The sequence below is a fragment of the Pseudophryne corroboree genome, chromosome 1 (assembly GCF_028390025.1).
Source record: "Pseudophryne corroboree isolate aPseCor3 chromosome 1, aPseCor3.hap2, whole genome shotgun sequence".
Classification (NCBI taxonomy): Eukaryota; Metazoa; Chordata; class Amphibia; order Anura; family Myobatrachidae; genus Pseudophryne; species Pseudophryne corroboree.
The window spans coordinates 525232165-525304253 of NC_086444.1; the positions used below are offsets into that span (position 1 = coordinate 525232165).

A 72089-nucleotide genomic window follows, 5' to 3' on the forward strand; every position below is an offset into this window, starting at 1 on the left:
AACACCTGAATTGATAGAATTCACTTCCTTCTGAAGAAACGGCCAGTGCTAGAGGCCGAGAAACGTGTTAAGGCACTTATTAAGGATTTCATCTTGCTGCTTATTCACCTAGCATCTTTCCAGTCTGGTGCATTACTCATTACCGGAATTTACGGACAGAATCATCAAGCGGTCAAAGGATCTGTACACAAAGTGCATTGAGCCGCTGCATACCCGGCTCAGTACAGCCTTCAATACCGAAGGCCTTCTCTTCACCGGATAACATCTAACAAGAGAAGTCGGCTCCCGTCTGATCAGTACGTATGAGCAGTCCAGTGTTAACGGTCATGACCTAATCATTGAGACGTTGGTTACTCGGACAAACCTTGCCGTCTCCAATTCATACAACGGGACTTGTATATGTTAAAAGAAATTAGAGACTTATACTCAATATAACAGCAATGCTTCTATAAGAAGTATCTATCATCAGTCTCCCATTTATAACAATTTACAGTCCGTGGACGCACGGCCGCAATATTGGTTCTCAAAAGTGATAAATTATAACAATTCTATCAATTCAGGTGTTATATTGCAGCTGCAATGTCTTGTTTATTTTATTAAATAAATGTATTGACCTTTTTATATCCATTATGAGCTATGTGGATTTTGAAATATTGTTTTAATAAATTTAACTATTAGACTCTCATAGCGCTCCCTCCTTTGCTTCTTTTTTGATATAGGCAGAGTGAGAAGCCTGGGTCACTGAGGATTGGCCAGTGTTGGGCAGGAAGTGCTGAAGGGGTGGAGTTTTCCACAGTGAGTTTCCTGAGGTAATCTGAGGAGATGGCAGGGAAAAATGCTGCTGGTCTGCCTTGCTGAAAGATAGAAACTCCCTGAGGTGATGGGGAAAGACAGCAGCCTCTTATATCTGCTGAGTTAGAGAGAGAGTTTCTACCCAGTGTCCTATTGACAGAGAGTTTTAGGAGCAGAGTGCTGACTGAAATGCCTCGGAGATGGAGAGCAGCTACAGGTGGTGTGAATGCCAGCCACAGACAGGTATCACAGAGACACAATAATCATACAAGCAGCTAATTAGTAAAATTCAACCAGGGACCGCATCAATGAGTAACTGACCAGTCAGACAGCCACAATAAAAGGGCCAACCTCAGCATCCATCAATGCTAGTTAATCCCCTGACAGGCAGTCACTAACCATCCACAACTGATTATCACCTATCCTGACTACCACACAGCACCTCACTTGTGACAACTCAGAGAGAGACAAAGGGAGACAATATTGCATTGCAAAAAAGGGTGCAGCCCCATTACCCAGCACCCAGCGGTTAGTGACTGAGATACCTGTGTAGACAGGGTGCTTCACTGAAACTCATTCCAGCCAGCATCAGTGAAAGACTTGTAATCAAACTGGCTCATAGGGAGCTTTGCTGGTATCTGTTGTTCCACAAGCCTCATGATTTTCATTAACTCTTCTTCTGCTAGAAACTGCTAACAGTTCCTTATATCCCTCACCAGAGAACTGCAATACTTTTCATTTCCCTGCTTAATTAGTTCCTCTTGCATGTATACTAAGGAACTGCATATCTTACATTGTATCTTTAGCTGCAGAGCTGAACTATGTGCACATCACTGATTTGATACTAACTTTGCTTCACACACCCCTGCACTACATAGCTGGATTCATTAAAGTTACAGTTGACTTAATATGTGAGAAAACACATTACTGTGTGGGAACTTTCTGAGGTCCTGCTACTAGTTTTGAACCTTTGGTGGACATGGCATTGACTCTTGGGTCAGTTTACATACTGCAAGTAATTTTGAGGAACTGTTAACCTTAGCTGAAAAATGTGTATTCTTTTAATTTGTGTGTCTGAATTTTACGCAATATTGCTGTTATGTTAGTACTACATGATTGTATATGCCTTTTCAGCTGTTACTGCATTTCATTATGTAACCTGACTAAGTTAAATCCATAGTGGTGACCAGTTATCTTGCCAGTTATATACATTTCCATTCACCATCTTAACATGTGGTGATTATTTTGGAGTTGTTTTCTGGGGGTCTTGATCCTTCTGCCTGAAGCCTGTTATGTGAGGTCCGGAAGAGGTCAACATTGATGTTTGCAGCTGAACAACCAGGTACGACTACTCGCACCAATGACATTCTAATTACACCTGTTTATTACAACTCGGCGTCATGAACAGGATCTATCACTGCAGGGATTAGTTCCAAGTCTCTAGGTAGTTTGCCCTGTCAGCCGAACATGAAATAGTAGGGTGCTAACCCGGTGAAACAATGTGCGGTGTTATTATATAAGTAAGTGTGTTCAGGCAATAATGTGGACCACTTGCCCCGGTTCTCTGCAGACAGGCTCCTAAGCATTTCGATGATCCTCAGATTAGCTCATTCACAAAGTCCATTCCCTTGCAGGTGATAGGCTGTTGTTCTCACTTTCTGGCAGTCATAAAGATAACAAAGTTTACGAAACAGTTGGGATGCAAAGTCAGGTTCTTGGTTGGTCAGTATCTGGTCAGGGTACCCATAGAGTATTGCAAAATGTTATGTAGAAACGTTTAGCCTGGATAATGGGTACACCACAATAACTGGTGAGGAATTTGCCTTCATCGTGCAGCAGGCTATATCGAGGTCTAAGAAAAAAAGCAAAAGACCTTCCTGTGTTGTATAGACAGTAGCCTGTGATGTAGAGCGCACTCTATAACTACTGTGTATTGACTTGTCTGTATATATATATATATCTGTTTGAAGTGTATCACCCTGTATATGCTTACCTTGTTGCAACATCAATTGCTTATGTGAGCTACTTGGCTAAAATGAAAGGACTTTTGTGCGTGACTTTGAGCAATTAGTAAAATTGCATGAGGACATGCATAGTTTTATAGGGCTAATATGTGGCATGCCAACTATTGGCCCATATAGGAGCCAATGCTATACGCAGGACCCTGCAGCAAACTGTACCAAAACTGCGGGGTGAGGTTGCCCTCCTTTCCCTAGCTGCAGGGTGATATCAGCAGCAGTGACAGCCATCTGACAGGCACTAGGACCCAGGAGTGAATGACTGCAGCCAGGCAGAGTGAGAAAAAAATCAAACTAGAAATAGATGTTGAATCGGCGCTCCATGATTACCAAAAACCCAATTAAACTCTAACAGCTGCTCACCAATTTGGGGCGGGCTGCCCCAATAGGTCTGAATATATCAAAAAAGAAGCAAAGGAGGGAGCGCTATGACAGTCTAATAGTTAAATTTATTAAAACAATATTTCAAATGCCACATAGCTCATAATGGATATAAAAAGGTAAATACATTTATTTAATAAAATAAACAAGACATTGCAGCTGCAATATAACACCTGAATTGATAGAATTCACTTCCTTCTGAAGAAACGGCCAGTGCTAGAAGCCGAGAAACGTGTTAAGGCACTTATTAAGGATTTCATCTTGCTGATAATTCACCTAGCATCTTTCCAGTCGGGTGCATTACTCATTACCGGAATTTACGGACAGAATCATCAAGCGGTCAAAGGATCTGTACACAGAGTGCATTGAGCCGCTGCATACCCGGCTCAGTACAGCCTTCAATACCGAAGGCCTTCTCTTCACCGGATAACATCTAACAAGAGAAGTCGGCTCCCATCTGATCAGTACGTATGAGCAGTCCAGTGTTAACGGTCATGACCTAATCATTGAGACGCTGGTTACTCGGACAAACCTTGCCGTTTCCAATTCATACAACGGGACTTGTATATGTTAAAAGAAATTAGAGACTTATACTCAATATAACAGCAATGCTTCTATAAGAAGTATCTATCATCAGTCTCCCATTTATAACAATTTACAGTCTGTGGACGCACGGCCGCAATATTGGTTCTCAAAAGTGATAATTTATAACAATTCTATCAATTCAGGTGTTATATTGCAGCTGCAATGTCTTATTTTATTAAATAAATGTATTGACCTTTTTATATCCATTATGAGCTATGTGGCATTTGAAATATTGTTTTAATAAATTTAACTATTAGACTCTCATAGCGCTCCCTCCTTTGCTTCTTTTTTGATATAGGCAGAGTGAGAAGCCTGGGTCACTGAGGATTGGCCAGTGTTGGGCAGGAAGAGCTGAAGGGGTGGAGTTTTCCACAGTGAGTTTCCTGAGGTAATCTGAGGAGATGGCAGGGAGAAATGCTGCTGGTCTGCCTTGCTGAAAGATAGAAACTCCCTGAGGTGATGGGGAAAGACAGCAGCCTTTTATATCTGCTGAGTTAGAGAGAGAGTTTCTACCCAGTGTCCTATTGACAGAGAGTTTTAGGAGCAGAGTGCTGACTGAAATGCCTCGGAGATGGAGAGCAGCTACAGGTGGTGTGAATGCCAGCAACAGACAGGTATCACAGAGACACAATAATCATACAAGCAGCTAATTAGTAAAATTCAACCAGGGACCGCATCAATGAGTAACTGACCAGTCAGACAGCCACAATAAAAGGGCCAACCTCAGCATCCATCAATGCTAGTTAATCCCCTGACAGGCAGTCACTAACCATCCACAACTGATTATCACCTATCCTGACTACCACACAGCACCTCACTTGTGACAACTCAGAGAGAGACAATATTGCATTGCAAAAAAGGGTGCAGCCTCATTACCCAGCACCCAGCGGTTAGTGACTGAGATACCTGTGTAGACAGGGTGCTTCACTGAAACTCATTCCAGGCAGCATCAGTGAAAGACTTGTAATCAAACTGGCTCATAGGGAGCTTTGCTGGTATCTGTTGTTCCACAAGCCTCAGGATTTTCATTAACTCTTCTTCTGCTAGAAACTGCTAACAGTTCCTTATATCCCTCACCAGAGAACTGCAATACTTTTCCTTTCCCTGCTTAATTAGTTCCTCTTGCATGTATACTAAGGAACTGCATATCTTACATTGTATCTTTAGCTGCAGAGCTGAACTATGTGCACATCACTGATTTGATACTAACTTTGCTTCACACACCCCTGCACTACATAGCTGGATTCATTAAAGTTACAGTTGACTTAATATGTGAGAAAACACATTACTGTGTGGGAACTTTCTGAGGTCCTGCTACTAGTTTTGAACCTTTGGTGGACATGGCATTGACTCTGGGGTCAGTTTACATATTGCAAGTAATTTTGAGGAACTGTTAACCTTAGCTGAAAAATGTGTATTCTTTTAATTTATGTGTCTGAATTTTACGCAATATTGCTGTTATGTTAGTACTACATGATTGTATATGCCTCTTCAGCTGTTACTGCATTTCATTATGTAACCTGACTAAGTTAAATCCATAGTGGTGACCAGTTATCTTGCCAGTTAAATACATTTTCATTCACCATCCTAACATGTGGTGATTATTTTGGAGTTGTTTTCTGGGGGTCTTGATCCTTCTGCCTGAAGCCTGTTATGTGAGGTCCGGAAGAGGTCAACATTGATGTTTGCAGCTGAACAACCAGGTACGACTACTCGCACCAATGACATTCTAATTACACCTGTTTATTACAACTCGGCGTCATGAACAGGATCTATCACTGCAGGGATTAGTTCCAAGTCTCTAGGTAGTTTGCCCTGTCAGCCGAACATGAAATAGTAGGGTGCTAACCCGGTGAAACAATGTGCGGTGTTATTATATAAGTAAGTGTGTTCAGGCAATAATGTGGACCACTTGCCCCGGTTCTCTGCAGACAGGCTCCTAAGCATTTCGATGATCCTCAGATTAGCTCATTCACAAAGTCCATTCCCTTGCAGGTGATAGGCTGTTGTTCTCACTTTCTGGCAGTCGTAAAGATAACAAAGTTTACGAAACAGTTGGGATGCAAAGTCAGGTTCTTGGTTGGTCAGTATCTGGTCAGGGTACCCATAGAGTATTGCAAAATGTTATGTAGAAACGTTTAGCCTGGATAATGGGTACACCACAATAACTGGTGAGGAATTTGCCTTCATCGTGCAGCAGGCTATATGGAGGTCTAAGAAAAAAAGCAAAAGACCTTCCTGTGTTGTATAGACAGTAGCCTGTGATGTAGAGCGCACTCTATAACTACTGTGTATTGACTTGTCTGTATATATATATATCTGTTTGAAGTGTATAACCCTGTATATGCTTACCTTGTTGCAACATCAATTGCTTATGTGAGCTACTTGGCTAAAATGAAAGGACTTTTGTGCGTGACTTTGAGCAATTAGTAAAATTGCATGAGGACATGCATAGTTTTATAGGGCTAATATGTGGCATGCCAACTATTGGCCCATATAGGAGCCAATGCTATACGCAGGACCCTGCAGCAAACTGTACCAAAACTGCGGGGTGAGGTTGCCCTCCTTTCCATAGCTGCAGGGTGATATCAGCAGCAGTAACAGCCATCTGACAGGCACTAGGACCCAGGAGTGAATGACTGCAGCCAGGCAGAGTGAGAAAAAAATCAAACTAGAAATAGATGTTGAATCGGCGCTCCATGATTACCAAAAACCCAATTAAACTCTAACAGCTGCTCACTAATTTGGGGCGGGCTGCCCCAATAGGTCTGAATATATCAAAAAAGAAGCAAAGGAGGGAGCGCTATGACAGTCTAATAGTTAAATTTATTAAAACAATATTTCAAATGCCACATAGCTCATAATGGATATAAAAAGGTAAATACATTTATTTAATAAAATAAACAAGACATTGCAGCTGCAATATAACACCTGAATTGATAGAATTCACTTCCTTCTGAAGAAACGGCCAGTGCTAGAGGCCGAGAAACGTGTTAAGGCACTTATTAAGGATTTCATCTTGCTGCTTATTCACCTAGCATCTTTCCAGTCGGGTGCATTACTCATTACCGGAATTTACGGACAGAATCATCAAGCGGTCAAAGGATCTGTACACAGAGTGCATTGAGCCGCTGCATACCCGGCTCAGTACAGCCTTCAATACCGAAGGCCTTCTCTTCACCGGATAACATCTAACAAGAGAAGTCGGCTCCCATCTGATCAGTACGTATGAGCAGTCCAGTGTTAACGGTCATGACCTAATCATTGAGACGCTGGTTACTCGGACAAACCTTGCCGTTTCCAATTCATACAACGGGACTTGTATATGTTAAAATAAATTAGAGACTTATACTCAATATAACAGCAATGCTTCTATAAGAAGTGTCTATCATCAGTCTCCCATTTATAACAATTTACAGTCTGTGGACGCACGGCCGCAATATTGGTTCTCAAAAGTGATAATTTATAACAATTCTATCAATTCAGGTGTTATATTGCAGCTGCAATGTCTTATTTTATTAAATAAATGTATTGACCTTTTTATATCCATTATGAGCTATGTGGCATTTGAAATATTGTTTTAATAAATTTAACTATTAGACTCTCATAGCGCTCCCTCCTTTGCTTCTTTTTTGATATAGGCAGAGTGAGAAGCCTGGGTCACTAAGGATTGGCCAGTGTTGGGCAGGAAGAGCTGAAGGGGTGGAGTTTTCCACAGTGAGTTTCCTGAGGTAATCTGAGGAGATGGCAGGGAAAAATGCTGCTGGTCTGCCTTGCTGAAAGATAGAAACTCCCTGAGGTGATGGGGAAAGACAGCAGCCTTTTATATCTGCTGAGTTAGAGAGAGAGTTTCTACCCAGTGTCCTATTGACAGAGAGTTTTAGGAGCAGAGTGCTGACTGAAATGCCTCGGAGATGGAGAGCAGCTACAGGTGGTGTGAATGCCAGCAACAGACAGGTATCACAGAGACACAATAATCATACAAGCAGCTAATTAGTAAAATTCAACCAGGGACCGCATCAATGAGTAACTGACCAGTCAGACAGCCACAATAAAAGGGCCAACCTCAGCATCCATCAATGCTAGTTAATCCCCTGACAGGCAGTCACTAACCATCCACAACTGATTATCACCTATCCTGACTACCACACAGCACCTCACTTGTGACAACTCAGAGAGAGACAGAGGGAGACAATATTGCATTGCAAAAAAGGGTGCAGCCTCATTACCCAGCACCCAGCGGTTAGTGACTGAGATACCTGTGTAGACAGGGTGCTTCACTGAAACTCATTCCAGGCAGCATCAGTGAAAGACTTGTAATCAAACTGGCTCATAGGGAGCTTTGCTGGTATCTGTTGTTCCACAAGCCTCAGGATTTTCATTAACTCTTCTTCTGCTAGAAACTGCTAACAGTTCCTTATATCCCTCACCAGAGAACTGCAATACTTTTTCTTTCCCTGCTTAATTAGTTCCTCTTGCATGTATACTAAGGAACTGCATATCTTACATTGTATCTTTAGCTGCAGAGCTGAACTATGTGCACATCACTGATTTGATACTAACTTTGCTTCACACACCCCTGCACTACATAGTTGGATTCATTAAAGTTACAGTTGACTTAATATGTGAGAAAACACATTACTGTGTGGGAACTTTCTGAGGTCCTGCTACTAGTTTTGAACCTTTGGTGGACATGGCATTGACTCTGGGGTCAGTTTACATATTGCAAGTAATTTTGAGGAACTGTTAACCTTAGCTGAAAAATGTGTATTCTTTTAATTTGTGTGTCTGAATTTTACGCAATATTGCTGTTATGTTAGTACTACATGATTGTATATGCCTTTTCAGCTGTTACTGCATTTCATTATGTAACCTGACTAAGTTAAATCCATAGTGGTGACCAGTTATCTTGCCAGTTATATACATTTCCATTCACCATCTTAACATGTGGTGATTATTTTGGAGTTGTTTTCTGGGGGTCTTGATCCTTCTGCCTGAAGCCTGTTATGTGAGGTCCGGAAGAGGTCAACATTGATGTTTGCAGCTGAACAACCAGGTACGACTACTCGCACCAATGACATTCTAATTACACCTGTTTATTACAACTCGGCGTCATGAACAGGATCTATCACTGCAGGGATTAGTTCCAAGTCTCTAGGTAGTTTGCCCTGTCAGCCGAACATGAAATAGTAGGGTGCTAACCCGGTGAAACAATCATAGTAACATAGTAACATAGTATCTGAGGTTGAAAAAAGACAATTGTCCATCGAGTTCAACCTATTTGTGGTCTCCTATGCATGATGATTTGACTAAAATTTCTGACTAATGCTGCTGTCAGCCGTTGCATTTTATCCCTATTTATAGTATCTATAATGCATGACTATGCACCATACCCCTGGATATCCTTATCCATTAGGAATTTATCTAACCCATACTTAAAGGTGGTGACAGATTCCGCCATTACAACTCCCTCAGGCAGGGAATTCCAAACACGTATTGTCCTTACCGTGAAAAAGCCTTTACGTCGTATTGTGCTGAATCTCCTCTCCTCTAACCTGAGCGAGTGTCCACGAGTCCTCTGTCTTGATTTAACCAAAAACAGGTCCCGCGCAATCTCTGTGTATTGTCCCCTTATATATTTGTAGATGTTGATCATATCCCCTCTTAGTCTCCGCTTTTCCAATGTAAACATGCCTAGTCTTTCAAGCCTTTCCTTGTATTCCATCGTCTCCATGCCCTTAATTAGTTTGGTCGCCCTCCTCTGAACCTTTTCTAGCTCCAGGATATCCTTTTTGTAGTACGGTGCCCAGAATTGTACACAGTATTCAAGGTGTGGCCTCACTAGTGATTTATATAACGGGAGTATAATACTCTCGTCCCTAGCATCAATACCCCATTTTATGCATGCTAATATCTTATTAGCCTTTGCTGCAGTCATTCTTTGGGTACTACTGCTTAGTTTGCTATCTATGAGGACACCTAAGTCCTTTTTACCAGTACAGAATCCCCTAATTTTACCCCATTTAGTAGGTAGGTGTAATTTTTGTTCTTGTTACCACAGTGCATTACCTTACACTTGTCTGTGTTGAAGCGCATTCTCCATTTGGCTGCCCATGCTTCTAATTTAACTAAGTCGTTCTGAAGAGACTCGGCATCCTCCTCTGTATTTATAGCCTTACACAATTTGGTATCATCTGCAAAAATTGACACCATGCTCTCTAGACCTTCTGTTAGGTCGTTAATGAAAATATTGAACAATAGCGGTCCTAATACTGAGCCTTGCGGCACACCACTTAGCACTTCAGTCCAAGTTGAAAAAGATCCATTAACCACAACGCGCTGCTCCCTATTATCTAACCAGTTTTTGACCCAAGTGCATATTGTGCTTCCTAGCCCTGATTCTTGTAGCTTGTAGATAAGTTTCATGTGTGGTACAGTATCGAACGCTTTGGCAAAGTCTAAAAAGTTTACATCCACGTCTTTACCCTGATCTAGGTTTGCGCTTACTGTTTCATAAAAGCCAAGTAAGTTGATTTGACAGGATCTGTCCTTCATTAACCCATGTTGATTCCTTTTAATGACCTTATTGACTTCTAGGAACTTCTGAATACTATCTCTTAGAATACCTTCCAATACTTTCCCCACTATAGATGTAAGACTAACTGGTCTATAATTACCTGGTTCAGCTTTACTTCCCTTTTTGAATATAGGCACTACTTCCGCTATACGCCAGTCTTTGGGAACCATACCTGTTATAACTGAATCCTTAAAGATCAAAGATAGCGGTTTTGCCAGTTCAGAGTGAAGCTCCATTAGAACCCTTGGGTGAATACCATCGGGCCCTGGTGATTTATTAATCTTTAAATGTTTTAATCGGTCACAGACTACTTCCTCGCTTAAATAAGTACCTATCAGTGGGATATTCTCATTATTGAGATTGTGTGTCAGACACTGAATTGGGTCCTCTCTAGTGAATACTGTTGAAAAAAACTCATTTAGTGTGTCCGCTATGTCATTATCATTTTTGCTTAAGACTCCCAACTTGTCTTTTAAAGGGCCTATACTCTCCTTCTTTAATCTCTTGCTATTAATGTATTTAAATAAATTTTGGGGATTCGCTTTGCTTTCCTTTGCTACTAGTTTTTCAGTTTCTACTTTAGCCGCTCTTATTTCCTTTTTGCAAATTTTGTTACATTCCTTATAGTGCTGAAATGACTCTGCTTCCCCGTCAGATTTGTATTTTTTAAATGCTCGCCTTTTCTTGCCTTAAGTTCCTTAATCTTTTTGTTAAGCCACATCGGTTTATGATTTTTATTCCTTTTTTTGCTGCTCATAGGAATAAATTTGAGTGTATTTTTAGCTAGCAGGAATTTTAGTACCTCCCATTTCTCCGTAGTATTTTTTCCTAAAAACAAACCTTCCCATTCAATATCCCTGAAAAATACCCTCATCTTTTCAAAATTTGCTTTGCTAAAGTTTAGAGGCCTAGTTGAGCCAGTATAGGGCTGTTTATGGAAACTGATATTGAATGTGACCATATTGTGGTCATTGTTTCCTATGGGTTCCCCTACTATAATACATGATACCAAATCCCCATTGTTTGTTAATACCAGGTCTAAGAAAGCATTGTACCCAGTTGGTTCCTCAATTAGTTGGACTAAGTAGTTATCATTAAGTGTGTTTAAAAACATATTGCCCCTAGCAGTATCACATGAATCGTTTTTCCAGTTTATCTCTGGATAGTTAAAATCTCCCATCACTACTATGTCTCCTACTCCTGCTGCTCTTTCAATTTGCTTTAGTAACAATTCCTCATCAGATGCATTGATACCAGGCGGCCTATAGCATACACCCAATACTAACTTTTTTATTCATTTTTCCCCGCATGCAATTTCTACCCATAATGTCTCAACAGTGTCTACAGTCCCCTCCTGAATATCTTCCCGTATATCAGGTTTTAAAAACGGCTTTACGTAAAGACACACCGCTCCATCCTTTTTATTTAGTCTGTCTCTCCTAAACAGTGTATAGCCCTATAGATTGACTATCCAATCATGAGATTCATCCCACCAATTTGTGGTGTTATTATATAAGTAAGTGTGTTCAGGCAATAATGTGGATCACTTGCCCCGGTTCTCTGCAGACAGGCTCCTAAGCATTTCGATGATCATCTGATTAGCTCATTCACAAAGTCCATTCCCTTGCAGGTGATAGGCTGTTGTTCTCACTTTCTGGCAGTCGTAAAGATAGCAATGTTTACGAAAAAGTTGGGACTCAAAGTCAGGTTCTTGGTTGGTCGGTATCTGGTCAGGGTACCCATAGAGTATTGCAAAATGTTATGTAGAAACGTTTAGCCTGGATAATGGGTACACCACAATAACTGGTGAGGAATTTGCCTTCATGGTGCAGCAGGCTATATGGAGGTCTAAGAAAAATAGCAAAAGACCTTCCTGTGTTGTACAGACAGTATCCTGTGATGTAGAGCGCACTCTATAACTACTGTGTATTGACTTGTCTGTATATATATATATATATATATATATATATATATATAGGCAGAGAAAGAAGACTGCGGTACTCCAGGTCTTGTAAAAAGTCGAATTGTATTCAAAAGGTCACAACATAGTACACCAACGTTTTGGGGTGTCTAGCCCCTTTGTCAAGATGTGAGAGTGTGTAAGTACAAAGAAAAGCTTACCTAAAAAGTGACAGAGCCCGCCAAACCTGAAGAGAGAAGCCACCGGCGGTCCCGACATGTGCGCTGTGCGGCGCCGTGCGATGACGTGTAGGCGCATCCAGAGGGTGTCTGTGTCAGTCCGTTGCGTAGCAACGGGTGAAGCGCTGAAGTGCTGGGGACTGTGCGGCTGCGTGAGACAGAGAGAGAAGGGTGATATTAAAAGAACACCGCTGGGCTAACAGCTGACCTGTGTGTATAGAGGCATGTGTAAAGGATATGGCAGCAGCATAATACATAAAAGTTAAACACACGCACATGTCCCGTAGGGGGGAAGAGTGCTAAGTGCAGCTATGCTGGCACAGGGGGGATTAAGCCTGAAAGGGTTAGACCCATAAGTTGGAAATTGTTGGTAACAAGCAGCTGGAAACCCTGTGCATAGGATCCAAAGATGGAACAGAGTCAAGGGTGCTCGTGCTGCAAAAATACAGAATGGGGCATATTTACTGGAAAGAAGGGGAGGAAACACCCGAGAAGGAAAAAGAACAGTATAATAGAGCATTGGAAATCCTGTTGGTGTAGGTACTGTTACTAGATACATATATACATGCTTAACATCTGAAACAGCTGGATAAAGCAATATGCAAAAAAATGTCGGTAAATCAGAGAGTCCAAAGTAGTCCAAAGTGACTAGGTAAATAGCGGGCTGTGAATTAATAAATCACAGAGAGTCCGATATGATCCAAAGTGACTGCCCTGTAGCGGGCTGTTGTGGTCTTGCTTCTTCGCCCCCTGGTACACGCTGGACTGATGAACATAGATCAAACCTGATTACCCAAAAGTACTCCATACTATCTTTCGTTAAGACCAACTGGATGTATGGTATTCAAATTGAATATCCAGGAGGCTTCCTTTCGGAGAAGTTGGCCCTCCCGGTCACCACCCCGGAGGGATTTAGGTACGTGATCTATAATAATGTGCTTGAGATCTGAGAGCCGATGCCGGGCTTCCTGGAAGTGCCTTGCTACAGGTTGGTCGGTAGAATTACCAGCGATAGCTGCCTTTATCGCAGAGCGGTGCAGAGCCATGCGTTCGCGTAGAGATCTGATGGTTTTGCCTACGTAGCCCATGCCGCATAGGCAAATAATTAAATAAATAATGTATGTGGATGTACATGATACCATATGGCGGATGTAGAATTTCTTGCCCGTTGCTAGCAATTCGCATGCAGCGCCCGTCAGCATGTGGCTGCAGGTGGTGCAGCCTAGGCACCGATAACAGCCAGGTTTCTTTCTCAGAAAAGTGTTGCCCTGAAGTGCAGGGGGCCCACTGGGAAAGTTGGAGATGTCAGTGTGGACCAACATATCTTTGATGTTGCGCCCCCTCTTGTAGCACATCATCGGAGTCTTGTGCCTGAAGGGAAGACGGGTGTCAGTGGAGACGATAGGCCAAAGGGCCCTGTTGGCTCTGTTTAACACTGGACTCGAGGTGTCATATGTTGTAGTCCAGGTGATTCGGTTGTCCATAGATCTATCCTTTTTTTGCATCAAGCTGCTCCGTGGCAGCTGCAGCACCTCACGTTTGGTGGCTTCTAAGGCGGAACACTCGTATCCCCTTGCAATAAATCTAAGGATCATTCTGTCTAATTCAGCCTCTAATGTTTCTGGCTGACTGTTGATCCTGGCGACCCTGATCATCTGGGACCTCGGGAGACCCAACTTTAGTGGTTGGGGGTGGTGACTGTTGGCCCGGAGGAGGGTGTTTTTGTCCGTAGGTTTATTGTATACACTGGTCTGTAACTTACCAGAACACACAGTGACCTGGACGTCCAAGTAGTTGATGGTTGAGGAGGACCATTGGTAAGTGATCCTAATTGGGGATACTCTGGAGTTAATGGATTCCAGCAGGGTTTTCAAGGATGCTTCACCTCCTGTCCAAATGAGGAATAGGTCATCTATGTATCTGGTAAAGAGCGCAATGGATTGAGCTATGTGGCAATCTTGAAAAAACATCTGTGCCTCTTCTTTGAGCATGTAAATGTTGGCATAAGAAGGAGCCACGTTACTGCCCATCGCACAGCCGGTTCTCTGTAGATAGAACCGGCCGTCGAACAGGAAGTAGTTTCTAGTGAGTGTTAGCTCCAATAAAGTCATGAAGAGGTCCAGATCTACATCAGCCATTTTCTCAGAAAAAAAAACGCTTTCATGGCTTCCAGGCCATCAGCATGCGGAATACTTGTGTACAAGCTACAGATGTCAACTGTACATAAGAGCGCCCCTTCTGGGACTGTACCGTATCCTTCTAGTAACTGTAAGAAGGAAGTAGTGTCTTTCAAACATGTCGACTGTTTCAGAACGAGAGGCTGTAGGATGCAGTCCAGAAATTGGGACACCGGTTGGTATAGAGACTGGCGCGCTGAGATGATGGGGCGACCAGGGGTGTCAGTAGGTTTTTGTGAATTTTGGGCACAGTAAAGAGGACTGGGACCACTGGAAACTTCTGCAGAAGGGCCTTATGTAATCTGTCAGAGATGAGTTCTTGTACATGTGCCTCTGCCAAAATGGAGTCCAATTCCTGCTTGTAAGTTGCAGTGGGATCACAGTCCAATTGACTGTATGTATTGATGTCTGCCAGTTGAGCCAGGATCTCCGAGCGATAGTAAGCCAAGTCCAGAATGATGACTCCGCCCCCTTTGTCTGCAGGGCGGATAATTATGTCGGTGTATGATCCCAAATTTTTGAGGGCCGTCCATTCCTGCCTAGAAAGGTTGTGATGATGAAGTTGACCCACCCTGGTGTACTTGCTTGAGGCTTCATCAACCAAGCGGATGAATGATTTGATGGAGGAATTCGTGGACTGGGGATCGAAGGAAGACTTACTCCTCTTGTTCATAAATGGTTGAAAGATTGATGGAGGTGTGGGCTCTTGGGGCAGATGTTGAGCAAAGAACTCTTGTCTCCGGAGGTTCCTGGCGAACTGGTAAAGGTCAATTTTCCAATCTAGGTCTTTGTGCTGGTTAGTAGGGACGAAGGAAAGTCCATTATTGAGGACGTCTATTTCAACAGAAGTGAGAGTGCGATTGGACAAATTGTAAATTAAATTTTGTTTTTTGCTGCTCGTTCTTTTAAGTCTCCTGTTCTGCCTGCCCCGGCGGGTGGGCGCCCTCTTCCTTTGGAAGTAGTCGGAGCTGCCTGGTCTAAAGGGACAGCATATAACTCTTGAGAACCATCCGAGTCGGCCACAGCGAATTCGCTGTCACTATTAGATGATACTGCAGATTTAGAAGTGTTTTCTCTGTGGCAACGCCAACCCTGTCTGGATCTTGAACGGGACGCCTGGGGATTACCGAAGCCTCCTCCCTTTAGCCACCTGTATACCCTATTGTTGTCGTAGTCCTCTTGGACAATGTTAAGTTTGTTTTTCTTAAACTTAATTAAGTCCCTGCGGTAATTGTCGCATTGGGTGCGCAATTTCTGTATCCAGTTCTGCGACTCGTCCTGATGAAGAGCGGGTAAATTATCTGTTTCGAAGGAGACGATTTTTTCTTTGACTGCCCTCAACTCCCTGCCAGCCTCCTCGATCACCAGCAGCATTAGATCAAGGCTGCATTTGTTAGTAATCCCGACCCATTTATTGCAGAAGTCGCGGTTGAACCTTCCTTTGGTGGGTGAGTTCCTAACCCTGAAACCCCTGGGAATCATACATTCCCTATGGTAATCGGAGAGAGAAATGCCATGCAGCATAAAATCTATCTCCCTCCGTTTGAGTTTGAACAGCTGCTGGTACAGCTTGTCAGGGCTTTGCTGTTGGTCTGAGAAGGATAGTTGTTCCTTGAAGCGTAGCCGATCCGCATCTTCGTCCGTAAAGCTGTACAAATCTTCTTTAGCTATATTGAGGTGCTTGTAGCCCCTGACGTCTCCCGTGGCTGCTGAAGAGGTGTTAGGATTCATAGCTGTAGCCGTGCAGTGTACAGTATCGTTGACAAGTGCAAAAAAGTGCTTAAAGTGCTAGCTGCAGTTGAAAAGTGCTGCGTGCTGATGAAAAAGTGATATCAGTGATTCAACACAGCCAGTGCTGATACATACAAAGTGCTGCAGCGAGGTGAGGCGACTGCTCATACATCCAGAATCAGGTATATATAAGGACTAATTGAAGTGTTGGGGTGCCTTGGCTCAAGCAGGGGACGTCAGAACAACGGTCTCCTGAGGATACGTGAAGCAGAAATAGCCTGGCACTCCTCCTGATGTCACTGTGCCCGGTGCCCTCAGTAAGTTGAGATAGCTACTGAGAGAGCTCCCTTTAGACCAGGCAGCTCCGACTACTTCCAAAAGAAGAGGGCACCCACCCGCCGGGGCAGGCAGAACACTAGACTTAAAAGAACGAGCAGCAAAGAACAAAATTTAATTTACAATTTGTCCAATCGCACTCTCACTTCTGTTGAAATAGACGTCCTCAATAATGGACTTTCCTTCGTCCCTACTAACCAGCACAAAGACCTAGATTGGAAAATTGACCTTTACCAGTTCGCCAGGAAACTCCGGAGACAAGAGTTCTTTGCTCAACATACGCCCCAGGAGCCCACGCCTCCATCAATCTTTCAACCATTTATGAACAAGAGGAGTAAGTCTTCCTTCGATCCCCAGTCCACGAATCCCTCCATCAAATCATTCATCCGCTTGGTTGATGAAGCCTCAAGCAAGTACACCAGGGTGGATCAACATCATCATCACAACCTTTCTAGGCAGGAATGGACGGCCCTCAAGAATTTGGGATCATACACCGACATAATTATCCGCCCTGCAGACAAAGGGGGCGGAGTCATCATTCTGGACTTGGCTTACTATCGCTCGGAGATCCTGGCTCAACTGGCAGACATCAATACATACAGGCCCTCATTCCGAGTTGTTCGCTAAGAGTCATCGCATCGCAAATTTACGAAATGTAAGTATCTGCGCATGCGCAAATGCGTGATTACGCATGCGCGAGTACATACGTACGACAACTGTGCAAAATTACTTAGAAAAAAAAAAGCCGTAACTGGCAACCGAAAACGAGGAGTGGCGTGGGCGTTGCGGAGGCGCGACTTCGCAATGCTCCGACATGGGCGTGAAAGTGGGCGTACAGTGTGGGAGTATGCAACTCGCAATGGGCGTGTTTTTAGCAAATAAACATTGTCGCTGTTAAAACTAACATAGGAAACCGTAGCAACATTCACGCAGCAGCAGAGTAGGTCTGCAGTTACTCTACATTTGCGAAGTACTGGTACAAGTGTGTATGCAGTAATTAGCAGTTAATTGGATATCACATTCATCTGATGTCCAATTACTTGTTAATTAATGAGCAGATGAAAGTTACCAACCAGCAATTGTCTGAACACACATTACATGTTTAGTCTACTCACATAGAAATCTCACACACTGCCAAATAAGGGTTTTTTTTTTTTTGGAAATTGTTGTGTAAGCCTTTTTAAAACTTGTTTTAATGTGTGTAAGACTCCCAAATACAAGCAAATGAAAATTTTTGTGAAAGTGTTTGAAATCTGCATAATTGTTTAAAAATAAACCAACACCAACATAATGCAGCATACACTTTAATTTAGGCTTAAAAGTCACAATAATATTTGATTATAATATCTGACAATGTTTGAAATGATGTCCTGTTGACCCTAGATATTTATAAAAAGCGTCGTGTCTGTTTACTTAATATGGACATTAAAGTGTGGTGCAAAGCATACCTTTTTTTTTTTTTTTTCAATTTTTAAGGAGAATTAGCAGATTGGTCTACAAGTGTCTATATGCTGACCTAATCTTTCTGGAACTGCATTACCTGGAAGAAACTGCTCAAATTTTTGAAATATATTTTTTATTACTATATAATTTTTTGACAACATTTAAACATGGCTCCACATGAGTCGCACAGGCAGAGATGGACCAAGCAGCAAGCAGATGGCACTGACAATCATTAGATAGCAGAACTCAGTACTCTGCAAAAGTCTGCTTCTGACAAAAGTATATATTTAAAGCATAAATAAAACATGACACACCCTGCCACACACACATTTTAAACCAAATGAGAAAGAATTAGGATCCACCACACAAACACAACAATACATAGCACACTAGTAAGAGGAAGATGGCTCTGGTGTTTATACACATAAACTCACAGGCTACAATACATCCAAACAGAAAAAATACATTTCACTAAGAGGGAGTTATCCATTCTGGTCACACAAGCCAACTCCAAAAATACAGAGAGGCAACATCAAAAACATGGGTGCTGCCCATCTGGAGAGACATCATTTTCTTCTTTTTCTCCCCGCCTGAGGCTGTTCTTCTTTGGAAGGTCTGCGGAGCGACCTTCGTTGGGCCTGCCCAGTGGGCTGTTCTTCCTGGGCAGGGGCAGGGGAGGGAGCCGATGTGGGTGGCTCTCTGCCACTGTGGGCAAGGGAGACAGCGATGGCCTGGAGCCCTTGCAAGATGTTATTTGCAAGGGTTTGGAATGAGGAGGCAAGTTGTTCTTGGCCCTGCCTGATCTCTGCCAGACCTTGGCAGAGTTGAGCAACACCTTGCTCAACACAGGTTCGGTGCTCAGTGAGCCGGACAGCTATCTGGCTTACCTCCCGGATGACCCCGTCTTGAAACCGATTTAGGCTCTCACCATACCTAGCGATTTCAAGCAGGATCTCCGGGATAGCAGAGGGTTGGGTGGGGGGGCCAGTAGGAACCTGCAGAGGTGGGATTTGTTGGCCCACACTGCCAGACTCACTAGGTCCCTCCACCTCAGCCTCAACCACATAACCGGCCTGTGACTCAAACTGTTCACCCCCCTGTGCTGTGTTTTGTGGCAAGCAAATAGAAGAATGTGTGGGAAAAAAGTAGGATACAAAATTAGTTTATTATTATAAATACTGTCAAAATTACAGACAAATAAATGTGTAAACTTACCTTCCAAGTCATGTCCCGTCAGGATCTCAGGCAGGTCCGTGTCCATATGAGACACCCCTTGGCCCTCCTCATAACTGACACAGGGCATCACCATCTCCTCCAAGTCAGTATACTCCACAGCGACAGGTGCTCCTCCACCTGTAGCCCTTGAGGCATTCCACTCCGCTGCCCTCTTTGCCTTCAGGCGGGATTTGAAGTCGGCCCACCTACATATGTATTGTGAAAGAGGGACAAAGTAGAGTCTTATTATTTGTCTAAGCTAATATATAGGACACGTGTTCTGCTTGTGTTTGCTAGACATAACATCACATGCAGGGGCGGATTGGGAACAAAAAACGGCCCTGGAAAAATTTGTACTAGTGGCCCCACATGGGCAGCATCAGGGGTTTAAGATCTAGCCATGGGCCATGGCAGCAGCACCCTACCCCCATGACTTTCCAGATAGTGGGCATGTCCAGCATCAAGGGGGAAGTTAAAAAGAAATAAAATTAAATATTATTAGCACATTATATGATACACATTCAGAATTTAGGAAACTATATAATTCTTTAGAAAGATATATTTTCTTGCTTATTACACCAACCGTATCCCAATCACTATTCACTCAGTCTTATATGTCAGCCAAGCAGGCAGACAGAGCATACACTAGATCATCTGCAATCACAGGCTAAGTGGCAAAGTCATTTTCACATATGCAAATTATTTAGCATCTTATTCATTATGTCTATAAAAAGGACCACATGTCCTCAAACAGAACAGGCCCTGTGGATGCACCGGCCCACCGGGAATCTTCCCTGTAAACACTATGGCCAACCCGCCTCTGATCACATGTAACTACATTTTTTAGTCAACTTAGCACAGAAAAAGGACTGTCAATATGCACTTACCGTCGTCTCACTTCCTGTGATGTTCTGACGACAGAGCCAACTTCATTCACAGATTTGGTGATGTCTCTCCAGATTCATTCTTTTGAAGCAGCCCCCATGTTTTTTGGCCCTCTATGGATTTTGGACATGGCCTGCGTGACCAAGACACGCAACTCCCTCTTAGTGAATGCAGGCTGTCTTTTCTTCCGTCTGGAGGTAGCCTGTGAGGTTTCTTGTTGTTCATCACCATCTTCCTCCTCACTAGCAGCTTCTGTCTGTTGTGTTTGTGTGGCTAAAGCCAATTCTCCCTCAGTTTGGTCACTTTGTGTGTGTGGCAGAGTATCCCCAGTCAATTGTTGTGGTTCAGAAGCAGACATTTGCAGAGTACTAGGTCCTGCCTCTTCAACATCCGCAGAGGCGTATTCCAGCATGCGCCGTTGGCAATCTATGCGTCTTTTCCGCAATGCCATCTCCTGCTCTGCAATGCGGTCCATCTCTGCAGCGATTTGCTCACGAGAAGCCATGTTTGTGATGACGTGTGTACGCCGAGGTGTGTGCTTATATACCTACGTGCGAATCGTTAATTCACACAGCTGTACACTGTTATTCTGGTTAATGATTGCACTGCTTATTTAAGGGCCTACTTTGCACGCTGTGAGTGTAGGTAGTTTGGAGTTTCAGTTGTTTGTTGGCTTGTGCGTGAAGGTGCTTGTGGAATTTGCAGAGTGAGTAATTGTCAAGCATACCTTTGTCATTTTGTTTGCGTTTTGAATCTAGACAGTGTTGCATTTGTTATGCGTTTTTTCGTTTGTGAGTATTCTTGTTTTTTTTTTTTTTTTTTTGTTAAAATTTTTTTATAAAAATGTATTGTTTTAAATATTTTAAAAACATAACTATTTTGCAAGTCCATTTGTGAAAATAAACCTGTGCTTCTTTGTTTTGACTGTCATTTGTGTTCTCTTGTAGGTGTTTGCTTTTGGGAGAAATATCCCTGGTTTCATTTATTTTCTGGGTGTGCTACTGAACACCAAGTCTTTCTTTTTTTTGGAGCAGGTAAGTGCCCTTGGCCTGTGTTGGTGCCTGTTTGTTTTAATGGTCTGTATGCTGTTTTTTGACTGTCATTTGTGTTCTCTTGTAGGTGTTTGCTTTTGGGAGAAATATCCCTGGTTTCATTTATTTTCTGGGTGTGCTACTGAACACCAAGTCTTTCTTTTTTTTGGAGCAGGTAAGTGCCCTTGGCCTGTGTTTTGGTTTGCTGTTTGTGTTTCTTAAAAGTGTGGTGATTCTGTTTGTTTTCCATTTTGTCTAAAATAGAATTTTTGTTTCCCAGGATTGATCTGCAAAGTAGTGTTTGTCTTTCCTGGACTAGCTACTAAATGCTTTTGTTTTTGTTTTTTGTTTTTTTAATTGGTGTTTGTGATGTATTTGATGCTCAGAAATGTTTAATTTTGTTTTTTTTTTATTTGTAAAAATAACATATTTTTTTTAAAATCTTTTTATTAATTTCACATTTTGGCCATGAATTCAACACAGAAAAAATGTACGCTCCTGCAGTAAGTTTCCCCAACATTTTTTACAACATTTATTGTTTGAATATTTTTTATAAGTTGTTTTTGTATTTTTCACCTCGTTTTTTTTCTTTTTCAAAAAAGTGTGTTATGTCAATATTTATTGCTGCAGAAGCCCTACCTCCCCAACCCACGCCAGCACTCCCACCCCAACCGCCAGCCCCACAACCACAGCCGGCTCCTCATCAACCAAGGCAACGGAGGCGTGCTAGGCCACCAATTTTCCGAACCCGTGTCCTACTTTTTGGTATGCCAGATGATGTGGTGGTGCGTAGATACAGGCTGCCACCACATCTAATCCTAGACACTCTCTCCATAATAGAGAGTGATCTGGAGTCTGAAATTCGGTATCCTACAGCAATACCACCATTGACACAATTCCTTGCAGTGTTACATTTTTTGGCTACAGCCTCATATCAGCATGTTGTGGGAGACCTGGTTGGCATGTCGCAGGGCCAGTTCAGTAAGGTCCTGCGGCGTGTCTGCCAGGCTTTCCTAAAGCGGGTGAAGCAATTCATTGATATGCCTTTGGATGTTGGTGCCCTAGATGTGGTGAAGCGGCAATTTGAGGAAGGTGGTAGTCGCTTCCCACATGTTATTGGGGTTGTGGATGGCACACATGTTGCTATTCAGCCACCAAGACATAATGAAGAAATTTATAGAAACAGGAAACTGTTTCATTCTCTGAATGTAATGGTTGTTTGTGGGCCATCCCTCCAGATCCTTTCCCTGAATGCAAAATTTACTGGAAGTTCACATGATGCATATGTCATTAGACAATCAGGGATATGGCAGAGATTAAGATCAAGTCAACGAGCAGACATGTGGTTATTGGGTGAGTTGTTGCTCAAATATTTTTTTCAAAAAAAAGTAACTTGACAAATTTAATATTTCAAAATTTTGGCTTTTCTTCCAACAGGAGACCGTGGATATCCTTGCACCCCCTGGCTCATGACTCCTTACCGTAATCCCAGGCCAGGACCACAGATGGCATTTAACTCCGCGCTTACTGCCACTAGGCAGCTGGTGGAGCGCACAATTGGTGTCCTTAAAGGGCGGTTTCGTGTGCTCCACCGCACTGGTGGCGACATCATGTATTCGCCGGAGATGGCAAGTAAAATAGTGGTCCTGTGCGCAATACTACATAATATCGCGGTAAGGAGTAGTGTAGAGCTTCCTCAGGCAGAGGAATTGCCTGATGAGGAGCCAGGGGTTGGTCGACGCTTCGGTGGGGGGAGTGTGACACGGAGGGGGAGCCAAGTGAGGGCAAGAATTGTTGCCGAATATTTCAGGTATAGTGTTTTTATATTTTCTATTTGAACAAATAATACAACACAGTATGCTTATGTTTTTTAAACAATGATGTCATTTTGTATGATATTGTAAAGTGATTGGGTAAGGCTTTTGTTGTGTTGGAATGGGTAATTGTTTTTTTCTTCTAAATCCAAAATCACGTTAAGCTTACAATGTTTAGTTAGAAATTAAAATACTGTAATGTTGCTAAATAGTGTCCTTATTTGTTTTATATCCTCAAATCCTGATTATGTAACCAAACACACAAACAAATGATACTCAATGTTTCACACTTTGTGACTGTCCAGCTGAATGATCACACGAACTGTGGTGAGTACACAGATATGTATAGTAATTTTAAATAAACTCTGTGTCTCTGTGTGTGTTTTTTTTTTAAAATGTGGTTTTATAAAAATTTTCGCTTCTGCTAATGCGAATTTCCGCTCGTGCGAAATAACACTCTGCTCTTCACAGCATTGCAAAGATCAATAAAGTTATTAGAAATGACAACATAGATTTTGGACCAATCACATGCTAACAGACACTATAAATATATGCCCAAATAAGGAAAACGCCATTGCCATGATGCGTGCAGCACCGTTCACCAGGCGGGAGCTCCGCGTGCTGGTTGCGGTGATGGACCGCCGCGTAGGCCGCGTTGGGCGCTTCATCCCCAATCGGGTGAAGCGCGAGGCCTACGCGGAGGTCCGCCGCCTGCTGCGGACTCGCGTCCGCAGCAGGCGGACAATCATCCAGCTTGAGAGGAGGTGGAGTGATCTCCGCAGGAGGACTCCCGATTTGTTGGCGGAGATCCGCCAGCAAATCCGTGCTCTGCATACACGAAGTAAGTTACATTACATAAGATTATTTGCATAAATTGTGCGAATGGCTGAATTTCCAAGTTTTGTGCTGCCGGAATTTATTGAACAATTGGGCAAAACCATGTGCACTGCAGGGGAAGCATATGTAACATGTGCAGAGAGAGTAAGATTTGGGTGGGGTGTGTTAAATCTGCAAAATAATTTGCAGTGTTAAAATAAAGCAGCCTGTATTTACCCTGCCCATAATTTCAAAACCCACCAAAATCTAACTCTCTCTGCACATGTTATATCTGCCACCCCTGCAGTGCACATGCTTTTGGCCAATTGCAAACTAAATTCCTGCTGTAATCCCCTTGGAATTACCCACATTTTACAGTAAGTGGTAGGCTAATTGCAACCTTCAGTGTCCTTTTTTGGAAATTAGGACAGTGTGTGTGGTTAGGGAAAACAGTACTGACTGTAGCAGACACCAAACAAGTGCATGTTTTCAAGAAATAAGAAGCAGCCAGGAAACTGGACCAAAATACTTGATCAGTGCTGGCTATATAATAAGGTGCCTTGAATAGTAATCTGGTGATGTTGCCTAGACCAATCACGATGACTCAATGGACTAGATTAAGGAATGAGCTTCAAAGTAAAAGTTTGGACTCATTTTGTTTGCTGTGGCCAACATGAAGAGGATCTTAACATGTTTGCTTTTCTTTAAAAAAAAACAATGAATTTAACATGGAACAGAACATTGAAAAAACAAATTGAATACTATGTAATTTCTCATGTAAAACAAATGTTGTCAATAATATCATTCTAGGACAACAACGGCACAACTCTCCGCCCCCTTCCCCTTCCCACTCCCACTCCCCTTCTCACTCCCCCTCCCCTTCTCACTCCCCCTCCCCTTCTCACTCCCCCTCAGCTTCCCAGTCCCCCTCAGCTTCCCAGTCCACCTCATCTTCCCAGTCCCCCTCATCTTCCCAGTCCCCATCAGCTTCCCAGTCCCCATCAGCTTCCCAGTCCCCCTCAGCTTCCCTGGCCCACTCCACTTTCCATTCCCCTTCTCACCACACCTCTCCATCTCTTTCTGGGACCCCTTCTCCTCCTTCCCATACCCCTTCTCCTTCAACTTCTACATCCCCATCTGAACCCCCCTCACCCTCTATTGCCTTAACTTTCTCTCCGCCCCCCTCGCCCTCTCAATCAGACCCCCCCTCTGAAATTTGCGCCCAAATCCTGCCTCCTTCCCCCATCCAGCCTCCTGCCCCAATCCCTCCTCCTTCCCCAATCCCTCCTCCTTCCCCAATCCCTCCTCCTTCCCCCATCCAGCCGCCTTCCCCCATCCAGCCAACATCCCCACCCAGTGAATGGGCAGAGGAAGCCCCTGAAGACCGTTCAGGGAGTCTTGATGTTGCCATGGAAAGTAAGTTTATTTTTTGATTTTTAAAAATGATTACCCACTTACACTTACAATGCCAAAACATGCAGTGTTGTACTGTTTGAATTCTTGGACCCTGGACAAATATTTGTTATTTTCATCATGGTGTACATGTTGCCTTTACATATTTGTGAGTGTCATTATATGTACAGTGTGTATGTGTGCAATGTTTTGTGTGTCCACTCTAGGTTGACACTCATTAGGTAGCCAGGGTTGCCAGGACAACAGGGTTTATATGTGTTAGTTTTTATGGTAAACAGTTAGACCTGAGTGGAGTTTAGTATGTTGTTGGCCTTTTACACTTGGGCCTGTGTAGTCTGAATATTTGCACTTACAAATCACATGCTTCACTTTGTTATGCAGCCTAATGACACACTGATTTGTTGTGTGAAAGTTACATTCACAAAATGACTAATTGTTCTAGTCAAACCTGTTTGCACTTATTTAGTAAGGGCAGCTTTCAGGGAGTGTGGGAATGCTATGATATGTTGGCCTTCGGAAGATGTTGATATGCAGTGTGAGGAGGCAGGACCAAACCCCTTTAAAATAAACAAAAAACAAAAAGATGGTAATGAATGCCAACATGGTGTAACAGTGACGAAGATGGAACATAACTTTAACATGGGATGTCGCCCATAACAACCAATACAATTAATCTTTACAATTGGGGAACCACTTCTACAAGATAATAATTTTATTTTGGCTTGTTTGCTATGGGCAACGCTACATCTTAAAATGAACTCACATAGTAGTAAATGTAGCCCATGGTCTTTAAAATTGGAATAAGTAACAAAAAAAGACTGAGCAGGCTTGCGTTTTTTTATGCTAATGATTGTACCATAAAACAGTCATGATGTATCAACTTTGCCATTAAGCAGGCCTGTCCAAACTGCGCAACTGCAACTGTGGAAAAACTACACATCCCAGCATGCCCTTACACAGGTTTGGCATTCCCTGGCCCCAAAACTGAGTCAATGCATGCTGGTATATGTAGTTTCACACAAGCAGGAGGAATGCAGTTTGGACCTGCATGCATTAAAGTGTGCTTTGTGCCTTGCTTGGATAATAAGCAATGTGAGTAAGTTAGTAATGTTTATGTTATCTCTTAATTTCAGATGTTGCCGTTGGAGATCCCACATCGTTACAGTATATTTTTACAAATATGAGGCACCATCTCCAGGCCTTGTTGGCACTTGTTGACGACATGGAAAAAATATGTTAATTGTTTGTTTTATAAAAAAAAAAAAAAAAACCATTATTCAACTTTAGAAAAAAAATAAACTATTACATTTAAATACTTTTGCGACTCCTTATTATTTATTAATGCAATAAAGGAACACCAGATTGCATAACAAACATTTCTTACCTTAAACATTTCAAACAACTAACGTAAGTTATTTTAAAAGACCAACTAAAACATGTTATTGGCTAAATAAACATGCAAACACCTTCATTCACATACAAAAACTCAACTTTAATAAATTCAGAAAACACATTAGAACAAGCACATTGCAAACATCTATATTTATATTAAACATGTTAATAAAAGGAGGCTCTTTTATGGCTACAAAGTGTTCTTCAGGTATTTAAACAAATACTTAATTGATCATGAACATTTCAATTCATTCACTAATTGGATTTGTTATTGATGAGGGCTTGTGGACTTTTAATTGGAAGGTGTTAGTCCACGAAATAGTAAAAAAACAAATTCAGCTGCGTTTCTCTGCAAAAGTGAGCACTTTAACTGAAAAATGTGTAAATCTACTACAATTTAGTTTTTTTACGAAGAAGTATGTGTTAATGCGATGGGTTCGCATTGCTGCGACGATTTCGCATTGCTGCGATGTCATTTGGCGTACGCCCACTTTGTGTAATAATGTGTGCGAATGAGCAAAAATACGTTGGGGGCGGATGTTCGCAAAATTACTACATTAACGCAACTTTACTAATAAGTTGTGCGAACGAAAAACTTAGCGAACAACTCGGAATGAGGGCCACAGTCAATTGGACTGTGATCCCACTGCAACTTACAAGCAGGAATTGGACTCCATTTTGGCAGAGGCACATGTACAAGAACTCATCTCCGACAGATTACATAAGGCCCTTCTGCAGAAGTTTCCAGTGGTCCCAGTCCTCTTTACTGTGCCCAAAATTCACAAAAACCTACTGACACCCCCTAGTCGCCCCATCATCTCAGTGCGCCAGTCTCTATACCAACCGGTGTCCCAATTTCTGGACTGCATCCTACAGCCTCTCGTTCTGAAACAGTCGACATGTTTGAAAGACACTACTTCCTTCTTACAGTTACTAGAAGGATACGGTACAGTCCCAGAAGGGGCGCTCTTATGTACAGTTGACATCTGTAGCTTGTACACAAGTATCCTGCATGCTGATGGCCTGGAAGCCTTGAGAGCGTTTTTAATTTTTGAGAAAATGGCTGTTGTAGATCTGGACCTCTTCATGACTTTATTGGAGCTAACACTCACTAGAAACTACTTCCTGTTCGACGGCCGGTTCTATCTACAGAGAACTGGCTGTGCGATGGGCAGTAACGTGGCTCCTTCTTATGCCAACATTTACATGCTCAAAGAAGAGGCACAGATGTTTTTTCAAGATTGCCACATAGCTCAATCCATTGCGCTCTTTACCAGATACATAGATGACCTATTCCTCATTTGGACAGGAGGTGAAGCATCCTTGAAAACCCTGCTGGAATCCATTAACTCCAGAGTATCCCCAATCAGGATCACTTACCAATGGTCCTCCTCAACCATCAACTACTTGGACGTCCAGGTCACTGTGTGTTCTGGTAAGTTATAGACCAGTGTATACAATAAACCTACGGACAAAAACACCCTCCTTCGGGCCAACAGTCACCACCCCCGACCACTAAAGTTGGGTCTCCCGAGGTCCCAGATGATCAGGGTCACCAGGATCAACAGTCAGCCAGAAACATTAGAGGCTGAATTAGACAGAATGATCCTTAGATTTATTGCAAGGGGATACGAGTGTTCCGCCTTAGAAGCCACCAAACGTGAGGTGCTGCAGCTGCCACAGAGCAGCTTGATGCAAAAAAAGGATAGATCTATGGACAACCGAATCACCTGGACTACAACATATGACACCTCGTGTCCAGTGTTAAACAGAGCCAACAGGGCCCTTTGGCCTATCGTCTCCACTGACACCCGTCTTCCCTTCAGGCACAAGACTCCGATTATGTGCTACAAGAGGGGGCGCAACATCAAAGATATGTTGGTCCACACTGACATCTCCAACTTTCCCAGTGGGCCCCCTGCACTTCAGGGCAACACTTTTCTGAGAAAGAAACCTGGCTGTTATCGGTGCCTAGGCTGCACCACCTGCAGCCACATGCTGATGGGCGCTGCATGTGAATTGCCAGCAACGGGCAAGAAAATCTACATCCGCCATACAGCATCATATACATCCACATACATTATTTATTTAATTATTTGCCTATGCGGCATGGGCTACGTAGGCAAAACCATCAGATCTCTACGCGAACGCATGGCTCTGCACCACTCTGCGATAAAGGCAGCTATCGCTGGTAATTCTACCGACCAACCTGTAGCAAGGCACTTCCAGGAAGCCCGGCATCGGCTCTCAGATCTCAAGCACATTATTATAGATCACGTACCTAAATCCCTCCAGGGTGGTGACCGGGAGGGCCAACTTCTCTGAAAGGAAGCCTCCTGGATATTCAATTTGAATACCATACATCCAGTTGGTCTTAACGAAAGAATAGTATGGAGTACTTTTGGGTAATCAGGTTTGATCTATGTTCATCAGTCCAGCGTGTACCAGGGGGCGAAGAAGCAAGACCACGACGGCCCGCTACAGGGCAGTCACTTTGGATCACATCGGACTCTCTGTGATTTATTAATTCACAGCCCGCTATTTACCTAGTCACTTTGGACTACATTGGACTCTCTGATTTACCGACATTTTTTTGCATGTTGCTTTATCCAGCTATTTCAGATGTTAAGCATGTATATATGTATCTAGTAACAGTACCTACACCAACAGGATTTCCAATGCTCTTATACTGTTCTTTTTATTCCTCTCGGGTGTTTCCTCCCCTTCTTTCCAGTAAATATGCCCCATTCGGTATTTTTGCAGCACGAGCACCCTTGACTCTGTTCCATCTTTGGATCCTATGCACAGGGTTTCCAGCTGCTTGTTATCAACAATTTCCAACTTATGGGTCTAACCCTTTCAGGCTTAATCCCCCTGTGCCAGCATAGCGGCACTTAGCACTCTTCCCCCCTACGGGACATGTGCGTGTGTTTAACTTTTATATATTATGCTGCTGCCATATCCTTTACACATGCCGCTATACACACAGGTCAGCTGTTAGCCCAGCGGTGTTCTTTTAATATCACCCTTCTTTCTCTGTCTCACGCAGCCGCACAGTCCCCAGCACTTCAGCGCTTCACCCGTTGCTACGCAACGGACTGACACAGACACCCTCTGGATGCGCCTACACGTCATCGCACGGCGCCGCACAGCGCACATGTTGGGACCGCCGGCGGCTTCTCTCTTCAGGTTTGGCGGGCTCTGTCACTATTTAGGTAAGCTTTTCTTTGCACTTACACACTCTCACATCTTGACAAAGGGGCTAGACACCCCGAAACGTTGGTGTACTATGTTGTGATCTTTTGAATACAATTCGACTTTTTACAAGACCTGGGGTGCCGCAGTCTTCTTTCTCTACCTAGCTATCTCAACTTACTGAGGGCACCGGGCACAGTGACATCAGAAGGAGTGCCAGGCTATTTCTGCTTTATATATATATAAATATATATATATATATATATATATCTGTTTGAAGTGTATAACCCTGTATATGCTTACCTTGTTGCAACATCAATTGCTTATATGAGCTTCTTGGCTAAAATGAAAGGACTTTTGTGCGTGACTTTGAGTAATTAGTAAAATTGTGTGAGGACATGCATAGTTTTATAGGGCTAATATGTGGCATTCCAATTATTGGCCCATATAGGAGCCAATGCTATATGCAGGACCCTGCAGCAAACTGTACCAAAACTGCGGGGGGAGGTCACCCTCCTTTCCCTAGCTGCAGGGTGATATCAGCAGCAGTGACAGCCATCTTATAGGCACTAGGACCCAGGAATGAATGACTGCAGCCAGGCAGAGTGAGAAGCCTGGCTCACTGAGTATTGGCTAGTGTTGGGCAGGAAGATCTGAAGGGGTGGAGTTTTCCACAGTGAGTTCCCTGAGGTAATCTGAGGAGATGGCAGGGAGAAATGCTGCTGGTCTTCCTCGCTGAAAGATAGAAACTCCCTGAGGTGATGGGGAAAGACAGCAGCCTCTTATATCTGCTGAGTTAGCGGGAGAGTTTCTACCCAGTGTCCTATTGACAGAGAGTTTTAGGAGCAGAGTGCTGACTGGAATGCCTCGGAGATGGAGAGCAGCTACAGGTGGTGTGAATGCCAGCCACAGACAGGTATCACAGAGACACAATAATCATACAAGCAGCTAATTATTCAAATTCAAACAGGGACCGCATCAATGAGTAACTGACCAGTCAGATAGCCAAAATAAAAGGGCCAACCTCAGCATCCATCAGTGCTAGTTAATCCCCTGACTGGCAGTCACTAACCATCCACAACTGATTATCATCTAACCTGACTACCACAGAGCACCTCACTTGTGACATCTCAGAGAGAGACAGAAGGAGACAATATTACATTCCAAAAGGGGTGCAGCCCCATTACCCAGCACCCAGTGGTTAGTGACTGAGATACCTGTGTAGACAGGGTGCTTCACTGAGACTCATTCCAGCCAGCATCAGTGAGAGACTTGTAATCAGACTGGCTTACAGGGAGCTTTGCTGGTATCCATTGTTCCACAAGCTTTAGGATTTTCATTAACTGTTCTTCTGCTAGAAACTGCTAACAGTTACGTATATCCCTCACCAGAGAACTGCAATACTTTTCCTTTCACTGGTTAAAAAGTTTCTCTTGCATGAATACTAAGGAACTGCATATCTTACATGGTATCTTTAGCTGCAGAGCTGAACTATGTGCACATTACTGATTTGATACTAACTTTGCTTCACACACCCCTGCACTACTTAGCTGGATTCATTAAAGTTACAGTTGACTTAATATGTGAGAGAACACATTACTGTGTGGGAACTTTCTGACGTCAATCTACTAACTTTTGAACCTTTCGTGGACATGGCATTGACTCTAATGTAAAGGATTCACACAGGGACTGAGTAAAGTGACTCTTAAGTGGGGGTCAGTTTACATATTGCAAGTCATTTTGAGGAAGTATTAACCATAGCTTAAAAATGTGCATTCTTTTACTTTGTCTGAATATTATGCAATGTTGCTGTTATGCTAGTACTACGTGATTGTATATGCCTTTTCAGCTGTTACTGCATTTCATTATTTAACCTGACTAAGTTAAATCCACAGCGGTGACCAGTAATCTGCCAGTTGAAAAAATATTTATTTACCATCCTAACATGAACATGTGGTGATTATTTTGGAGTTGTTTTCTGAGTCATCTTGATCCTTCTGCCTGAAGCCTTTAATGTGAGGTCCGGAAGAGATCGACATCGATGTTTGCAGCTGAACATCGACTACTCGAACCAATAACATTCTAATTACACCTGTCTATTACAATTTGGCATCACAAACAGGATCTATCACTGCAGGGTTCAGTTCCAAGTCTCTAGGTAGTTTGCCCTGTCGGCTGAACATGAGATAGTAGGGTGTTAACCTGGTGGAACAATGTGTGGTATTGTCATATAGGTAAGTGAGTTCAGGCAATAATGTGGGCCACTGGGCCCGGTTCTCTGCAGACAGGCTCCTAAGCATTCCGATGATAGTCTGATTAGCTTGTTCGCAAAGTCCATTCCCTTGCAGGTGATATGCCGTTGTTCTCACTTTCTGGCAGCCATAAAGATAGAAAAGTTTACGAAACAGTTGGGACTCAAAGGCAGGGTCTTGGTTGGTCAGGATCTGGTCAGTGTACCCATAGGGTCTTGCAAAATGTTATGTAAAGTATGGCCTGGATAATGGGTACACCAAAATAACTGGTGAGGAATTTGCCTTCATGGTGCAGCAGCCTATACGGAGGTCTAAGAAAAATAGCAAAAGACCTTCCTGTGTTGTATAGACAGTAGCCTGTGATGTAGCGTGCACTCTAAAACTACTGTGTATTGACTTGTCTGTATATATATATATATATATATATCTGTTTGAAGTGTATAACCCTGTATATGCTTACCTTGTTGCAACATCAATTGCTTATATGAGCTACTTGGCTAAAATGAAAGGACTTTTGTTTGCGACTTTGAGCAATTAGTAAAATTGTGTGAGGACATGCATAGCTTTATAGGGCTAATATGTGGCACTCCATCAGTGAGCCCCTATTGGAGCCGATGCTGTACGTAGGACCCTGCAGCAAACTGTCCCAAAACTGTGGGGGATGGTCACCCTCCTCCCCCTAGCTGCAGGGTGACATTAGCAGCAGAAACAGTGACATCCATCTGACAGGCACTAGGACCCAGGAGTGAATGACTGCAGCCAAGCAGAGTGAGTAGCCTGGGTCACTGAGGATTGACTAGTGTTGAGTGGGAAGTGCTGAAGGAGTGGAGTTTTCCACAGGGAGTTCCATGAGGTAATCTGAGGAGATGGCAGGGAGAAACGCTGCTGGTCTGCCTTGCTGAAAGACAGAAACTCCCTGAGGTGATGGGGAAAGACAGCAGCCTCATATATCTGCTGAGATAGAGGGCAGAAGTGCTGCCCATTGTTCCATTGACAGAGAGTTTTGGGAGCAGAGTGCTGACTGGAATGCCTGGGAGATGGAGAGCAGCTACAGGCTGTTTTGATGCCAGCCGCAGACAGGTATCGTAGAGACACAATAAACTTACAAGCAGCTAATTAGTCAGATTCAACCAGGGACTGAATCAACGAGTAACTGGCCAGTCAGACAGCCACAAAAAAAGGGCCAACCTCAGCATCCATCAATGCTAGTTAATCCCCTGACAGGCAGTCACTAACCATCCACAACTGATTATCAGCTAACCTGACTACTACCCAGCACCTCACTTGTGACATCTCAGAGAGAGATAGAGGATGACAATATTGCATTCCTAAAAGGGAAGAAGCCCCATTACCCAGCACCCAGTGGTTAGTGACTGAAATACCTGTGTAGACAGGGTGCTTCACTGAAACTCATTCCAGCCAGCATCAGTGAGACTTGTAATCAAACTGGCTCACAGGGAGCTTTGCTGGTATCTGTTGTTCCACAAGCCTCAGGATTTTCATTAACTCTTCTGCTAGAAACTGCTAACAGTTCCTTATATCCTTCACCAGAGAACTGCAATACTTTTCCTTTCCCTGCTTAATTAGTTCCTCTTGCATGAATACTAAGGAACTGCATATCTTACACGGTATCTTTAGCTGCAGAGCTGAACTATGTGCACATCACTGATTTGATACTAACTTTGCTTCACACACCCCTGCACTACATAGCTGGATTCATTAAAGTTACAGTTGACTTTATATGTGAGAAAACACATTACTGTGTGGGAACTTTCTGAGGTCCTTCTACTAGTTTTGAACCTTTGGTGGACATGGCATTGACTCTAATGTAAAGGGATTACACAGGGACTGAGTAAAGTGACTATTAAGTGGCCACCTGGGGTCAGTTTACATATTTCAAATAATTTTGAGGGACTGTTAACCATAGCTGAAAAATGTGCATTCTTTTGTGTCTAAATATTACGCAATATTGCTGTTATGTTAGTACTACATGATTGTATATGCCTTTTCAGCTGTTACTGCATTTCATTATGTAACCTGACTAAGTTAAATCCATAGTGGTGACCAGTTAACTTGCCAGTTAAATACATTTTCATTCACCATCCTAACATGTAGTGATTATTTTGGAGTTGTTTTCTGGGGGTCTTGATCCTTCTGCCTGAAGCCTGTTATGTGAGGTCCAGAAGAGGTCAACATTGATGTTTACAGCTGAACAACCAGGTACGACTACTCGCACCAATGACATTCTAATTACACCTGTTTATTACAACTTGGCGTCACGAACAGGATCTATCACTGCAAGGTTTAGTTCCAAGTCTCTAGGTAGTTTGCCCTATCAGCTGAACATGAAATAGTAGGGTGCTAAGCCGGTGAAACAATGTGCGGTGTTATTATATAAGTAAGTGTGTTCAGGCAATAATGTGGACCACTTGCCCCGGTTCTCTGCAGATAGGCTCCTAAGCATTTCGATGATCATCTGATTAGCTCGTTCACAAAGTCCATTCCCTTGCAGGTGATAGGGCATTGTTCTCACTTTCTGGCAGTCGTAAAGATAGCAAAGTTTACGAAACAGTTGGAACTCAAAGTCAGGTTCTTGGTTGGTCAATATCTGGTCAGGGTACTCATAGGGTATTGCAAAATGTTATGTAGAAACGTTTAGCCTGGATAATGGGTACACCACAATAACTGGTGAGGAATTTGCCTTCATGGTGTAGCAGGCTATATGGAGGTCTAAGAAAAATAGCAAAAGACCTTCCTGTGTTGTACAGACAGTATCCTGTGATGTAGAGCACACTCTATAACTACTGTGTATTGACTTGTCTGTATATATATGTTTGAAGTGTATAACCCTGTATATGCTTACCTTGTTGCAACATCAATTGCTTATATGATAAACTTGTAATCAGACTGGCTCACAGAGAGCTTTGCTGGTATCCGTTGTTCCACAAGCCTCAGGATTTTCATTAACTGTTCTTCTGCTAGAAACTGCTAACAGTTACATATATCCCTCACCAGAGAACTGCAATACTTTTCCTTTCACTGCTTAAATAGTTTCTCTTGCATGAATACTAAGGAACTGCATATCTTACATATCATAGTATCTTTAGCTGCAGAGCTGAACTATGTGCACATCACTGATTTGATACTAACTTTTCTTCCCACACCCCTGCACTTCTTAGCTGGATTCATTAAAGTTATAGTTGACCTAATATGTGAGAGAACACATTACTGTGTGGGAACTTTTTGATGTCATTCTACTAACTTTTGAACCTTTCGTGGATATGGCATTGACTCTAATGTAAAGGATTCACACAGGGACTGAGTAAAGTGACTCTTAAGTGGGGGTCATTTTACATATTGCAAGTCATTTTGAGGAAGTATTAACCATAGCTTAAAAATGTGCATTCTTTTACTTTGTCTGTCTGAATATCATGCAATGTTGCTGTTATGCGAGTACTACGTGATTGTATATGCCTTTTCAGCTGTTACTGCATTTCATTATTTAACCTAAGTTAAATCCACAGCGGTGACCAGTTATCTGCCAGTTGAAAAAATATTTATATACCATCCTAACATGAACATGTGGTGATTATTTTGGAGTTGTTTTCTGGGTTATCTTGATCCTTCTGCCTGAAGCCTGTAACGTGAGGTCCGGAAGAGATCGACATCGATGTTTGCAGCTGAACAACGACTACTCGAACCAATAACATTCTAATTACACCTGTCTATTACAACTTGGCGTCACGAACAGGACCTATCACTGCAGGGTTCAGTTCCAAGTCTCTAGGTAGTTTGCTTTGTCGGCTGAACATGAGATAGTATGGTGTTAACCTGGTGGAACAATGTGTGGTATTGTCATATAAGAAAGTGAGTTAAGGCAATAATGTGGGCCACTGGGCCCGGTTCTCTGCAGACAGGCTCCTAAGCATTCCGATGATAGTCTGATTAGCTCGTTCGCAAAGTCCATTCCCTTGCAGGTGATAGGTCATTGTTCTCACTTTCTGCTATCCATAAAGATAGCAAAGTTTACGAAACAGTTGGGACTCAAAGGCAGGGTCTTGGTTGGTCAGGATCTGTTCAGTGTACCCATAGGGAATTGCAAAATGTTATGTAGAAAAGTATGGCCTGGATAATGGGTACACCACAATAACTGGTGAGGAATTTGCCCTCATGGTGCAGCAGGCTATATGGAGGTCTAAAAAAAAATAGCAAAAGACCTTCCTGTGTTGTATAGACAGTAGCCTGTGATGTATTATTGTGCACTCTTAAACGACTGTGTATTGACTTGTCTGTATATATATATATCTGTTTGAAGTGTATAACCCTGTATATGCTTACCTTGTTGCAACATCAATTGCTTATATGAGCTACTTGGCTAAAATGAAAGGACTTTTGTTTGCGACTTTGAGCAATTAGTAAAATTGTGTGAGGACATGCACAGTTTTATAGGGCTAATATGTGGCACCCCATTAGTGAGCCCCTATTGGAGCCGATGCTATACGTAGGACCCTTCAGCAAACTGTCCCAAAACTGTGGGGGATGGTCACCCTCCTCCCCCTAGCTGCAGGGTGACATCAGCAGCAGAAACAGTGACAGCCATCTGACAGGCACTAGGACCCAGGAGTGAATGAATGAATGCAGGCAGGCAGAGTGAGAAGCCTGGGTCACTGAGGATTGACTAATGTTGAGTGGGAAGTGCTGAAGGAGTGGAGTTTTCCACAGTGAGTTCCATGAGGTAATCTGAGGAGATGGCAGGGAGAAACGCTGCTGGTCTGCCTTGCTGAAAGACAGAAACTCCCTGAAGTGATGAGGAAAGACAGCAGCCTCATATATCTGCTGAGATAGAGGGGAGAGGTGCTGCCCATTGTTCCATTGACAGAGAGTTTTGGGAGCAGAGTGCTGACTGGAATGCCTGGGAGATGGAGAGCAGCTACAGGCTGTGTGGATGCCAGCCGCAGACAGGTATCATAGAGACACAATAAACTTACAAGCAGCTAATTAGTCAGATTCAACCAGGGACTGCATCAATGAATAACTGGCCAGTCAGACAGCCACAATAAAAGGGCCAACCTCAGCCTTCATCAATGCTAGTTAATCCCCTGACAGGCAGACACTAACCATCCATGACTGATTATCAGCTAACCTGACTACTAACCAGCACCTCACTTGTGACTTTTCAGAGAGAGACAGAGGATGACAATATTGCATTCCAAAAAGGGAAGAAGCCCCATTACCCAGCACCCAGTGGTTAGTGACTGAGATACCTGTGTAGACAGGGTGCTTCACTGAGACTCATTCCAGCCAGCATCAGTGAGAAACTTGTAAGCAGACTGCCTCACAGGGAACTTTGCTGGTATCCATTGTTCCACAAGCCTCTGGATTTTCATTAAATGTTCTTTTGCTAGAAACTGCTAACAGTTCCTTATATCCCTCACCAGAGAACTGCAATACTTTTTCTTTCACAGCTTAAATAGTTTATCTTGCATGAATACTAAGGAACTGCATACCTTACATGCTATATGTGCACTTTGCTTATTTGCTACTATCTGTGCTTCACACACCCCTGCACTACTTAGCTGGATCCATTAAAGGAACAGTTGACTTAATATGTGAGAAAACACATTACTGTGTAGGAACTTTGCAAGGTCATTCTACTAACTTTTGAACCTTTGGTGGACATGGCACCCCATCCGCAGCCCATTGGATGGGGGGGACAGCCTCGGGCTTCACCCCTGGCCCTTGGGTGGCTGTGGGGGGGACCCCTTGATTGAAGGGGTCCCCACTCCCCAAGGGTACCCCGGCCAGGGGTGACTAGTTGGATATTTGATGCCACGGCCGCAAGGCACTGTATAAAAGTGACCCCCGGCTGTGGCATTATCTGTCCAGCTAGTAGAGCCCGGTGCTGGTTTCAAAAATATGGGAGAGCCCTACTCTTTTTGTCCCCCGTATTTTTGGAACCAGGACCAGGCGCAGAGCCCGATGCTGGTTGCTTAAATATGGGGGAACCCCTGTCCATTTTTTCCCCATATTTCTGCAACCAGGATCGGCTCAAAGAGCCCGAGGCTGGTTTGCCTTAGGAGGGGGGACCCCACGCAATTTTTTTTTTTTAAATTTATAACATTTCCCCCCCCTTCCCACTGAAAAACATGCACGGATCTCATGGATCCGTGCATGCCTATACAAACACGGCATAAAAAAGCAGGTCTGTTTTTTTTTAGCACTTTTTTCACGATTTGTATTTTAGCACGGCAGTGTTTGGCTATTGTCGGCAGTGTTTGTGTTTTGCACTTTTTAGTAAATTCCCGATTTCTACCAAATTGCAGGCGTATTTGACAAATGGTGTATTGATTCGTGATTTTTTCCTAGGACTTCCAAAATATTACGAATGCCCTCATCACTGCCGTGATTTTTGCTTAGTAAATTACCGAGATGATACTTTGAAGAAAAAACGGCATCTCGGTCAAAATCGGGACCTTAGTAAATATACCCCATAGTGTGAAAATACCACATTTTTAGCATTATTAGTTTGTCTATATACTTAGCAACAATAAATGTAAAAAGAGACAATAATATTTCACTTTCTTGATCCTAAAATTAGAACACAATGAGTGCTTAAACAGCTTCTGTGCCTGTGTTAATGATGTATATCTTCCAAGGAAATTTTTAATTTATTCCTTGCCCTCCACTAGATGCAGCCACTTCATGAATGCACTCACTTCAATTGAATATTATATAGGATTTAAATTCAGAATGCTGAAGATGCTCCTGATTCCTTATGTCTTCTGTAGTTACTTCTCTCTGCACATCCTTCTGGACTTCTCTGCTGCCTTTGATACCGTGGATCAGCCTCTCCTCCTCCACACACAAAATGCTGGCCTTTCTAGCAATGTCCTTGACTGGTTTTCTTCTTACCTCACTAACCGGTCCTCTGTGTCTGCCTCCGGCACCACCTCACACCCTTCCATCCTTCCTGTTGGTGTCCCTCAGGGTTCTGTCCGAGGCCCCCTTCTGTTCTCCCTGTACACCTCTTCCCTGGGTGCGCTCATTATCTCCTTTGGCCTTCAATACCACCTCTATGCTGATGACACACAACGCTACTTCTCCTCTCCTGATCTGTCCTTCTCCATCCTCTCAGGTTTCCAGCTGCCTCTCTGCAATCTCCTCCTGGATGTCTGAGCGCTCTATGAAGCTCAACATGAACAAAACTGAACTCATCATCTTTCCCCTATCCAGAGCAACACCCCCGACCAATATCTCTATCAATTTTGACAACACTACCATCTCCCTCGTTCCCCAACTCCGCTGCTTGGGCGTCACTCTTGACTCCTTCCTCTCCTCTGCACCCCACATCCAAGCTCTGGCATAATCCTGTTGGTTCCAGCTACGCAACATTGCTCGTTTCAGGCCATTTCTCTCCCAGAGTGCAACTAAACTTATCATCCACTCACTGGTCATCTCAAGACTCGACTACTGCAATGTTCTCCTCACTGGCCTCGCTTGCTCCCATCTTGCTCCCCTCCAATCTTTCCTGAACTCCGCAGCTAGGCTTATCTTCCTCTCCCGCCGCTCCACATCTGCCACTCCCCTTCGACAAAATCTACACTGGCTCCCATTCCCCTACAGAATCCTCTTCAAACTCCTCACCCTCACATACAAGACCATCTCTAATTCCACTGCTCCCTACATCTCCAACCTCCTCTCCCTTTATACTCCCTCCCACCCCCTACGGACGACCAATGACCATCACCTCTCCACCGCCCTGGTCACTGCTTCCCATGCTCGAGTTCAAGACTATGGCCGTGCTGTACCCCTTCAGTGGAACGCACTCCCCCGCTCCATTAGCCTCTCCACTACCTTGCAAAGCTTCAAATGGGCACTAAAAACCCACCTATTCATTAAATCATACCCTCCCGATGCATAACCTAGTCTTGTGGCTGCTCCTCCATCTCCCTACCTCATGCCTTGAACATCTCAGCTTTGCTTGCATACTGCCATCAGGCTACCTCCCGCTTGCTTGCACCTCATGTCATCTGTCTGTCAACCCTTCCCACTAGATTGTTAGCTCTTCAGAGCAGCAACCTCTTTCCTCTTGTTATCTAAGCCCTCTTCTCGACATATTTCACTCGCAGCTCTCCCCTACTCAGCAACCATCTTTACCACTTTTCTCCTGCTGGTAAAGGCTCATCTCCTTCTATGGCCACCAGCCCCTAGTAGTACGATGACCACTCCCTCACTACTTACATCTTAGCTGTATTATGTCTTGAGAATGTGTGATGCTCCTGTTACCTGTACTCTATTTTTGTTATTTATTTACTGTAATGCTAAGTTTTGTCTCCTGTACTGTCCTTTGTACGGCGCTGCAAAACACTTGTGGCGCCTTATAAATAAAATTGAATAATAATAATAGTCCTTTTTACTTGTGTCTTTAACTGTTTTCATAAACAGGAATAAAATAGGGGAATAAGATAATGCATAATACTCATTTTATTACATGAATAAAATGTAAAACAAAATACTCTCACATTTTAACAGATGCAAATGCATAAAATATATATATCTGATGGTTTCACAGTTCTATTCGTGTGCCAAAACTCACACCAGGTGAGGGATGTAATAAAGTCCGAGTTCAGTGGCCGTGTGGGATGCACCGAATTTTGACGCTTTTTGAAAGGGGCAATCATGTACATGTTTTAGCCTTGTACATGATTGCCCCTGTAAAAAAACATCCCGAGTTTGGCCAGCATCCCACATGGCCACCAGACTCGGACTTCAGTACATCCTGGCCCAGATTTTAAAGATTTGGAACTTGGTAATAAATTACAGTTATACAAAGAATAATACAATAAATGTAGTCTACTTCAACAATTATTTTTTTGTGAAAAAAATTGATTCATTAAAAGTAAAATTTTAATCAAATATATCTTAACCCCCCATGCAACTAAGAATATGAATATGCAAGTCAATGCTTTCAGTCCACTTTATGGCCTAAGGTCCTGATTCGGAGATAGACATAGCTGCATTCGCTCTTGCTTTGGTTGTGAGCACTGTATATGCAAATGCTAGTATCTCACTTCCCCTGTGTACAGGCTTGCGTAACGCTGTGCAAGGACTGAGAAGCCCCCTTTTAGCATCTCTGCATGTTGTAATAAAGTTGGTGTTTCTTCGAGCACCACCATTGGTGCATCATCGATTGCGCCATGTGCAGTTTCTCCATCTGAGTCTGCCTCCTATGGCTGTGCATATGAGAATTACAGCCACTTGCATTGACAATCCCGAGACACTCCCATTACATGCCTGTGTGATGGACAGTTTTGGTGTGCACTTCTAGCCACCTCCCAGTCACTGCTCAGTAATAGCAATCAATATTACAATACGATCCAAATCAATCGCAAAAGCACCTTTGTGCGGACACTATGTGTAAGGCATGCATCGTGGAGGTTTTGTCCGTACATGCGCAATAGCAAACAAAAACTCAACTGCATAAACATCAGCTTTAAGTGCTTTATCAATAAATACAATCTCCCAAATCTTATATTATCAATATGGGATGCTGTCAAAATACCGACAGTCTGAAACCCGACAGATCCCGGAAGAAAGTACTGGGGTTGGGGTTAAGCACTAGGGGAAGGGTTAGAGTTAGGCACTAGGGGTTGGTAGGGTTAGGGGTAGGGTAAAATACTTCCCGGGATGTCAGTCTTCTGACTATTGGGATTTTGTACTCAACCCTATCAGTAATCACTATGTTATCAGCTACCCTATAATTCTCTCTGCTCCTGTACTGTATGTACAAATGCAATGATATGTATATTATGGGGTCATTGCACAGCCATCATATTAAACTTTTATTCTTTCATATTCCAAATACATCTAATCTTACACATCTAGGGCCTAATTCAGACCTGATCGTACCCGTGCAAAATTTTGCATGGCTACGATCAGCCACCCTGATATGCGGGAGAACGCCCAGCACAGGGCTAGTCCGCCCCACATGTCTGGCCCTCCCCCCACCACCATGCGATGCTTTTGTACCTGAAAAGTAGCACCCTAACAGCGCAGCTCCTGCGCACTGGCAGGGAGCTAGCTGTCACTGTCTGGGTCACAGCAGCTGTGTGTGACATCATGCAGCCGCCATGGCCCACCCCACGCACGGTCCAGGCACGCCTGAGTTGCCCGGACCACATCCCCAAAACGGCGGCACAACGCCACAGGCCTGCCTCCTCCCACCCAGTGAACACCTCTGCCTGTCAATCAGGCAGAGGAGATCGCTGGGCCGAGATGCTGATAGCTTCTCTGGTATGCGCCGGCGCACTGCGGCACCTGCACATGCGCAGTTCAGACCTGATCGCCCGCTGAGCGAAAACGCACAGCAATGATCAGGTTTGAATTAGCCCCCTAATGTTTTGACATTCCAAATGATCAAGTAATGTCCACAGCAAAAGAGAAAAAATTTATTGACAAAAATCGTAATAACCACATTAACATATAAAAGCCACAAAAAGGCCTTTGGTGAATGTACAAATAGCAATCAACCAAATATTGTGTATAGTCAATGAATGTGAAATACTCACATTAACAGTAAGTCTGTGTAGACTCTACACAAGATCTAAGTAAATATATACGTATTTACATCTTAACACAATGTGCTGATTTCCGATTTTGTGCAGCCCCATTTGCAACAAATGCCTGCAACTCCAAAAGACATTTCCCTTCGTCTTCTAGACAATTTGATCCAAGGAAACCCATCTGAACCTACAGCAGCCATATTTTCTGATGCACTCTGAGCCTTTTGGGTTGTATCCTCCACTTGCCGTACATATTCATTGAAACTTTCAGATATTGGTACATAATTGTTGTAATCATCATCATAGGAATTAAAATAATTCTGCTGTCTTATTGGAATATCTGATTTTTGTAGCTGTTCCAGGTGAGATTCCATGAGTGCCTGTAACTTCAGCTGATTTAGTTCTTTATTTGGGGAATCCTGCAAACCATCTTGGGAAAAAAAATATATAATTACAAAAAAGCAACACAGAGCATGAAGGTTTACTCATTGCTACCAAACTATTTGTCAATTATGCAAAATGTGGTGGAAGATGTAATTAAACCGAAGATTTAACTGTAACATCAACAGAGCAAGTATCAATCCTGGAGCTGCTTTTAACATTTTAGTGCATGTACTACAAACTCACATTGTCATAATCATTTTTGTTACTATAATGATGTGAACTGTTTTTCTAATTGCCTATTAGTACACAAACAGGAGAAAAACTATTTTGCCAAGCTGGGCTTTGCCACACCAAAGTCAGGTAGAGTGTTCCACACAACTATGGTCCTATTTTGTCAGTGTATTTATCATTAATATCCCTTTCACACTGAACCTTTGACCCTGGATATTGCCAAGGCAACCTGGGTCCTGGCTTCATGTGAAAGGGTCAACCCGGGTTGCGTGTCCCAGTAATTTGACCCTGGTCACAACCAGAGTCGAACTCTGGAGCGACCCAGATAGGCTGCATTGTGAAAGGAGTGACCTGAGTTTTTTGACCAAGGTAAGTTTAAAATCTGCTGATAGGCTATCAGCGGCTGTAGGTGGCAGCTGGTAACTCACCTGGCGGTAGAAGGAAGCAGTGGCAGCACAGAAGGTGGCAGACATGGGCCCAGTGAGAGAGGGGAATAAAACTGGCCCAAGCTGCGGTGTGAAATGGGTGTAACAGGACTTGAAAACGTGTTAAAAAAAACCTGGATCAGGTGACTATGGGTGTAAAGGTGGAATTCAAATGCCCCCGCCATGGAGTTTTAATACCAGCAATGGCACCCGGTCAGCTGAATGCCCAATTCGTTCAAAAGTGCTCACTACCCTATGGGTTAGCAAAGACGTAAAGTGCAGCAGGTGCTGCGCAGATTCATCCGGGCGAAGGAGTCACCGGCAATTGAATTCCCCTCTATGGGTGTTATTCAATTCTTTCCAGCCCCTTCTACACTGTTTCTACTGAAGGGCATTGTATCATCATTTCAGCTTGCTTCCCCCGGGGTAGGGAGGCGCTAAACCCTTTATGCAGCTAAACCTGATTACTATGGGTACAATATGTGTGATAATGGAGATCACTTTAGAAAGGAGATTGGGCGTAATATATAATTTGAATACCACCCTAAGTGTAAATATATGGTTGTGTTAGACATAACAAAAGATTCTATTTGCAGAATTCTTTAGACTTTATTCCACAATGCAACATAAGTAATTCTAGGTTCAGAAGGTTACATTTTTGGACAAAGCAAACACTAGGAGTGTACGTGTATCTATACATAAAAATATACGCTACTGTATATTGGAAGATAACAAAATATTTTTTCCCTCAATAATTTCAGATCCATCTGTTTCATTTTGTGCAAGAAAATTCTTGAGAAACATTTTCCATTAGTATTGAACCCAACAATTTTTGGTGTTTTATGCCCATCACCCAAAGAACAGGAGCCTTCACAACCAAATGTATGGATTGTTCTGACGAAATAAACAAGCAATGCCTTATGTTTCTTGTGCTGTGGCTATATAGTAAGCAAGCTATAAAAATGTCACTAGTAAATGTCAGTAGCCTGTATTCTCATGTACCTGCTTTACACACTCTCATGCTACTGGTTATGAATTGCACATATGGTGGTCACGTGTCACTTTCTGTAGATTTTGGACAGTCAGTTCTATACTACATTCTACTGAGTATGCAAATGATCTGTTGTTTTCTGTAAAATAATCTGTACACTATTTGTGGCTTTTAGACTGAAAACTGGTATCCTACTGTACGTTTTTGCACTAAAGGGAAAAAAAAAGGCACCATGAGAGGGGATGCATATTAATTTGCCAGTAGTCTATCAGGATACTGATGCCGGAATCCCGACAACTGACAATACCGACAGTTGGAATTCAGGCTCACAGGGGCTATTCCCACTCGTTGGTGTCCACGACACCCATAGAGTGGGAATAGAACCTGTGGCAAGCGCAGCGAGCCCACAAGGGGACTCTTTGCACTTGCCCTGTTGCCGGCATAATGACGGCCAGGATGCAGTTGTTGGTATACTGATGGCCGGCGTCCTGATCGCCGGCATCCTGATCGTTGGTAAATAATACTTAACCAACTGAGAGAACAATATGCTATTTACTCCGATATCATAACAGAGTATTCATTTCGGAATATTTTACCCACATCATTGCTACCTTATAGAAAACCACTGATATTTGCCCTTATTAAAAATGCATACATTTAATTTTATGTGGTATACCACAGTTAATTTACAAAGAAACTTATTAGTCAATCATTTCCAAGCATTTTTCCTTACAAATAAAACATCCTTCCGTTATCTCACATTCAAAGCATATCAAAATCTAATATTTGATGGTATTGTTTTATGGGACGCAGTTACTGTCTCTGCTTGAAATGCTCCAGACAGATTTTAAACTGGTCCAAAAACATAGTAACATCACTATCAACTAATCACTAACATCACTAATCAACCTACCAATACTACTTGCAAGGACAAGTTAATATATTATAATTGTAATAGACTTGAATTGCCAGTTCTGAGACACATTCAATGCTTTATGTGAATAACTGAATTGTTTCTTTGTAAACACTGTCTAATGAAACAATTTATTTATAAAATAAACTTTTTTTTCTCACCCCATCTGTTCCCTAGAGTAGGATAAAACTATTTTTATTGATTGAATAATACATGCTTTTAGAAATCAACTAACAACTGAGTGTATGTGCATATGGCATAGTAATATTAGATGATGCGCTAGATTATGTTGTATACAGTATATCATGAAAACATGCAATATAAAGTTGAAGACTTGCAGAGGGTTTACAAGAAATGAGAATTCTTTCAATATATTTAAACAATTCATTTTGTACAAGCTGAAACATAAATTGCATTTAGAAACATTGCTTATTTAAACTTTCTTTTAGAAGTTGTATTATACAGTATCTATCCGGAGGATAAAACAATGAATGTAAGCGATGTACAGTACATTATGCGCAGGTTACAGCCATGGTCACAGAACAGCTACTCATGCGTAAATGCGAATTACAGGACTCGGGGTCTCCGTAATCAAGATTGCGATCTGCCCCGGCTGACTGAAGTGAGTGACACTGACAGAGGATGGATCTACAGTAGCCAGGGACTGTGACAGCCAATGCAGCGCTTACATGGCAGCCGGGGTTCTGCTCTGCTCCTTTAAAAAAGTTTTGTGTATGACAGTGATGAGTGCCTGTACAGCGCTGACATGTACAGTACAATACATACAGTATGAGTACAATGCTGCCCACCTAGCCCGGTCCCCCAGAGTGTTCTCCTCACCTGCCGTTCTCCCCGGGTATCCCGGGCTCCTCCGCTCCTGCTGCTGCAGCTGGGGCTCCTCCTGCTGCTCCGGGGACAGCCGCTTCCACCGGGAACCCCCGCACGTGAAGATGACAGCGCGGATGAACTCGCGGCCGCACAGCTTCACCCCATACTCCGAGGCGGTCACCGGGCTCCGCCGTCCCCGCAGTTCTGCGGGAAGCGTCGGCACTAGCACCAGCAGGAGACCCGCGAACAGCAGCGAGCGCCTGAGCAGAGCCATGTGGACTCAGGTGAGTGTGTGACAGCGAGCGCTTCTTCCCCGGCAGCTAGAGCCTGGCCTGGTGGGGGCGCTGCTGAGGGTGTGCAGTGCTGTGACCCCGGGGTGCTGTGTGTGTGTCGGGTACCGGGTCCTGCTGTCACTACTGGTGTCCTGCACCGCCGATGCCTTATATCTCCCCTCACTGATCGTCCGTGACTCACCCCTCTCCCCACTCCTCCCACGCCTGTGTCCTCCATCCTCACCCTACCTCTCACCACAGCCGGGGCTGCTAACATCCAGTGCATTATTACATACCTGACCCAGGCATAGCTGATATCACTCCTCCTGACTCATAGTTATCAGCTGCTCATACTGTATGCCCAGCTAGCAATGTTCTGACCCTGGAATTGTCCACACTTTTCTGTACTGACCAACTGCCCATTGCATCTGTACATATTATTACACTATTCTATTTGTTTTTAGTCCTCAGGCTTCACAAGTTAATATGTTTTGAGGATAAGCATTTAAGATTATGCTACTGAAAATATAGCTACATCTGGGAATGGGATTATAATGCAGATTGCAGCGCTTGAAGGTTGGCCTCAACATTATACAGTATGCCTAGATGAATCTGTTTTCCAACGAAGTGTCCCTGCAAAAGTTTGTAAATGACAAGAAAGCACATCAATGTAATGGGATGTACTGTTGTGTGCACAATTTATTTTTTCTTACATGCAGTTAACATAATATACACTATGCAAGTTCAATAAAACTTTTTGATCATAGTGTATATTTGATCATAATATACACTATGATCAAAAAGTTGCTTGCTTGGAGCAGTTCCCTTCGGTTTCAGACATGCAGTATCTCTGCTGGGTTCAAACATGGAAGTTATGCAGTCACTTTGCTTTTTACACCAGCACGGGCTCTTTAAAAAAATAAATAATAATAATTTTTATTTTATTATTGAAATTATTTTTGATACAAAAGTATACAGTAAATTTGACGGAGTACCATAAAAAAAAGCCAAAAATATAAAGATACGAAGTACATGGTACAAAGAGAATAGACAATAAGATTAATACAAGAGCAGTCAAAGACCCAGTCTTTTTTAATACATTACTTGAATACATAATTGCGTCCTGCTATGAGATATTGCAATAAGAAATTATGTTTATCAGGTCAAAAATTGAGCCTTTAATAAATCGTCTCCTAAGTCACTTTTACGTTATGGAGGCATCTTTTCGGAGAAGGTATACAGTATATGCTCCTTTATGTGAGTTGGGCAGGCTATCCAGATACACAAGAGCAAAGGCAATACATTTCACACTGAGCAACAGCTGCTACGGTGTTACAGCTGGGATACAGTAGAAATCCTGTTAGGTGGGATCCTAACAGAAGACTGGCAGCGGGATCCAACAGTCAGTATCCCGACAGATCCTGGAGTTAAGTTCTAGGGTTAGGTACTAGGGGGGATAGGGTTAGGTGGTGGTGGGGTTAGGGTTAGGCTTGGGAGGGGGGAGAGCGGTTAGCCTTAGGCTGCAGAGGGGTCGGATAGGGTTAGGCTGCTGGTGGCGTGGGTGGGTTAGGATTAGGGGTAGGGTGAAAATACTTATTGGGATCCGTCGGGATTCTGCTGTCGGTCTTCTCACTGTTAAGATCCTGACTGCCAGGACTTTGTACCCATCTCTTAAAATTAAGTATGTGTAGATGGCAGGGCCGTAACCAGGTGTGGGCCAGCGGTGCCTGGCACACAGCGCATATGCACTGTGGGCGCAGTACCATTGGCAACACCTGTAGTTCCAAACCACAATGTGTGTCTGCGGTAGTACCAGTGCAGCCGTGGGCAGTACTGTCCATCTCCCGCCCCAACAACTGGAGCTTACAAAACAGCCGAACACCCTCTCATCCCCTGTTCCCCGCCCCCTACCCGAGGTTACCACGAGCCGCAGTCAGCAATGCCCGATCCCACCTTCCGCCGCTGGAGTTTACAGTGACGCCCAGACTGCTTCCCTTATGGAGGTTACACTGAGCTGCAGCGCAGACACCCCCTGGCCCCTGCTCCAATAACAGGCGCTTACACTGCAGTGGCGCAGCCTGACTACCCCCTCCACTAGAAGATAGGTTACAGTCAGCTACGGGCAATACTGCCTGATCCCCACCTCTGCCAGAGCTTACAAACCTCCTGGAGGTTACTGTGAGCCGCGGGCTGTAATGCTCGAACCCACCCCTGCTGCCGGAGTTACAGTGCAGGCTGTCAACTCGCACTGAACCGCAGGCAGTCATGTCTCCCCTCCTTTCTCCCTGGAGTTTACATTTACCATGAGCAGCAAGCTGTAGCGCCCAATCCTCCTGCCATTGGTCCCCCCATCTTTCCCAGGATGCGGAGACAGAGATGGTGGCAATACTGCCCGAGTCCCTTCTGCCTTCGCCGCAGCCGGGGTTTATATTCCTGGAGTTACAGTAGTGCCCAACAACATTACCAGGGTGCGGAGACAGATGGTGGGAACCGTCCTTTCTAATCTTAACCAGAACTGAGAATTTTCTTTACAGCACAAAGGGGGTTATTCAGAGATTAACGCAGCCGCTGCGTTTGCATGCAGCTGCCGCATCTCTGCGGCACCTATCGGGTCTGTGCACGCACATTGGTTGTAGTGCGTATGTGCGAAACTTCACAGTGTGGATGCATCCCAGAAAGGTGCATCTGCAAGGTGATTGGCAGCGGCGACTGTTAAGGGGGGCTGGCGGTGATGCAGCATTTGGGGAGCATGATCCGGACAATGCAGGCATGTCCAGACCATTTTAAGGGTAGCTGCATGACGTCTCACACAGATGCTCCGGGGGAAAAATGGTGCCAGACTACCTGTCAGCGCAGTCAGGCTGTGCAGGCAGGAGTCGTCCTCTAATCAAGGCCATAACTAGGTGTGGGCGGATGGTGCTTCGCACACAGCACATTTGCGCTGTGGGCACACTGTTTGCATCCACCCACATTGGCAACCGCCAGCTGCAGCGCTGCCTGCTATAACATATAAAAGTGGATCCTCTGCCGGATGCACAGCTGCTGCATGATGATATATATTATAGCCAGCAGCACTGCATAGACTATCTCTGTCTCCCCGGCCCATGTACTACAGCTCCAACCTGCTTCTTCCACCTCCTCCTTGACTGGTGCAGCAGCACAGTGTCACTGCACCACATAGGCCGGGCCGGAGACGTGCCTCATCCCAGCAGGGAGCGGCGCAAAGGGATGGTGGGAGAATGGAATGGAGGCAGCTCCAGCAGCAGGAGCAGCTGTGATTCCATAGTGTACCGCAGCTACAGCGTCACCAGCACAGGGACATCCCCCTGCCACCAACATGGCTGCCTGCACTCCAACCATCATCACATAGGTACCGTTGTGTGTGTGTGTGTTTCTACCCCCTCTCCTCTCTCCCCTTCCCAACTCTCTTTCTCTCTGTCTCCTTCCCACCACTCTCTCTCTACCTGCCACCTTTCTTTCTCTTTCCCCCCCAACCCTATCGCTCCCTCTCTCTCATGACTCTACCTGCCGTAATGAGTAAAAAGGGACTCTACCTTCCGTAATGAGTAAAAGAGGACTTTACCTGCCGTAATGTGTAAAAGGGGACTCTACTTGCCGTATTGTTTAAAAAGGGGCTCAACCTGGCATAATGTGTGACAGGGGCTCTACCTGGCGTAATGTGTAAAATGGGCTCTACCTGGTGTAATGTGTGTAAGTGATGTTACTGTGCAGTGTAATATGATTTGGTATTATTTTGTGGCCATGCCCCTTCCCCATGAAGCCATACCCCTATATTTATTTTGCGCACTGGCCCTATTTTAAATATTGGGAGGGGGGGGGTGATGCTGTTTCTTGCACACAGCGCTAAAATGTCTAGTTACAACGCTGGTAGATGGATATCACTTAAAGTATGTTCCCACCCAAAAGAGCTGATGTAAAGGATACTGCATAACCATCTTCATAAGTTCTGTTCGGAGCATTTTATATGGTTCACATTAAAGTCCTTCAAACCTCAAAAATGGGCCCAAAAAAATATTGACTGAAAAGAAGCAAAATTGTGTACTAAAGGGAAAGTGTTGTGTCTGGGCTGAATGCTAATGTGAATTATATCCACAAAGCAGGTAAGGGGAAAGTAGCATGGACTTCCCTGTGAAAGTGAAGGTTAGCTACATTATGTTTTCTGAATAAGGGCTGAGAGACTTGATCTTGAATATTTCTTAAGGACTGCAATTTGGGTAGCATGGATGGTGTAAGGGTTAGCATCACCGCCTCACAGAGTTCATTAGTTAAATTCTCAGTCGTGCTATTTTTATGTATTTTCATGGGGTTGCTCTAGTTTCCTTACACACCCAGAAAATACAGTGTACTGGTAGTTTAATTGGATTCTGACAACAGGGCACTAACTAGGTCGGTGCGGCGCCAGTTTAAATTTGGCCCTGACCATGAGCCAGTTGCACCTCGAGGACCAGCGGCCAGTAGGCAGCGAGGGCTATTTGAACCTGGTGCCAGGTATGAGCCAGTCATGGCTTGCGGATCGGTAGTCAATCAGAAGCAGTTGTGGTGAGCCAACTATGGTTCGCCATATCATAGCTTCATCTGCTCGAAAAGGGACTGGAGGGTGCTGCAGGTGGTGGAAGCAAAGAGCTAAGTAAAGCTCCCCCCCCCCACTGCTGCCTCTCCAAGCTTAATGGTAGGCAGTCTTGTCCATCGGTAACTTACCCCCTCCCTTGACCACCAGGTGTCAGCGCAATCAGGCCTCAGGTCTGTGGGGCATGTTAGGTGGGCAGAGGGCTTATGCAACAGGTAAAAGTGATTCTGGGCATTATGCCCAGGTCACTTTATGTGACCTAAGATAAGGGGCACTACTAATGTGTGGCATAATGTGTAAGGGGCACTACTACTGCATTGGCATAATGTGTAAAGGGCACTACTACTGTGTGCCATAATGTGTAAGAGGCACTACTGTGTGGCATAATGTTTATAAGGGGTACTATAGTGTAGTGTAATGTAAATAAGGGGCTCTATTGTGGCATAATGTACATAAGGGGCTCTACTGTGTGGCATAATGTGTATAAGGGGTGCTACTGTGTGATGTAATGTAAATAATGGACACTATGTGATTTGGTACTTTTGTGTGGCCATGCTCATTCCCTGTGGGGCTATACCCTTTATTATCCCTTTTAAGATATGGGGGCACCAATGCTCTTTATGGCACAGGGTAACAAAATGTCTCCTTATGACTCTGTCTGACAACAGAAAGCATGTACTCTATTATTCTAAAGAGAGTTGGGTATTCTTGCCATATATGTTTGTAAAAAATAGTATGACATAAAATGTCCCCATGATTTGCTAAAGACATCTTGAAACTTCAAACTTTGTCCTACCATCCAGGGCCGGATTAAAACTTCTTCGGCGAGACTTGTGGCCCTCCCCATATATTTATCTCCCAACTACCCTGATTTCCTGGGGATAGTTCCAATTTGAGGGGACTATGCTACAATCAGGACCTTCAACCCAATTTGTGGGGTAAGGGGAGGGAGAGGCAGGTCATCAAGAAAGAGAGAGAATGACTGAGGAATAGAGAAAATCAGCCTAGAGGAGAATGATAAAGGGAGGCAGCCCATGAGAGAGACAGAGAGCGCGCAATGCCCCATCAGAAAAGAGAAAGCGAGAGATAAATCAACAGGGAGATGGATACGGGAGTGTGTGTGTGTGTTTGTGAGAGAGAGTAAAAGAGAGAGAGGGAGAGGGGAGTTCCACCAGGAGAAAGTGAGATAGAGAAAAAGAAAATCAAACAGACCCACACACCACAGCTATATACAGTATATAGTACAGCCACAGCGATACCTATCCTCAGAGCTTAAAGGTATGTACTGGGCATGCTTCTTAATCTTACACTCTTCAGCTCAAGTCCTCATCACCTCACAAGTGCAACATGCTACTCCTCTGCCCTTTCCCACTGATCCTGCATGGCATGGCAGTGGGTACACAGCAGCCTTTCCGGATTCAGCAAAGCTTTCCAGGCATTGCTGGGTCCCCATTGGGTCATGCAGATGTGTAGACTCACCATCGCACATTATTGAGCACCCTGTCACAAGCAGTGTTAGGCTGCCAGCAGGAAGACGCCGCTGAGGAGAGGGCATTGCTAGACTTTGCTGGAGAGGTAAGTAATGTTACATACCAAAGGCATAATTTGTTAGTATCACTGCAATAGTAAACAAATATGCCACTGGTAGTAAGTCTCGTTAATTATTAGGGTCACCTTGGTAGATAGACAGATAGATAGACAGATAGATAGATAGATAGATAGATAGATAGATAGATAGATAGGCATTACCCGAGGAGCACCCATAGCAGATACGGTAAAAAGTGACAGGACCATTTTTGTAGTTTATTCTACACACTGGAGGTGCAATCCAAATTTTGATTTGATTTTTCATTTTATACTGACAATTGCAACTAGCTTCATATGGATAGAATTACAAAGTTTCCTACAAAGGAGTAATTACAGTAGATCCATGTGTTAGGTGTCTGACCATGGTGTGTGAGGTTGTGAGTTTGAGATTGACATACAGTACTGAGGATTGTGTATTTTAAATGCTGCTGATGCAACTGAAGGTGCCCATATCCTCCTGTACATACAAGAGTCAATCAACAGAGCCTGCCTCCCCCTGCCACTAATACCTGTGGCAAGACTCCCCTCTGGCTTGAGTGCTTTATAAAGGTAAAGAAAATGGCATTCGCTAGCAGGAAACCCCTATGTCCCTCCAAGCCCTAGACATCCGTCTGTGTTGCCTTGTCTATAATCCAGCCCGGCTACCATTAGAGTCTCACACTTACCACTCATTTACACAGTTTACAAAAAAAGGGGGAATAAATACAGCCCTACGTTTAAGCAAGTCAGGTGAAAATTTTAGATATAACATCTCCTTTAAGCATGATTTTAAGAATGGTTTATGTGTTGCACAGGCTGGTAATAACAATAGAAGCACGTACCCAGTCAATTAGTTATTATGGTGGAAGCAAAGTATTAATTACTAGCATTTTGGACATGTCATTTGCCGTATCACTAGCTATTATGCAGAGTGTTTTTAAACTCTCTTCCCCACCTTCCCATCTCTTTTCCCCTATTCCTTCTGTCTCCTCCTATTCTTTCTTTATTCTTGCCCCTATTCCTTCCATCTCCCCCTGTTCCTCTTACCGTCTTTTATGTTTCTCCTATTCCTCCCATCTCCCTTTATTCCTCTTCGTCTCCCCTAATGCTCCCATTTCCCCTTACTTGCCCCCTTTTCTATCCAGCTCTAGCTATTCCTCTTGTCTCCCCCTCTTCTTCCCATCTCACCTTATTTCTCCCTCTATTCCTTCTATTTCCTATTTCTCTTGTCTCCCCCTGTCATTTGCACCTATTCCTTCAGTCTTCCCCTATTCTTCTCCCTATTGATCCTGGATAATCCTATTTCTACCAGTTCTCTTGTCTCGTCATATTATAACCCCTATGCACCTCCTCTCCCAGTTTTACTATGACGGGTGTGCTTTTTTTCCTTATCCCCAGCATCTTCTTTTCTCATTGCGGCTGCTGGAGGTAGCGAGTGTACACGCCAGGGTCACTAGCTGTTGCAGCCAGTGTTGCAATTTTATTAACTTGCTCTGTACCATGTTTCCATGTCTGCCTCTCTTTTCCTTGTCTTTCTTCTCCTGTCCTAACTTTTATCTTGCTCTCCCCATTCCTATCTCTCTCTGTTTACCCGTATTCCCCCATATAGCTCTCCCCCTCTTGTCATGTCTCACTTTCTCCCTCTACCACCATTTTTCTCTCTTTCCTGCTTTGTTGTGCTCTAGTCTGATATATAGTTCTTACAGATATTGGTACAGTGTTGCAATCAATGTTATCGATGTTGAAATAGACTCCTATGGCCATATTTATTTATTACTAGCATTTGCCCATGGCTTCACTTGCGTGTATGTCTGTTATTGCTCAGCGGAATTAATTTAACAAAGACAGTGATGCCATCTAATATTGTGATGTATATATTATATTGTACACATTGATGACAAAATGTCTTTGTAAACAGTATTTGCAGCTTTTGCAGGGATTAACACAAAAATATTCTTAAGGCTATTAACTCATTAGTAAGCCATGTAAAGCTGCCCATGGGAGAAGCAACTAGTCCTGAGATCTATGCCTGCAATCCTGAGCATTTTTGGGGTGTGCAATATATGTATATATTGTACATATATTTATTTATATACATATAGTCATTTTGGACTTGACTGCATGCGGAGAGTAGTGTCTGTTTTTTCCTTTATTACTCCTCTCAAGATGTCACTTTGAGATCATATATACTTCAGTTTGTACAGTAGGTCACTAAGCTATTTAATGTGAAAACGCGATCCAAATTCATCCAGTAGTTTTTCATGATGCCGGAATGAACAGAGAAAAAAATCAGTTGTTTTTTGTTTTGTCTTCATAGACATGTCCAACAGTCCCTAGAAGTATATTCCCCCCCCCCCCCCCCCCCCAAAAAAAAAAAAAAAAAAATTGGTATGTACAGACACAACCCTTAGGCCTCTTTCACACATGCCAGTTTATCCTGGCTGGCAAAAAGCTGGCCAGTTTTTTGCCGGCCGTCACTTCCCTTTCACACACGATGGCTTTGAGCCGTGTTTAATGCTATGCACATGCGCAGCAGCAGCTGCAGCAAAAAAAGCCATTGTATGTGAAAGAGGCGATGCACACACTAAATCCACTGCCTTTAGGGATGGCACTGCCACGACCCAGCAGCCATCCTATTCAGTGGATAGATCTGGATGTGTGTCCGTGCCGTGTGAAAGGACCCATCAGGGCAAAAAGTTGTCCGGGAGTTTGCCATGCCAGTCCGTGCCAGCTAGTGTGAAAAGGGCCTTACAGTTTTATTATATGTATAGATTAGATTGTGCTCTAGACCCAATAATATAAATTTGATATTGCCACTTATAATCGCGGCAATATGAAATTAAGGATTGCAAGAATATATTAAAAAAAAAACACCTGCAGAGACATGATTAAAAATGGGAGACTGCAGAAGATATTTCCAATATGTGATGTTGTCCCCTGTATATACAAATGGGAGTTTTCAGAGGATATCTAGCAAATATTAATTCATAAATAGGTCCCTTAGCGCCCCTACATTTCATGGTGCTAGAGAAGGAAGTTGGTTTTGGCTGAAGAATGGACAGCCTGTGTACAGGACCCTGGATCTATAAAACTGGCAGTGAGATCTGTGAGGGGGAAGGGGGTGTCAGTAGGGCAGGAGAGAGGTACTAAAGGTGGGACTTCCCCTGATTCACTAGTACTCCCCTGACTAACACTCAGCTATGCCTGCTCTGCCCCTTCCCTGCCTTCATCCCACTCATTTATACTTTACCTTGTTCCTGGTCCACTTCTCTAGATGGTCTGCACCACTAATGCAGTGAGAACTTCTGATGCATGCATCATGCATGTTAGGTGTGATATGCATGCATGTATGCGAAAATGTGATTACCAACCAGGTTTTGCCTTTTAAATGATTGCTGCATTAAAACATTGGACAGACTTCCCGGAAACATGCCGATGCCTTCATTTCACAGGCTGTTACATTTCCTCCATAATCTTAGAAGTCCTCAGGAGGGTGGACCATCTTAACTTTATCCTACCCTAAATTTTGAAGTATGGCAGTAGGGCAGAACATCCATGTATCGGCATGGTGAGAATGAGGGCAATTTTCAATTTAGGTAAGACAGTGCCCTCCCCAGAATACAATCAGGACCTGGGAATTCCTAATGTGTGTTCTATGCAGACATAGCCTAACATCTGACGTCCAAGATAAAAACCTATCAATTAGAGAAGTTACATTTTTAATCACTGGGATCTCATTTGCTTCATCAAATCGTGCTAATTTAAAGATGTCTCATCCCCACATTATTACACTCCTCAGTCAGTGTGACTGTATTGATTATATACTGTATCAGTGCCCCACTGATTGTACAGGCATCTCTCACATCAGACCAACTTTCCTTAAACCATCCAGCTAACCAACCGACCAACTTGTCTGTCCAACTAAAACACTGTCCCACACACCTATCCAACTTTTTCATCAGACCAGCCAACCCTTTCAGTAGGCTAGCCAACTTCTCTCCAACTTGTGATGTCACAGAAGTAGGTGGACAGTGTCTGCCTACTTCTGCATATTTTGAATAAATTAATACTTGTGGGGGGTTTTAAAGAAAAAAAAACTTTTGCATGCCTATTTATTAAGTTAAAGTGTAGCTTTTGTACTACTTCTGGACAGCAGAACCAGGTAAGTATGAAAATAAATTATAGATTGAAGTATCGCATGCACAGTTTGCGCTAGGAAACTGGGAAATAGTGTGATAGCGTAAGCTATCATGCAGCTTCCAGCTCTAATCAGACCCCATCTCCTGTCGGGAACAGAATCGTAAACTCAAGTGAAAATAATAATTTTCACATTGTGAATTTAAGTTAAATATATCACATCCATATTAAAAATGCACATTGTGATAAATACTGGGTAGGGTGCTGGATTCTTTGCACTCAGCTATTATGTGTTTCAAATTATTACAACCAGTTTATAAATAAGAATAATATGTTGCAAAATGCCCAAGTGTAATAAGAAACAGTAAGGAGATGTATCTAATGTTCTTGCTGTGTTGTAATTGTTACTGTTTGTGTCATGTCACTGGTAAAGGGCTGGGTGGGCACTGTATGATGTACTGTAAGTGATAGTGAGGTTACAGCGCAGAGATAGAGAGGTAAGGATGTGGTGGGTGAGGTCAGGGCGCATAGAGAGAGAGAGGCCAGGAAGAGGTGGGTGAGGTTAGGGCCTCGAGAGAGAGAGAGAAAGGGGTCAGGAGGAGGTGGGTGAGGTTAGAGCACAGAGAGAGAGGTCAGGAGGATGTGCATGAGGTTAGGGCACAGAGAGAGGGAGAGAGAGAGGTCAGTAGAAAGTGGGTGTGGTTAGGGTGCAAAGAGAGAGAACAGGGGGAGGTGGGGGAGGTTAGGGTGCAGAGAGTGAGAACGTCATGATGTATGGCTAGCATTAGACACTGTACTTAAAATAACACTGTCGAACCCCCCCCCCCCCCTCCCGCCCCCCATCAACACTCCCACATGATTGGAATTTGAAGTAGGTGGATGTTATATAAAATAAAATAAAAAATACTGTAATAAAGTAAACTGGAAGCTGGCACCCAACGGCTATCTAATCACTGACAGCCTTCCAGAAGTATTCAGCCAGCCCAGCTCTCAGACAATTTTGGTGAAGCTTGTGGTCTGCCAGAAGTGCCTTTTATACAGCCTTGTCGGTGGGCCCCTGGGACCAGCAGGTCCCTAAGCAGTTGCTTTGGTTGATCCTCCTCTGTCCCCTCCATAAGGACAGGTATTCTTTAATCTTGTAATCAGTAATGTGTTTCATTCCATGCCACATACTTCTTGAATCTCCAGATTCATAAAAAATGACTTTCAATTCTCTTAGAATAAGCCTCCTTAGCTGATACCATTTATCATACGCAATGAGTTTTATCACTTGTTGATAAATGAGCCCTTTAATAACTTTTATCGAGCTATTTTATATGCCTCATAATTCTTGGGTCTGAATACACTATCACCAATCAGCTTTGAGGTAGCATTTATCAAGTACATTCTATAAAATGATAAGTACTGTAGAAGGTGATTGGTTGCTATGGATGACTTCTCCACTGGTCAACTTCTTCATTCTTTTCACTGCTTGATACATCACCCTAATAGAGAGTACATACTGACATTGATATGATTGGGATTGAAGTGTCATAGATTTACTATTCTGTTGTTATGGGAGAGATGTACTAGGCCTTGGAGAGTGATAAAGTGGAGAGAGATTATGGGGCATATGTATCAAAGCTTGGAGAGAGATAAAGTGTAGAGAGATAAAGTACTAAACAATCAGCTCCTTAATGTCATTTTTTACAGGAAAAGATCAGTAATGGAAGTTAACATACCTACTACACACAGATATTATATTATCTTTGTTAAACTGTTATTCTTAGTTGATTAGTTGATGTAGTCCAGTAGAACAAAACGCATTGGACCTTCCCAGACTACTTAATTCCATAAAACATTTAATATATGCTATTTGTAGATACTTTTGTTTTTATTGTATTGTTTTCACTGTCAATTATTGGGATATTTTTACATTTTAGTCTTGGTGGATTTTTTTAAGTGTGGACACCAGAGGTTACTATGTTCCCCTATTTTTTTCTTTCTGTCGCATGACTTTTAAGCGACTTACCATCACCTTTTTATGCAAGGAAAAGCTGACGCCGATTGAAACAAGGAAGTGACAATATTTTATGTTAATACGGTTATTGTGTACTAAAAAGACTATTCACCTTGGCGCTGTTTTTGAGATATATATATATATATATACATATATATATATATATATACCTTCTGATTATGGGTTTTGCTATATATATATATATATATATATATATATATATATATATATATATATATAGTCTTGAAGCAGTAACTATTGAGAAAAGAAATCGTTGATGGTTGTATGTCATTTAAATAATATGTGTGTATGCAATTAAACAAGGATGCATCCTTGGAAAAGCATATTTTTAATGTGATACTGATGTGCCATACATGGACACTTCTACGAGGAGGTATCTCTAAGGTATCTTAATTAATTTCTCAGATATGTTAGATAATGTATATGCGTTTATTCAAAGATTTTTTTTTCTATCAACATAGACTAAAACAATTGCTCAACATAGGAAGGGTGAGACATTTTTGGAGGGGTATCTGAGTACTTTATACAGCCGAACTGGATAGATCAAGTTCCTCTATCCCTCATCTCTAACAATCCATGAGCTTTCTCCTAAATCATTCAAGAACAACCTCTGTTTAGAAATAGAAACTATTGTTTTTACAATGCAAGACATTGATGGTATCTTTTAGATAAATACTTTACTTCCTACTCTCATGTACATATTTCGTATTGTAGGATCGAGATGCTCTTTATAAATAAGTTGACTACATTCTTTTCAATGTATAAACACACTTATGCTACCAATTAACTCATCTGACCAGGCCTCCATGCTATTCTTGCCATCTTGGCAAGGGCCTCCATTATCCCCTATTATCTTTGCACTTAAACAAAATCCAGCTATTAAAATGATTAGCGTTAGTAATAGGGTGTATAAATAAATCTATACCCCACACTTCTCTTGGAAATCTCTATGAAATATTAATATTAAAATTAAAAATAAAATGAATAATTCTAAGTCAGAAGTAATTCCTTTAAACCACAGGTTCTTAAATTCGGTCCTCAGGACCGCCACAGTGCATGTTTTCCAGGTCTACTCACAGAATCACAAGTGAAATAATTAGCTCCACCTGTGGACCTTTTAAAATGTGTCAGTGAGTAATTAATACACCTGTGCACCTGCTGGGTTACCTGCCAAACATGCACTGGGTGGGGTCCTGAGGACCCAGTTTGAGAACTTGTGCTTTAAACTTTCCTGATAAATATATGTAGGTGCTATCCCAAATTTATAATTTAAATTGAAGGACCAAAAAATGAAGTCTCTCTATATCTTTTTACATTGAATTACTCCCAGTATATGATGAATTTTACAGATCTTTTCCTGATATTATAAACAATATCCTTGTTGGTGAGCAGAAGAGATAATAGTAAGTAGAGTAATTAACAAGCACAGTGGGTTCCCATGGAAGAACCTTAACCAGGAATTTTAACTGAGGGAAAAGAACAGAAGTGAAGGGGATAGTTTTGCCTAGGGGAATGAATATTAAGTGTTGAATTTTGATTATGAACAAAAGAGTACCATTAAGATGATAGGAGCAGGTGCATGGCTTAGCGGCCATCTGGTGCAGCTGTGTTCTCCTGCAGCTCTCCAGAAATGGTCTATGGGGGTATTTCAGACCTGATTGTAACAGCTAATTTGTTAGCAGTTGGGCAAAACCATGTGCACTGTGGGGGAGGGGGGGCAGATATAACATGTGCAGAGAGAGTTCGATTTGGGTGTGGTGTGTTCAAACTGAAATCTAAATTGCAGTGTAAATCTAAAGCAGGCAGTATTTACTCTGCACAGAAACAATATAACCCACCCAAATCTAACTCTCTCTGCAAATGTTACATCTGCCACACCTGCAGTGCACATGGTTTTGCCCAACTGCTAACAAATTTGCTGCTGCGATCAGGTCTGAATTACCCACTATATTTGATCTTTATTGTAGTGTTATCTTGTCTCCTTGTGTCCCAGAGGCTGGGGATCACTGAGTGTCTTTTGGACTAGTTGTTTCCTACCAATGAGCAGTCCCATGGCGTGGATGCCTGACATATCCGTACAGACCACAAGACCCCCTGCTAGCTAATCCGGTCTGGACACTAACTACACTGAATGGCTGCTCTTTGCCAGTGGGACACTGTTTACCTTCATGTGAGAGATGAAGTATCTACAGTAATCCAACTTCAGTTAATGTTTCATAAATGACACAGCTCCTATAAAGCACTATTTAATCTAAAAATTATTTTATGTTGCACATTATAAAATGTCTGCTAAAATAGAAATAGATATCATTATTCCATTGCCACCTACGTTTTGGCAGTAATTTCTGTAAGGTGAGTCTTCATCCAGCACAATGGGTCCTACACTCAACTTTTCAAGGCAATACAGTACTCTCACTTTTTTTTTTCTAAAGTGTGGTCTATTTTATACTAATACTTTATACTATACTGATAATAGCCTTAACATACATAATGCAGCATGCACATGTTTTGTCTGTGAACAGCTGGTAAAATACATTACAATTTCCATTACATCCATGCCAATTACAACAGCACACATACATTGAAATGATTACCTTGTCTGAGACATGAATTATTTCTGGCTGTGCAGTAAACAGAAGCTAGTTGTCATAATATGGCAACTCTCAATGCAACAGTCAATGTGAAAAGTGAGCGATTAACCTGAAAATTAGAAATATTAAGGTGTCAACACTCAATCAGAACAAGATAACAGATTTTACATACATGTCTAGCAGTATGTAACTTACAGGTACAGTAAATGTGAATTGTTATTAATCAGTGCAGCAAGCAATAGAGTGTATCATAAATAATAGTAATGCATTCTGTGATGGTATAAGAGTTCTTTTCCAGAAAGATAACGCAGCAAGTGTCTCTTTGTGATGAGTGGGTAGATATGGCTTTTTTATTTAATTCGATTACACAAAGAGAATGGGAAAATTAGCAAATATATATTTTAACCCTTGAATTAGAATAATAATTATACAGGTTGAGTATCCCATATCCAAATATTCCGAAATACGGAATATTCCGAAATACGTAATTTTTTGACTAAGGCTCAGATAGTGAAAACTTTGTTTTCTGATTACTCAGTGTACACAAACTTCATTTAATACATAAAGGGGTATATGCAATTGCGGTCGAATTGCCGCAAATGTCGAAAAACGGGGGAATTTTCGACACAAAAAAAATATTCGACAATGCAATACAGTACTTTTCGACAAAAAAAACGGACGTTTCAGATTCGACTTTTTAAAATTCGACAGTTGTCAAATTCAACATGTCTGCAATGGTAAAAAATGCAGCTTTTCAACAAAAGTATATTCAATTGAAGAATGTCGATTCGACAACAGTGCTTTTCGACAGTAATTTCGTCAATTTCATTCCGCCTCACTTTGCTGGCGGAATCTAATAAAAAAATGTAAAAACATGTTTTTTGTGTGTTTTTTTTATTGATAATAGCATATCTATTTATATTAGAAGGGATTATGTACTTGGTTTGTCTATTAGGAGGCACAAGTATTATTTATATATTTTTTAAAATAATATATTTTTTTAACTGACTAAAATAGAGAGAGCATGGTTTTCAGTGGAAAGGGGTGGGAATGGGTTAAAATCAAGAAAAAAATGCGTGGGGTCCCCCCTCCTAAGCATAACCAGCCTCGGGCTCTTTGAGCCGGTCCTGGTTGTAAAAATTTTGGGGGGAAATTGACATAGGATCCCCCGTATTTTTAGAACCAGCACCGGGCTCTGTGTTCGGTCCTGGTGCCAAAAATATGGGGGACAAAAGTTGTAGGGGTCCCCCGTATTTTTAAAACCAGCACCGGGCTCCACTAGCTGGAGAGATAATGCCACAGCAGGGGGACACTTTTATATTGGTCCCTGCGGCCGTGGCATTAAATCCCCAACTAGTCACCCCTGGCCGGGGTACCCTGGAGGAGTGGGGACCCCTTAAATCAAGGGGTCCCCCCTCAAGCCACCCAAGGGCCAGGGGTGAAGCCCGAGGCTGTCCCCCCCATCCAAGGGCTCCGGATGGGGGGCTGATAGCCTTATGTCAAATAAAAGAATATTGTTTTTTGCAGCAGAACTACAAGTCCCAGCATGCCTCCCCGCAAGCTGGTACTTGGAGAACCACAAGTACCAGCATGTGGGGGAAAACGGGCCCACTGGTACCTGTAGTTCTACTACAAAAAAAATACCCAAATAAAAACAGTACACAGACACCGTGAAAGTAAAACTTTATTACATACATGCCAATACACACATACTTACCTATGTTCATACGCCGACCTCTGTCCACTTCTCCAAGTAGAATCCACGGTGTACCTGAAAATAAAATTATACTCACCAAAATCCAGTGTAGATCTGTCCTCTCCTCTTTATAATCCACGTACTTGGCAAAAAAAGAAAACGCATTACCCGGACCACGGACTTAAAGGGGTCCCATGTTTACACATGGGACCCCTTTCCCCGAATGCTGAGACCCCCCGTGACGCTGACCGCAAAGTTCCCACCATTGAAGATAATGGAGCGGCTGTGCGATGTGCCGTCTGACAGCTCAGACGCGCACAGGCAATCAGGAGAGTGCCACGACGTGGCGCTCCCTGATTGGCTGAAGGGACCCTCTGTGACAGGAGTGGCAGCACAGATGTGTGCTTTTTCCACTAATTACACTGGATGTGTGTTTCCACTAGAGATGAGCGGGTTCGGTTCTCAGAGAACCGAACTTCACCATTCGAGTCCGGATCCGAGCAAGGCTCGGGTTTTCCCGCCTGACTCAGAAACCAGAACGAGGCAAAACGTCATCATCCTGCTGTCGAATTCTCGCAGGGTTTGGATTCCATATAAGGAGCCGCGCGTCCCCGCCATTTTCACTCCGGCATTAGAGAGTGTAGAGAGAGGATGTGTCTCCGTTCTCTTAGTGTCCTTGTCTTGTGCTGAATCTGTCCAGTCATAGTGCTTGTGTCCTCTGCTGCCATATGTCCAGTCCTGTCCAGTGGTGCTGTGTTGTGCTGCATCAGTTCAGTGGTGGTGTGTTGTGCTGCATCAGTCACAGTGGTGGTGTCCTCTGCTGCCATATGTCCAGTGCTGCTGTATAATAAGTCCCTTACAGTGTTGCTGTGTTGTCCTGCATCAGACCAGTGGTAGTGTCCTGGGCATCAGTCAGTCCAGAGACCATTCACAATGATGGTATCATCTGCTGCCATATGCCCAGTGCTGCTGTATAATTAATTATCTGTGTTGTCCTGCATCAGACCAGTGCTAGTGTCCTGTGCATCAGTCAGTCCAATGACCATTCACAGTGGCGGTAGCATCTGCCATATGCCCAGTGCTGCTGTATAATTAATTATCTGTGTCGTCCTGCATCAGACCAGTGGTAGTGTCCTGTGCATCAGTCAGTCCAAGGACCATTCACAGTGGTGGTGTCATCTGCTGCCATATGCCCAGTGCTGCTGTATAATTATCTGTGTTGTCCTGCATCAGACCAGTGCTAGTGTCCTGTGCACCAGTCAGTCCAATGACCATTCACAGTGGCGATAGCTCTGCCATATGCCCAGTGCTGCTGTATAATTAATTATCTGTGTTGTCCTGCATCAGACACGTGCTAGTGTCCTGTGCATCAGTCAGTCCAAGGACCATTCACAGTGGTGGTGTCATCTGCTGCCATATGCCCAGTGCTGCTGTATAATTATCTGTGTTGTCCTGCATCAGACCAGTGCTAGTGTCCTGTGCACCAGTCAGTCCAATGACCATTCACAGTGGCGATAGCTCTGCCATATGCCCAGTGCTGCTGTATAATTAATTATCTGTGTTGTCCTGCATCAGACCCGTGCTAGTGTCCTGTGCATCAATCAGTCCAGTGACCATTCACAGTGGTGGTGTCATCTGCTACCATATGCCCAATGCTACTGTTTAATTATCTGTGTTGTCCTGCATCAGACCAGTGGTAGTGTCCTGTGCATCAGCCATCAGTCATTCCTGTGCCGCATATTGTGTTATATAACTCCAGAAAAATAATGGAGAACAAAAATTTGGAGGATAAAATAGGGAAAGATCAAGAACCACTTACTCCTAGTGCTGAAGCTGCTGCCACTAGCCATGACATAGATGATGAAATGCCATCGTCATCTGCCAAGGCCAATGCCCAATGTGATAGTAGAGGGCATGTAAAATCCAAAAAGCCAAAGTTCAGTAGAAAGACCCAAAAAAATTAATTTAAATGGTCTGAGGAGAAACGTAAACTTGCCAATATGCCATTTATGACAAAGAGTGGCAAGGAACGGCTGAGGTCCTGGCCTATGTTCATGACTAGTGGTTCAGCTTCACATGACGATGAAAGCCCTCATAACTGAAGCCTTGACACTTATTGAGGTTAGACGTGCATCCGGTATCCGCCATTAGTGCAGTGGGATTTAAACAATTGATGGAGGTATTGTGTCCCCGGTACCAAATCTCATCTAGATTCCACTTCACTAGGCAGGCGATACCGGGATTTTGCCATTTAATTCCAGTGATTTTGACGTATAATTCCAGTGATTTTGCCATTCAATTCCAGTGATTTTGACGTAAAATTCCAGTGATTTTGACGTAAAATTCCAGTGATTTTGACGTATAATTACAGTGGTACTGGCGAATAATTACAGTGATCCTGCCGTAGAAATCCAGTGATCCTGCCATATAAGTCCAGTGATCCTGCCGTATAATTACAGTGGTACCGGCGTATAAGTCCAATGATACTGGCGTATATATATATATATATATATATATATACCCTGTTGCAAAGCCGATTACTGAGGCCATAACAACTATGCTGGTGTTAGACGTGCGTCCTGTATCCACCATTAGTGCAGTGGGACTGCAGTGCCAACACTAGATGAGCCAGGTATTTGTGCCGCACACTTGTGTCGCTTAGCTTAGTCATACAGCTACCTCATTGCCCCTCGCGGGGGCTTGGGGGCGAAGGGCTGCGGGGGCGCTGCCACTGATTTAGAGCAGATTGACATGCGGACGAGCGTCCGCATGTCAATCTGCGGTCTCCTCACTAACCCGCCACCGCTGTAAGGAGGGACACGGAGCGGAGGGCACAGCGCGCGCCTCTCCTGTGTCCCTCCTGGGTCTCCGGCGGGTCTAATAAAGGAAGTGCCGTTCGTGAGCTCTGATTGGCTCACGAACCGGCACTTCCTTTAACAGACCCGCCGGAGACCCAGGAGGGACACAGGAGAGGCGCGGGGAGCGGGGGGGGGGGGGGGCACTGGGGGAGCATATGTGGCACTGAGGGGGCATATATGGCATTGGGGGGGTGTTTGTGTACCTGGCACATGGGGGGGGCTATATTTGGCACTGGGGGCATGCGAGTACCTGGCACTGTGGGGGAATATCTGGCACTGGGGGCATATATGGCACTGGAGGGGTATATGTGTACCTGGCACATGGGGGGACTATATTTGGCACTGGGGGCATGCGAGTACCTGGCACTGTGGGGGAATATCTGGCACTGGGGGCATATATGGCACTGGGGGGGGTATATGTGTACCTGCCACATGGAGGGGGCTATATTTGGTACTGGGGGCATGTGAGTACCTGGCGCCGTGGGGAAATATCTGGCACTGGGGACATATGTGGCACTGGGAGCACAGCCCTAGCAACAAGCACTACCCCCTAGCAACGAGTATGACACCCAGTGCATGAAACCCCTGGCAACGAGCATGACACCCTGAGCATGAAAACCCCTGGCAACGTGCATGACACCCAGTGCATGAAACCCCTGGCAACGAGCATGACACCCAGTGCATGAAGCCCCTGGCAACGAGCATGACACCCTGAGCATGAAAACCCCTGGCACCGTGCATGGAACCAAGAGCATGAAACCCCTGGCAACGAGCAGGTAATTTAAAAGTAATTAGAAGCGTTACTGTAGGACTTAATGTGTAATGGGCATTGCAGTGTGTGGCATAATGTATCACGGACATTGCGGTGTGTGTCATAATGTGTCACAGGCGTTACAGTGTGTGGCATACTATATCATGGGCATTGTGGTATGTGGTATAATGTCTCAGGGTCATTGCAGTGTGGCATAATGTATAACGGGCATTGCGATGTGTGGCATAGGGTATAACGGGCATTGCGGTATGTGTCACAGGCATTACGGTGTATGGTATACTATATCACGGGCATTGAGATATGTGGTATAATGTCTCAGGGTCATTGCAGTGTGTGGCATAATGTATCATGGACATTGCGGTGTGTGTCATAATGTGTCAGGCATTACGGTGTGTTGTATACTATATCACGGGCATTGTGGTATGTGGTATAATGTCTCAGGGTCATTGCAGTGTGTGTCATAATGTGTCACAGGCATTGTATGTGCTATAATGTATCAGGGGCATTGCAGTGTGTGGCATAATGTATCACGGACATTGCGATTCCTGTCATAATGTGTCACAGGCATTATGGTGTGTGGCATAATGTGTCGGGGGCATTATGGTGTGTGCATATTGTGTCATGTGCATTACTGTGTGTGGCATAATGTCTTAGGGCAATTGCAGTATGTGGCATAATGTATACTGGGCATTACTATAAGGAGGAAAAATGACAAATAATGTAAGGGGCATGAATCAGGATTATTTTTCTTTCCTGTGGTGGCTAACGTCTGGGCGTGCAGGTTGCAAAACTGGGGTACAAGGTAGTCTTTTCCTGCAATGCCACGCCCCTTTATGCGAAGCCACACCCATTTCAATTAAGCCACACCCCTTTTTACAGCGCACACATATTTGTCCCTTCAGTAGTGCCAATTGTGGGGGATGGGGGGGGGGGGCGGCGAAGATTTTTTTGGCTTGGGGGAGAAAAATTTCTAGTTACACCACTGCATTGCCCTCTTTACTTCTTGGCATAATGTGCTGTTTGGGGACTATTTTTTTAAAGTGCCATCCTGTTTGACACTTCCGTATATTTCCAGTGGTACTGCCATTTCAGTTCAGTGATTTGGACGTATAATTACAGTGATTTTGCAGTATAATTCCAGTGATTTTGCAGTATAATTGCAGTGATTTTGCCATTTAATTCCAGTGGTTTGGACGTATAATTCCAGTGATTTGGACGTATAATTCCAGTGATTTGGACGTATAATTCCAGTGATTTGTACATATAATTACAGTGATTTGGACGTATAATTACAGTGATTTTGCAGTATAATTCCAGTGATTTTGCCATTTAATTCCATTGATTTTTCTATTTAATTCCAGTGATTTGGACGCATATTTCCAGTGATTTGGACATATAATTCCAATGATTTGGATGTATAATTCCAGTGGGAATTGTTTGTGTCGCTTGGCTTAGTCATAGAGCTACCTCATTGCACCTCTTCTACATCTTTGCATGAGGTGCTGTTTGGGACCTAGTTTTTGAAAAGTGCCATCATGTGTGACACTGCAGTGCCACTCCTAGATGGGCCAGGTGTTTGTGCCGCACACTTGTGTCACTTAGCTTGGTCATACAGTCACCTCGGTGCAACTTTTAGGCCTAAAAACAATATTGCGAGGTGTTCAGAATAGACTGGAAATGAATGTTATTGAGGTTAATAATACCGTAGGAGCAAAATGACCCCCAAATTCTGTGATTTTAGCTGTTTTTATTTAAAATCATGCAGATCCAAAACCAAAACACGAAAGGGTGGTTTTGGCAAAACCAAACCAAAACCAAAACACAAAAGTGGATTTAGAACCAAAACACGAAAAGTACCAGCCGCACATCTCTAGTTTCCACCCTGACCATGAACCGGATTTAAATTTCACACTTACCGGATTGACTCAGCGGTCTATTTACTAAGCCTTGGAGAGTGAAAAAATGGAGAGAGATAAAGTACAAACCAAGCAGCCTCTGTCGTTTTTCAAACACAGCCCGTAACATAACAGGAGCTGATTGGCTGGTACTTTATCTCTCCCCAAGGCCTAATAAATAGACCCCTCAGTTGCTTACTCGCCAACACATACCTGTGGAGCTCTGTAAGATCATCGCTACATACAATTTTTGTGCAATAAACGTTTGTTGGGTAAGTAATAAGTAATATGGTTGCCAACAGAAATACTATTATTAACCACTTAACTGGCATGATTCCATATGATGCGACTGCATCCAGCTGGGCTTTAGCTGACACAGTCGTATTTCAATTGACTGCGCCATACCGCTCCATGATTGGATTTTATAGAAGAGATATGCTCTACAAATGTGCAAAACGGAGCTCCTCTGACTCTCTGGCCCTCAGGCAGTGAAGCAGCAGACCATGACCACCGACATCACTACAGGAATTGAGCCCTAGAATGCTGTTTGAATGGAATGGCATTCTGCAGCACATGTGCCAAGGACAATAGTGCAAGGAAGGGAAATTTGGGCCTAATTCAGACCTGATCGCTAGCAGGCAATTTTTGCACTGCTGCAGTCAAATAGTCGCTGCCCACAGGGGAGTATATTTTAGCTGTGCAAGTGTGTGAACGCATGTGTAGCAGAGCTGTACAAACAGATCTTGTGTAGTCTCTGTGCAGCCCAGAATTTACTCAGCTGCTGCGATCACATCAGCCTGTTCGGGACCGGAATTGACGCCAGGAACCTTCCCTTCAAACGCTTGGACACGCCTGCGTTTTTCCAACCACTCCCAGAAAACGGTCAGTTGCCACCCACAAATGCCTTCTTCCTGTCAGTCTCCTCGCGAACGCCCGTGCGAATGGATCCTTCGCACAAACCCATCGCTGAGCGGCAATCCGCTGTGTACCTGTGCGACGCGCCTGTGCATTGCGGTGCAATCGCATGCGCAGTTTAGACCTGATCGCTCGCTGTACGAAAACGCAGCCTAGCGATCAGGTCTGAATTACCCTATTTGTTCCCTCTTGAGCATTTGGCTGATCTCTGCAAGTGCAGAGATCAGCTGCAGCAGGGGTGCTACAGAAATGTAAATAAATAATAAATATTTTTGTAAATGTGTGTGTTTGGTGGGGATGGAGGCTAGACAGCACACCCTAATTCCAAACATAATGAGAGGTGCTACAATGCTAAGACTTGTAGTTCCACACAAAAAGAAATTCTCAAAAAGAAATTATCATCCAGTTGGCCATTAGCACACCCTTTTCACGTTATTTTAGTAAAAATAATATCAATAAATATGCCCACAAAACTTAAGACTATGGGATCGATTTATCAAAATCAACATCTGACAATGCGGCTGTGAAGTGATAAGATCAGCTCAATCCTCAATGCGATTATTGATTACATTGCATGGATGTATCAATAATTGCATGCAGTGACAGAGCTTGCGAGAAAGCTCTCCTCCAGTTCAAGTCATGTGAACTCCGGCTTCCTGCACTGTAACCCGTCATCTGATGCTATAAACTGCTGTAAATGCTGGTTTACAGCAGACTGGGGTCACAGTGCAGGAATCCGGCATTCACATGACCGTAGTCACGGAGGAGCGCACCGAAGCTCCAATCACCAGGGGGATGTAAGTATATTTTTTTAAACACTTTTTTTTTTTTACAAGGTGATCAGCCTCCGTTCTTATTAGACACACATGGCTGATCACTGGAATGAGCTCCTGGCTCTGCTTTGCCTGTCAGAGCAGAGAACGGAGACAGAAACCGGAGGCAAACTGTGGATAATGCTGTCTCAGTGGGTGTCTTAGATTCAGTGTCGGACTGGAGCATGAAGGGCCCACCGGGAGTATGCAGTGGTAGGGGCCGTGATAAGAGGTGTGGCCAGCCTCCAAAGGGGGTGTGGCCAGCCACCACAGAGGTTTGGCTAACCATTATAGAGTACCTGGTCTGGACTCCTTGATAATTTATATAGTAATTAATGTTAGTGCATGCATGATAATGTGCCAGATTAATGACAGCAATGTACTGTAGAGAATACATCATAATCCTGTGCAGTACAAGGTAACATATGTATAATATATAATTCAAGTGCACAGTCTAGAACCTGATCCCTGGAGGAGGAGGGCCCGCCAGGCAGTGGGGCCTACCGGTGGTTTCCCCTGTACCCCTGTGGGCCAGTCCGAGACTGCTTAGATTATCACAGGGCTGCCTCCGGTATTTTTTCATATCTTTTTTTCCGTAAATTTGGCCATATTGCTTTTCCCATTATAAGAATGGGAAATGTGATCTGGTTACGACAAGAATGTGAATTAAAGGGTCTGGAGCAGTTTTTGTGGAGAACTGTTCCAAAAGCCCTTTAATACATTTAAGGGCAAATAAAACAATGTGAAAAGGGTGCAAAAAAAACACTTTTTTCACATTATGTTCCTAAAAAAATTGTTGATAAATATGCCCTTAAATTTTAAATATTCTGCAATGTAGATTGGGGAGCAGATGAAGACGTTGTTATGCTGGCTATCTTGTTGAATTATGAGGCACAGTTATAGTTGGTCAAGTAAGAAACAACAGTTGGTTTATCTTTAACAGAAGCAGAATATGGCCTTGACTGAAACAGCAAAAGCGACACTTTGGGTTAAAAGTACTTTAACTCAACTATAAGTTTTAAACCCTAAAGAAGCTCTCAACATCCTATGTGACAACAAATGTGCTATAAATGTGTCTGCTAGTACAAAGCACCATGGCAGATCAAAGCACATCACTATCCAACATCATTTCAATAGAGAACTTGTTGAGAATGAGTTAATTACAGTGAACAGTATCATGAGTGAGCAAAATATTGCTGAAATACATACTAAAGGACTTACATCACAAGCACTGATTAAAGTTTGTGGAAAATTTGAACGGAAATGTGATGATTTTTGATGTATTGTTATTGCTTTATGCTTACAGTATGTTATGTTTTGTTATAGGAAGTATTGAGAAAGTTTGAGAATTTAGAACTCGTAACAAGAGACATCTTTAAGTGAGGGTGGTGTTAACATATAGTTAAATGGTTAAATGCTACAAGCTGTCTCTTAACTGAGT

General features: G+C 43.3%; 2 protein-coding genes across 3 annotated transcripts; one reads left to right on the forward strand and one right to left on the reverse strand.

The window, feature by feature from the left end:
- Positions 1-21796: 21796 nt before the first annotated feature.
- On the forward strand, positions 21797-25155 carry LOC134913191 (putative nuclease HARBI1). Of its 2 annotated transcripts, XM_063919972.1 has the most exons (5): positions 21797-21813; positions 21913-22663; positions 22748-23120; positions 23430-23451; positions 24751-25155. In XM_063919972.1, exons 1-4 carry the CDS (start codon positions 21799-21801, stop codon positions 23431-23433), a joined length of 1143 nt encoding a protein of 380 aa, XP_063776042.1. In that variant the 5' UTR covers positions 21797-21798; the 3' UTR covers positions 23434-23451; positions 24751-25155. The 2 variants fall into 2 exon arrangements, with proteins under 2 accessions (XP_063776042.1, XP_063776035.1); XM_063919965.1 differs by lacking the exons at positions 23430-23451; positions 24751-25155 and having other exon boundaries at positions 22748-23247.
- A 15559-nt stretch (positions 25156-40714) lies between these two features.
- Positions 40715-46959, reverse strand: LOC134913451 (relaxin-3-like). The gene is made up of 2 exons (XM_063919979.1): positions 46539-46959; positions 40715-43184 (listed from the first exon to the last, which is right to left on the reverse strand). Exons 1-2 carry the CDS (start codon positions 46798-46800, stop codon positions 42823-42825), a joined length of 624 nt encoding a protein of 207 aa, XP_063776049.1. The 5' UTR covers positions 46801-46959; the 3' UTR covers positions 40715-42822.
- Between the last annotated feature and the right edge of the window lie 25130 nt (positions 46960-72089).

Excerpts from the sequence above, each read along its gene's own strand:
- LOC134913191 (XM_063919965.1), top strand. Across the intron at positions 22,664-22,747 it reads AGCAGACATGTGGTTATTGG|GAGACCGTGGATATCCTTGC; the intron begins GTGAGTTGTTGC and ends TTCTTCCAACAG.
- LOC134913451 (XM_063919979.1), bottom strand. The coding sequence starts at position 46,800 with ATGGCTCTGCTCAGGCGCTCGCTGCTGTTCGCGGGTCTCCTGCTGGTG. Across the intron at positions 43,185-46,538 it reads ATACCCGGGGAGAACGGCAG|ATGGTTTGCAGGATTCCCCA; the intron begins GTGAGGAGAACA and ends TTTTTTCCCAAG.